Here is a 69,887-nt window from a genome sequence, read left to right on the forward strand (position 1 = left end):
TTTATTACTGGCTGTAATGTATATTTCTGGCTGTACGGTTTATTACTGGCTGTACGGTATATTACTGGGTGTACGGTTTATTACTGGATTTATGGTATATTAGTGGGTGTACGGTATATTTATGGGTGTATGGTATATTACTGGTTGTACGGTTTATTTATGGTTATACGGTTTATTACTGGGTGTACGATTTTTTACTGGGTGTACGGTATATTAGTTGGTGTACGGTATATTTCTGTGTGTACGGTATATTTATGCGTGTACGGTATATTACTGCTTGTATGGTATATTACTGGTTGTACAGTTTATTACTGGGTGTACGGTTTATTACTGGGTGTGCAGTATATTAGTGGGTGTACGGTATATTTCTCGGTGTACGGTATATTACTGCACGTATGGTTTATTTCTGGGTGTATGTTATATTACTGGGTGTACGGTTTATTTCTGGGTGTATGTTATATTACTGGGTGTACGGTTTATTACTGGGTGTATGGTATATTACTGTGTGTACGGTTTATTACTGGGTGTATGTTATATTACTGGGTGTACGGTTTATTTATGGTTATACGGTTTATTACGGGGTGTACGGTTTATTACTGGGTGTATGTTATATTACTGGGTGTACGGTTTATTTCTGGGTGTATGTTATATTACTGGGTGTACGGTTTATTACTGGGTGTATGGTATATTACTGTGTGTACGGTTTATTACTGGGTGTATGTTATATTACTGGGTGTACGGTTTATTTATGGTTATACGGTTTATTACTGCGTGTACGGTATATTACTGTGTGTATGGTTTATTACTGGGTGTACGGTATATTTTTGCATGTACGGTTTATTTCTGGGTGTATGGTTTATTACTGCCTGTACGGTTTATTACTGGGAGTATGGTATATTTCTGGGTGTACGGTTTATTTCTGCATGTACGGTTTATTTCTGGGTGTATGGTATATTTCTGGGTGTATGGTTTATTACTGCCTATATGGTTTATTACTGAGTGTATGGTATATTTCTGGGTGTACAGTATATTTCTGGGTGTATGGTACATTACTGGGTGTATGATATATTTCTACGTGTATGGTATATTTCTGGGTGTTCAGTATATTACTGGGTGTGCGGTATATTACTGGGTGTTCGGCTTAATACTGGGTTTAAGTTATATTACTAGGTGTACGATTTATTACTGGGTATACGGTATATTACTGGGTGTAAGTTATATTACTGGGTGTACGGTTTATTACTGGGTGTACAGTTTATTACTGCGTGTACGGTTTATTTCTGGGTGTACGGTATATTAGTGCGTGTGCGGTTTATTACTGGGTGTACGGTTTATTACTGGGTTTATGGTATATTACTAGGTGTACAGTTTATCACTGCGTGTACAGTTTATTTCTGGGTGTGCGGTGTATTAGTGGGTGTATGGGCTATTACTGGGTGTACGGTATATTTCCGGGTGTACAGTATAGTTCTGAGTGTGTGGTTTATTACTGGGTGTCCGGTTTATTACTGGGTGTACGGTTTATTACTGGGTGTATGGTTTATTACTGGGTGTATGGTTTGTTACTGGGTGTACGGTTTATTACTGGGTGTATGGTATATTACTGGGTGTATGGTATATTTCTGGGTGTATGGTTTATTACTGCCTGTACGGTTTATTACTGGGTGTATGATATATTTCTGTGTGTATGGTATATTTATGGGTGTATGGTATATTTCTGGGTGTACGGTATATTACTGGGCGTTCGGTTTTTTGCTTGGTGTACGGTATATTACTAGGTGTACGGTTTATTCTTAGGTATACGGCATATTACTGGGAGTATGTTATATTTCTGGGTGTACGGTATATTACTGGGTGTATGGTATATTTCTGGGTGTACGGTTTATTTCTGGGTGTATGGTATACTACTGGTTGTAAGTTATATTACTGGGTTTACGGTTTATTACTGGGTGTACGGTTTATTTCTGCGTGTATGGTTTATTTCTGAGTGTACGGTATATTAGTGTGTGTGCGAATAATTACTGGGTGTACGGTTTATTACTGGGTGTACGGTATATTACTGGGTGTACGATTTATTACTGGATGTACAGTTTATTACTGGGTGTACTGTCTGTACTGTATATTACTGGGTGTACGTTTTATTACTGGGTGTACGGTATATTTATGGGTGTATTGTAGGAATCGCTGGAAATAAACAGACTGCGAGACTTTCATAGCAGCAAAGAAAAACACGTGTTAGCTTTATTAACTCTCCGCATCGAGTGATAACAACATTGGCTATACATAGTGAATTGTGTTACTGTCCCTATGTGGTCTCCGCCACATACGTCCCCCCAGAATTCACTAGAACTGGCAATGTCAGTCGTTGAGGGGCCCGGATCACACGGCCGAAATGGCTCCTTAAGTCCGGGGCGGGGACCGGGGGTTCGCAGTAGGGTCCCCGGGCGCTCGGTGTTGGACTGAGGGTGCAGAAACAGGAGGTCGGCCCTGCCGCGGGGGCTGAGCCCACCCAACGGGTCGGTCCAGATCCAGGTGGTCTGGCTTAAGACAGTCCACGGAAATGTAATCCGGCTTACCGCCGACCTTGTCCCCGGCTTCCAGGACGCGGAGTGGTCCATCGTAGGGTGGGTGAAGAGGTCCCCGGTGGGCATTGTGGCGGACGAAAACGTACTCTGCCGCACGAAGGTCGGGCGGAACGTGGGACTGAGGGAGACCAGCTGCGACGAGGGCACCGGCGCGAAAACCTTGGCGTTGTCCAGGAGGGCAGACCACTGACGGGCTGCAGACCAAGGGTCCGTGGCATTCGGGACGAAATCCCGGGAACCCGCAGCGGCTGCCCGTAGATGAGCTCGGCGGACGAGGACTGGAGGTCCTCCTCTGGGGCGGTCCTGAGTCCCAGCATGACCCACGGGAATCTGTCGATCCAACTGTCGTCCCGGAGGCTGGCCCGGAGCGCGGCCTTTATGGAGCGATGAAACCGTTCGCACAGTCCGTTAGCCTGAGGGTGGTATGCGGTGGTGCGGTGGAGTCTCAACCCGAGGCCTTGGGTGACAGCGTTCCAGAGCTCCGACATGAACTGGGGCCCCCGGTCGGAGGAGACATCAGATGGAGCGCTGAACCGGGCGACCCAAGTGTTGATGAACGCCCGAGCCACATCGGCAGATGTTGTTGACGACAGCGGGACGGCTTCCGGCCATCGGGTGGTTCTGTCGACCATCGTGAGGAGGTGGGTGAACTCACGGGAGGGCGGCAGGGGCCCCACCAGGTCCACGTTAACGCGGTTGAACCGCCTGTCGGGCACCGCGAAAGGCGCCAACGGGGCCTTAGTATGGCGATGCACTTTCGAGCGCTGGCATACCACGCAGGTATTGGCCCAGTCGCGAACGTTCTTCTTGAGCCCGTGCCAGATGAACTTAGCCGCCACCAGCTTCTGTGACGGCTTCCTGCCTGGATGGGAAAGGCTATGGATGGCGTCGAAAACCTGCTGTCTCCACCCGTCGGGCACGACGGGGCGTGGCTGCCCAGCGGAGTCGTCGCACAGGAGCATGGTGCCGGCATCGTCAAACGCGACGTCCGCTAACTGAAGGCCCATGACAGCCGTCCTGTAGGCCTGGACGTCCGGGTCGGAGGCCTGGTCGGCCGCCATGCGGGTGTAGTCGATGCTGAGGTGTACGGCACTGGCGACGGCACGGGAGAGACAGTCGGCGACAGGGTTGTTTTTCCCAGCCACATGCTGGATGTCCGTCGTGAACTTGGAGACGAAGGAAAGCTGGCGCTGCTGACGAGCCGACCATGGCTCGGAAACTTTGGCCATGGCGAAGGTCAATGGCTTGTGGTCCACGAACGCTGTGAACGGGCGGGCCTCCAGCAGGAAACAGAAGTGTCGGACGGCGAGGTAGAGGCCAAGAAGCTCACGATCGAAGGTGCTGTACTAATGCTCGTTGGGGCGGAGCTGCCGGCTGAAGAAGGCGAGTGGCTGCCAGGTGCCGTTGACCCACTGTTCGTGGATGGCGCCAACATCATAGTCCGAAGCGTCAGTGGTGAGAGCGATCGGCGCATTGGGCAACGGGTGCGCCAGCATGGTCGCATTAGCCAGGGCCCTTTTCGTGTCCGTGAAAGAATTGGCCTTCTCCTCGGACCAGTCGACGGCGAGCTTGGCGGGCTTGCCTTTGAGGGCCTCGTAAAGGGGCCACATAAGCTGGGCTGCCCGGGGAACAAAGCGATGATAAAAGTTCACCATGCCCAAAAAGTCCTGCAGGGCCTTCACGGTGAGGGGTCGTGGAAAATCCTTCACGGCCTCCACTTTCGACGGCAGTGGCACCACCCCGTCCTTCGTGATGCGGTGCCCGAGAAAGTCGATCGAGGACAGCCCGAACTGGCACTTGGCTGGATTGGCGATAAGGCCGTGCTGGCTGAGGCATTCGAAGAGAGTCCGGAGGTGGGACACATGCTCCGTCCTGGAGGCGCTGGCGATGAGAATGTTGTGCAGGTAGACGAACAGTAATGGCAGGTCCCGTAACACAGTGTCCATAAGGCGTTGAAAAGCCTGAGTGGCGTTTTTGAGACCAAATGGCATGCGGAGGAATTCGAACAGCCCGAACGGGGTGATCACCTGAGTTTTTGGGACGTCCTGCGGCCGAACGGGGACCTGGTGTTAACCCCAAACGAGGTCCACTTTCGAGAAAACAACTTTCCCGGTCAGGCGGGCAGAAAAGTCCTGGATGGGTGGAATCGGGTAGCGGTCGGGGGTCGTAGCATCGTTGAGGCGCCGGTAATCGCCGCATGGGCGCCAACCGCCGCCTGGTTTCTGTGTGATGTGGAGGGGCGAGGCCCACGGACTGTTCGACCGGCGAATGATGCCGAGACGCTCCATCGTGTTGAACTCAGCTTTAGCGATGGCGAGTTTCCCCGGGTCGAGGCGCCGAGCGCGGGCATAGACAGGCGGACCGGTGGTCGGGATGTGGTGTTCTACCCCGTGCTTGGTGGTGGCGGATGAGAAAGTGGGCTTCATGAGGTCCAGGAACCCAGCGAGGAGGCGGGAAAACTCGTCGGAGGCCGAGAGTGCGCTGGACAACTTCGTCGTGCTGGAACCACTGAGCGAACACAGGAGCGAACTGAAAGTCTCAGCGTTGACAAGACGTCGGTTCTTGACATCCACCAAAAAGCCATTGGCGCAGAGGAAGTCAGCGCCAAGAAGGGGATTGGACACTTTCGCTGTAACAAAGTCCCAAGCGAAACGCTGCCCGCCAAAACACAGCGCCATGCTCTGTTTCCCGAAAGTATGGATGGAATTGCCATTGGCAGCTTCGAGGGCGGGGCCGTGGTTCCCCCCCCTGTATGTCTATAGTTGACGCGGGCAGGACGCTCACCTGGGCACCCGTGTCGCAGAGGAAACGACGTCCATGGTAGCTAATGAGTGGGCCTTCGCGTTTCCCGACGCGGTAAAGCTGCACGGGGGCCAGCACTTCTTAGCGTTGGGGCCGAACTGCGCATGGTAGAAGCGCATGCTGGGTGCTGCCGCTATTGAGCTGTGGCGGTGGGGCAGGGTCCCGCATGGCCATGCAGTACCGTTGCCCGGCGGAGAAAATTTTGTCGGCCTCCTTGGCCAGGGTGCGGAAATCACGAATATGAGAGTTGGCTAAAGCCGACAGTACCTGCCCTGGCAGCTGTTGCATGAACAGTTCTCTGAAGAGGAAGCACGGCTTGTGCTTGCCCAGGAGGGTTAACATGTGGTCCATCAGTTCTGAGAGCTTGGAGTCGCCAAGCCCGGGTAGAGAGAGAAGCTGGCGTGCGCGCTCGGGTTCAGTTAGTCCAAAAGTCTCTAGGAGGTGCGTTCTCAGCGTCGCAAATTTGTGGTGCTCCGGGGGGTCCTCGAGCAGGCTCACGACTCTGGCCGCGGTGGAGCTGCCGAGAGCAGAGACGATGTAATAATACTTCGTGTCGTCCGCGGTGATGTCCCGGAGAGCAAACTGAGCCTCGGCCTGGGCGAACTAAGCGGCAGCCTGTCGTTCCCAAAGCTCCGGTAATTTGAGAGAAACGGCATTCGTCGCCATCTCGGATAAAGTCTTTGGAAACGTCCGAAAGAGAAACGGGGTCACCAATGTAGGAGTCGCTGGAAATAAACAGGCTGCGAGACTTACATAGCAGCAAAGAAAAACGCGTGTTAGCTTTATTAACTCTCCGCATGGACTGAGGGACTCAGCCTCGTCGCAGGGCTATGACATCATCACACAATCGACGACTCTTAAAGGGACCCTGCCCCGATAACCCAACCAAGTTCCGTACATAAGGTGGAGCGATAACAAAATTGGCTATACATAGTGAATTGTGTTACTGTCCATATGTGGGCTCCGCCACAGTATGGTATATTACTGGGTGTACGGTTTATTTATGGGTGTATGGTTTATTACTGGGTGTACGGTTTATTACTGGGCGTATGGTATATTAGTGGGTGTACGGTATATTTCTGTGTGTACGGTATATTTATGCGTGTACGGTATATTACTATGTGTATGATTTATTACTGGGTGTACGGTTTATTACTGGGTGTACAGTATAAGTGGGTGTACAGTATATTTCTCGGTGTACGGTATATTAGTGGGTGTTTATTTCTGGGTGTACGGTATATTCCTGGGTGTACGGTATATTACTGGGTGTATGGTTTATTACTTGGTGTACGGTTTATTTATGATTGTACGGTTTATTACTGGGTGCATGGTTTATTACTGGGTGTACGGTATATTTCTGGGTTTACGTTTTATTACTGGGTGTAAATTTATTACTGGGTGTACGGTATATTTCTGGGTGTACAGTTCATTTCTGGGTGTGCCGTATATTACTGGGTGTATGGTTTATTACTGGGTGTACGGTATATTTCTGGGTGTACGGTTTATTACTGGGTGTGCAGTATATTACTGGGTGTATGGTATATTACTGGGTGTATGGTATATTTCTGGGTGTATGGTGTATTTCTGGGTGTATGGTATATTACTGTGTATGGTATATTTCTGGGTGTACGGTTTAATTCTGCGTGTACGGTTTATTTCTGGGTGTACGGTTTATTTCTGGGTGTACGGTTTATTACTTGGTGTATGGTATATTTCTGGGTGTATGGTTTATTACTACCTGTACGGTTTATTAATGGGTGTACGGTATATTTCTGCGTGTACGATATATTTGTGGGTGTACAGTATTTTTCTGGGTGTATGATATATTTCTACGTGTACGGTATATTTCTGTGTGTAAGGTATATTTCTGGGTGTTCAGTATATTACTGGGTGTACGGTATATTACTGGGTGTTCGGCTTATTACTGGGTTTATGGTATATTTCTGGGTGTATGGTTTATTACTGGGTGTACGGTATATTACTGGGTATACGGTTTATTTCTGGGTGTGCGGTATATTAGTGGGTGTACGGGCTATTACTGTGTGTACGATTTATCACGGTGTACGGTTTATTACTGGGTGTACGGTTTATTACTGGGTGTACAATTTATTACTGGCTGTAATGTATATTTCTGGCTGTACGGTTTATTACTGGGTGTACGGTATATTTTTGGGTGTACGGTATATTACTGGGTGTATGGTTTATTACTGGGTGTATGGTTTATTACTGGGTGTACAGTTTATTACTGGGCATACGGTATATTTTTGGGTGTACATTATATTACTGTGTGTACGGTTTATTACTGGGTGTATGGTTTATTACTGGGCATACAGTATATTTCTGGGTGTACGGTATATTTCTGGCTGCATTGTTTATTTCTGGGTGTACGGTATATTTCTGGGTGTACAGTATATTACTCGGTGTACAGTTTGTTACTGGGCGTACGGTATATTTCTGGGTGTACGGTATATTACGGGGTGTATGTTTTTTTACTTGGTGTACGGTTTATCACTGGGTGTAAGGTATATTTCTGGGTGTATCATATATGACTGGGTGTAAGTTATGTTACTGGGTGTATGGTTTATTACTGGGTGTGTAGGAGTCTCTGCACTCCTAGCAAAGAATCTATAAACTCACTGGAAGTTAACAAACTGAGTTTAATATATTAAAACTTTACAAAACAAGAAAATGCAGGAGAAGCTCTAAACAGGTCTTTTCACTATAACTCCACATGAGGTTTGGCTGACCCCGCCCTCTACCTCTGACGTCATGACGTCATCATGTTTCCCGCCGTTGGGGACGTCACATGACCCACGTGATGATGTCATCGCGTCAGATCATGATTTTGTCGATCTAGCTCTGTTTAACCAGAGCCAACATTAAAAGGTAATAAACATGATTAAAAGCAATTACACAAGTCACTGTGAGAGTCTCTTAGTAGCTTTACCACATACGCCCCCCCAGAATTGTCTTTAACGAGAAGAGTCAATCGCTGAGGAGGTCGGACAAGTCTGTTGGACCGACTCCTAAATTACCGGAGGGGAAAACGCTGAGCAGGTGGCGAGCTGGCAGGTAACACGGCGCTGTCAGGTGTGGCGGCGGCCAGCGGTGCGGAGGCTGCGCCAGCTTGATCGGTTGTTCGAGGTCCAGGTACGCAGGCTTAAGGCGATCAACAGAGATGTGATCAGGCTTGCCCCCGACGTCAATCACGAAACTCTTGTCCCCTGCCTGCAAAACCTTGAAGGGCCCTGCATAAAGAGGTGCGAGCGGGCTTCGATGGCCGTCTAGCCGCACAAACATGAATTTGGCTTTCGACAACTCCCCCGGGACGTTGGACGAAGGCAAACCATGCAGTGAGGTCGGAACTGGGTGGAAACAGTGGGCCGCATCCCGGTGGGTCTCGCTTTGCCTGGCCGCGGACCATGGCCACGTAGGGAACGGCAGGAATTCACCCGGGACTCGAAGCGGTTTCCCGTAAACCATCTCCGCCACCGATGACTGGAGATCTTCCTTCGGCGCCGTGCGGAGCCCTAACATCACCCACGGCAGTTTGTCGACCCAGGATGCATCTAGGAGGCTGGCCCTGAGCGACGCCTTCATGGAACGGTGGAACCGCTCGCACAAGCCGTTCGCTTGCGGGTGATAGACCGTTGTGCGGTGGAGTTTAACGCCCAACACGGAAACCACCTCATTCCAGAGTTCGGACGAAAATTGCGGCCCACGATCCAACGAAATATCCGCAGTGACACCAAACCGGGCTACCCATGATGAAACGAAAGCTCGAGCAACATCCGCAGAGGTGGTGGACGTCATGGGGACTGCCTCCGGCCACCTCGTGGTGTGATCCACCATTGTCAAAAGGTACGTAAAGCCCCGGGAAGGTGGAAGCGGGCCCACTAAGTCGATGTGAATGTGGTCAAATCGCCGCTCCGGAACCTCGAAGGTGGCGAGCGGGGCCCTGACATGCCGCTGCACCTTGGCCCGTTGGCAAACAACACAAGTGTTCACCCAGTCTCTGACGTCTTTGTGTATTCCCCTCCATACGAATTTGGAGACCAGCAGCTTTTGCGACGCCCGCACTCCAGGATGCGATTGGCCGTGTATGGCATCGAAAACAGCTCGGCGTCATTTCGACGGAACAATCGGATGGGGTGCACCCAATGAAACATTGCAGAGCAGAGTAGTACCTGCGGCATGGAACGGCATATCCCTCGGCTGGAGGCTGGTTGGAACCGAACGAAAACCCTGGGTCTCTGGGTCAGCTGCTTGGTCAGCCGCCATCTGCGTGTAGTCAATGCCCAATTGGACGGCCTGGGCGGTTGCACGGGATGGGCAATCGGCAACGACGTTGTCCTTACCGGAAACATGCCGGATGTCGGTGGTGAACTCCGATATGTACGTCCGCTGCCGTTGCTGCCGAGCCGACCATGGTTCCGCAGACTTGGCCATTGTGAACATCAATGGCTTCTGGTCAACAAACGCGATGAAGCGTCGTCCTTCGAGGAGGAAATGAAAATGGCGGATGGCCAAAAACAAAGCCAACAGCTCTTGATCGAAAGTACTGTACCAGCGCTCATGCGGTTGTAGCTGGTGGCTAAAAAAGGCCAGAGGTTGCCACGCGCCGTTGACCCACTGCTCCTGGACGGCCCCCACCACGTAGTCTGACGCATCCGTCGTGAGGGCGATGGTGGCTCCCGGCAGGGGGTGTGCTAACCTGGTCGCGGTGGCGAGCACAGCTTTCGTCTCCTCGAAGGCGCGATCCATGTCTTGCGACCATACCACTGGCTCCTTTCCCGTCGTGCCTCTGAGGGCCTCATAGAGCGGACGCATGAGCTGTGCTGCCCTGGGGATGAAACGATGAAGAAGGGTAATAATCTCTGGATTATTACCTGAGCCACGAGTGAATTTGGCTAGGACAAATAAAATTAGAGAGTTAAATGCGTGGCTCAAAGACTGGTGTGGGAGAAATGGGTTTTGCTTCCTGGGACACTGGCACCAGTACTGGGGCAGGAGGGAGCTGTTCCGTTGGGACGAGCTTCACTTGGCCAGTGCTGGGACTAGAGTCCTGGCGGATCATATAACTCGGGCTGTAGAGAGGGCTTTAAACTAACTAGTGGGGGGGAGGTTCCTAGAGAGCAAATAATAAAAATGACAACAGAGAAGGTTATAGACTTAGATAGCAGTGGAGAAATTGAAAACCAGAGCCTGTCAGGAAGGGGCAGAAGGTATGGAGTAAAAGGTAAAGTAATAAAAAGGGCAAAAGCAGGAACTAAGTGTCACAAAACATCTTTGAACGTTCTCTATCTGAATGCACGTAGCATTCGTAACAAAATAGATGAGTTAATGGCACAAATAACTACATATGGGTATGATTTTGTGGCCATTACAGAAACATGGCTGCAGGGTGACAATGCCTGGGAATTAAACATACCAGGTTATTTAACGATCAGGAAGGACAGGCAGGAAGGAAGGGGAGGTGGGGTGGCTATGTTAATAAAGGAAGGAATCACTGTAATACAGAGAAATGATATTGGGTCAAAAGATCAGGATAATGAAACAGTTTGGGTGGAGGTAAGGAATAATAAGGGGAAAAAAACACTAGTGGGCGTAATCTATAGGCCTCCAAACAGTTGCAACTCTGTTGGACGGAGTATCAATCAGGAAATAGTTGAGGCTTGTAATAAGGGAGCATCTATAATTATGGGGGATTTTAACTGTCATATTAATTGGACAAATCAAATTGGGCAGGGCTGCCTTGAGGATGAGTTCATTGAGTGTATTAGGGATGGGTTTCTTGAGCAGTATGTAACTGAACCGACCAGGGGGCAAGCAACCTTAGATCTGGTCCTGTGTAACAACAGGATTAATTAAAAATGTCCTAGTAAAGGATCCCCTTGGAATGAGTGACCATAACATGGTTGAATTCCATATTCAATTAGAGGGTAAGAAGGTTGGATCTCAAACAAGCGTGCTAAGCTTGAATAAAGGAGACTATGAAGGTATGAGAGCGGAATTGAGTAGAGTGGATTGGGAAAATAGATTAAAGGGTAAGACGATACATGATCAGTGGTGTACATTTAAGGAGTTATTTTACAACTTGCAAAAAAAATATATTCCACTGAGAAGAAAAGGGTGTAAAAGAAAAGACAGCCATCTGTGGCTAAGTAAAGAAATTAAGGATAGTGTTCGACTAAAAACAAGGGCATATAAGGTAGCCAAATCTAGTGGGAGGATAGAGGATTGGGAAAATTTTAAAAGACAGCAAAAAATAACAAAAAGATTGATTAAGAAAGGGAAGATAGATTGTGAAAGTAAATTAGAAAAAAATATAAAAACAGATAGTAAGAGTTTTTATAGTTATATAAAAAGAAAAAGGGTGGCTAAAGTAAATGTTGGTCCCTTAGAGGATGAGACCGGGAAATTAATGGTGGGAAATATGGAGATGGCAAAAATACTGAATGAATATTTTGTATCAGTCTTTACAGTAGAAGACACTAAGAATATCCCAACACTGGACAAACAGGGGGCTATAGGGGGGGAGGAGCTAAACACGATCAAAATCACTAAGGAAGTGGTACTCGGTAAAATAATGGGACTCAAGGCGGATAAATCACCTGGACCTGATGGCTTACATCCTACGGTCTTGAGGGAAGTGGCGGTAGGGATTGTGGATGCATTGGTAATAATTTTCCAAAACTCCCCGGACTCAGCAAAGGTCCCGGCAGACTGGAAAACTGCTAATGTAACGCCCTTATTTAAAAAGGGCAGTAGACAGAAGGCTGGAAACTATAGACCGGTTAGCCTAACATCTGTGGTAGGTAAAATATTGGAGTCCATTATTAAGGAGACAGTAACAGGACATTTGGATAATCATAATTTAACAGGACAAAGTCAGCATGGATTTATGAAGGGGAAGTCATGTTTGACAAATTTGCTGGAGTTCTTTGAGGAAGTAACATATAGGGTGGATAAAGGGGAACCAGTGGACGTAGTGTATTTAGACTTCCAAAAGGCATTTGACAAGGTGCCACACAAAAGATTATTGCTTAAGATAAAAAATCACGGGATTGGGGTAATATTCTGGCATGGATAGAGGATTGGCTATCTAACAGAAGGCAGAGAGTTGGGATAAATGGTTCATTCTCGGACTGGCAATCAGTAACTAGTGGTGTTCCACAGGGGTCAGTGCTGGGTCCCCAACTCTTTACAATCTATATTAACGATTTGGAGGAGGGGACCGAGTGTAACATATCAAAGTTTGCAGATGATACTAAGATGGGAGGGAAAGTAGTGAGTGAGCAGGACATAAAAAACCTGCAAGGGGACATAGACAGGCTAAGTAAGTGGGCAGAGATTTGGCAGATGGAATACAATACTGGAAAGTGTGAGGTTATGCACTTTGGCAGGAAAAATCGTAGAGCAAGTTATTATCTTAATGGCAAGAAACTGGAAAGTACTGAAGTACAAAGGGATCTGGGGGTCCTGGTGCACGAAACTCAAAAGGTTAGTATGCAGGTGCAGCAAGTGATTAAGAAGGCCAATGGAATGTTGGCTTTCATTGCTAGGGGGATAGAATATAAAAATAGGGAGGTATTGCTTCAGTTGTACAAGGTATTGGTGAGACCGCACCTGGAATACTGCATACAGTTTTGGTGCCCATACTTAAGAAAAGACATACTTGCTCTCGAGTCAGTACAAAGAAGGTTCACTCGGTTAATCCCGGGGATGAGGGAATGGACATATGAGGAGAGGTTGAGTAGATTGGGACTCTACTCATTGGAGTTCAGAAGAATGAGAGGCGATCTTATTGAAACATATAAGATTGTGAAGGGGTTGGATTGAATGGATGCGGGGAAGATGTTCCCGATGATGGATGAAACTAGAACTGGGGGCATAGTCTTAGAATAAGGGGCTGCTCTTTCAAAACTGAGATGAGGAGGAACTACTTCACTCAGAGGGTGGTAGGTCCATGGAATATGCTGCCCCAAAAAGCTGTAGAAGCTACATCATTACATAAATTTAAAACAGAAATAGACAGTTTCCTAGAAGTAAAGGGAATAAAGGGTTACGGGGAGCAGGCAGAAATTTGGACATGAGTCTAGGTTCGGATCGGTCATGGCCCTGTGGGTAGCGGAGCGGGCCCAGGGGCCGTGTAGCCTGATCCTGCTCCTATTTCGTGTGTCTAATTCTGTTAGATTCAGGAGATGGTTCTGTGATAGTGGATTGGCGGTTAGGATCAGATCAGCCATGATCTTATTGAATGGCGGAGCAGGCTCGAGGGGCCGATTGGCCTACTCCTGCTCCTATTTCTTATGTTCTTATGTTCTAAGTTCACCATCCCCAGGAACTCCTGTAAGGCTTTCACGGATTTCGGTTTCGGGAATGCCGCGATCGCTTCCACCTTGACTCGAGGTGGCATTGCCCCAGTGGGGGTTATGCGGTGGCCCAGGAAATCAAGTTGCCCTAGGCCGAAACGGCATTTGTCCGGGTTAACGATGAGGCCGTGCTGCTGAAGCCATCAGAAAAGGGCCCGAAGGTGCTCAAGGTGTTCCTCCTTTGAGGTGTTGGCAATCAGAATATCATCCAAATAAACGAATAAAAAATCAAGATCCCGCAGGACTGAATCCATGAGGCGCTGAAACGGCTGCACCGCATTCTTAAGCCCAAAGGGCATTCGTAGGAATTCAAAAAGTCCAAAGGGGGTAATTACCACTGTCTTTTCGACATCTTGAGGGTGCACTGGCACCTGGTGGTAACCACGGACGAGGTCGACTTTCGAGAAGATGGACGTCCCCGCCAAATGGGCTGAGAAGTCCTGTATATGGGGAATGGGGTAGCGGTCGGGCGTCGTTATCTCATTGAGGCGGCGATAATCACCACAGGTCGCCATCCCCCGCCGGTCTTGGGGACGATGTGAAGCGGGGAGGACCAGGGGCTACTGGACCGACGGATGATCCCCATTTTCTCCATTACGGTGAACTCCGCCTTCGCTGTCGCTAGCTTGCTGGGCTCTAAACGTCGTGCCCTGGCATAAACGGGAGAGCCGGTAGTCGAAATATGATGCTCCACCCTATGTTTGATGGTTGGAGCCGAAAAGGTGAGCTTCGTCAGCTCGGGGAACTCCCCGAGGAGACGGGCGAAATCGTCGGGCTGTGGCCGCGCACATGAAATCATGTGTGGCGCAGACGTGCTGCGTGCCCCTGAGATATCATCGAGTGTGGCGGCGCGAACGATGTGTTGATTTTTCACATCCACCAACAGGCCGTTGGCGCACAAAAAGTCAGCACCCAACAAGGCCTGCGAGATTTGAGCGGTGACGAAATTCCAGGTGAAAAACTGTCCACCAAAACATACGTGGACGAGCCGCGTTCCACAAGTGCGGATCGAACCCCCGTTGGCCGCTTGCAGAGGGGGACCCCGTCCGCCGGAGCGAAGGTCGATGACCGAGGCGGGAAGTATGCTGCATTGTGCCCCCGTGTCGCATAGAAAACGACAGCCCGAGATGGAGTCGGTTAAGTCGGTGAGATTCCCAGAAGCGCCGATCGCCATCGTGGCCATGGGGGAGGTACCGGGACCGGCGTGCTTGACTCGCGGCGGTCTATTCGACGGTCTGGTAACCAAACTGCACGGTGTGCGGCAGAAGCGGGCCTTCGGGCCAAAACGAGCATGGTAGTAATGGTAATCGGTCATCGGAGGCGCCGTGGTTGGAACTGGGGCCGGGTTCCTCATGGCGGGGCATTGCGCGAGGGCGCAGTATTGTTGCTGGACTGCGTAAATCTTATCCGCCTCTTCGGTGAGCGCGACGCAGTCTGCAGTTTCTGCTCGGGCGAGGGCCGCCTGGATTGCTCGGGGAGTTGAATAAGGAACAGCTTGCGAAACAGAAAGCACTGGGGCTCGGACCCCAGGAGAGTCAGCATGTGGCTCATAAGCTCTGAGGGTCTGGAGTCACCTAACCCTGGTAGCGTCAGTAAACGGCGAGCGCGCTCCGCTTTGGTAAGACCAAATACCTGCAGCAATCGTGTCTTGATGGCGACATACTTGTCAGCATTTGGGGGACTCTCCAGAAGGCTGATGATTCTCGTCGCCGTTGAGCTCTCGAGGGCAGAGACCACATGGAGATATCTGGTCTGGTCCTGTACGATGTTGCAGAGCTCAAATTGCGCCTCAGCTTGCACAAACCAAGAGGCCGCCTGTTGTTCCCAGAATTGGGGGAGCTTCAAGGCCACTGCATTGGCCGCCATTACTGGCCCGTTCTCTGCGTTCACCGCGAAAAACGATCGCGAGGATTCGGGGTCACCAATGTAGGAGTCTCTGCACTCCTAGCAAAGAATCGATAAACTCACTGGAAGTTAACAAACTGAGTTTAATGTATTAAAACTTTACAAAACAAGAAAATGCAGGAGAAGCTCTAAACAGGTCTTTTCACTATAACTCCACACGAGGACTGGCTGGCCACGCCCTCTACCTCTGACATCATGACGTCATCACGTTTCCCGCCGTTGGGGACATCACATGACCCACATGATGACGTCATCGCGTCAGATCGCGATTTTGTCGATCTAGCTCTGTTTAACCAGAGCCAACATTGAAAGGTAATAAACATGATTAAAGGCAATTATACAAGTCACTGTGAGAGTCTCTTAGTGGCTTTGCCACAGGTGTACAGTTTATTACTGCATGTATGGTTTATTTCTGGGTGTACGCTATATTACTGGGTGTACGGTTTATTACTGGGTGTATAGTTTATTACTGGGTGCACGGTTTATTTCTGGCTGTGCGGTATATTAGTGGGTGTACGGGCTATTACTGTGTGTACAATTTATCACTGGCTGTATGGTTTATTACTGGGTGCACGGTATATTTCTGTGTGTACGGTATATTTCTGTGTGTACGGTATATTTCTGGGTGTATGGCATATTTCTGGGTGTACAGTTTATTAGTGTGTGTACAGTTTATTTATGGGTGTATGGTTTATTACTGGGTGTACGGTATATTTTTGGGTGTACGGTTTATTTCTAGGTGTACGGTTTATTACTGAGTATACAGTTTATTTCTGGTTGTACGGTATATTACTGGGTGTACGGCATATTACGGGTTGTACAGTTTATTACTGGATGTACGGTATATTTTTGGGTGTACGGTATATTACTGGGTGTATGGTTTATTACTGGGCGTACGGTATATTTTTGGGTATATGGTTTATTTCTGGATGTACGGTTTATTACTGGGTGTATGGTTTATTACTGGGCATACGGTATGTTTCTGGGTGTACGGTATATTTCTGGGTGTATGGTTTATTTTTGGGTGTAAGGTATATTTCTGGGTGTATGGTATATTTCTGGGTGTACAGTATATTTCTGGGTGTACGGTTTATTACTGGGCATAAGGTATATTTTTGAGTGTAAGGTATATTTCTGGGTGTACAGTATATTTCTGTGTGTACGGTTTATTACTGGGTGTACGGTTTATTACTCTGCGTATGGTATATTTTTGGGTGTAAGTTATATTTCTGGGTATAGGGTATATTACTGGGTGTATGTTATATTTCTGTGTGTATGGTTTATTTATGTGTGTATGGTATATTTCTGGGTGTTCGGTATATTTCTGGGTGTACGGTATATTTCTATGTGTGGTTTGTTACTGGGTGTATGTTTCTGGGTGTACGGTATATTACTGGGTGTATGTTTTTTTACTAGGTGTACGGTTTATTACTGGGTGTAAGGTATATTTCTGGGTGTATAGTATATTACTGGGTGTATGGTATATTTCTGGGTGTACGGTATATTACTGGGTGTATGTTTTTTTACTAGGTGTACGGTTTATTACTGGGTGTAAGGTATATTTCTGGGTGTATAGTATATTACTAGGTGTATGGTATATTTCTGGGTGTACGGTATATTACTGGATGTACGGTTTACTACTGGGTGTACGGTATATTACTGGGTGTACGGTATACTCCTGGATGTACGGTATATTTCTGGGTGCAAGATATATTTCTGGGTGTATGGTATATTTCTGAGTGTATGGTTTATTACTGAGTTTACGGTTTATTACTGGGCATAAGGTATATTTCTGGCTGTACGGTATATTTCTGGGTTTACGATATATTTCTGGATGTACAGTATATTACTGGGTGTACGGTATATTACTGGGTGTACGGTTTACTACTGGGTGTACGGTATATTACTGGGTGTACGGTATACTTCTGTGCGTATGATACATTTCTGGGTGTATGGTTTATTACTGGGCACATGGTTTATTACTGAGTATGGTATATTTTTGGGTGCAAGGTATATTTCTGGGTGCACGGTATATTTCTGGGTGTATGGTTTATTTCTGGTTGTCCAGTATATTTCTGGGTGGACGGTTTATTACTGGGCATAAGGTATATTTTTGAGTGTAAGGTATATTTCTGGGTGTACGGTATATTTCTGTGTGTATGGTTTATTACTGGGTGTACGGTTTATTACTCTGCGTACGGTATATTTTTGGGTGTAAGTTATATTTCTGGGTATAGGGTATATTACTGGGTGTATGTTATATTTCTGTGTGTATGGTTTATTTATGTGTGTATGGTATATTTCTGGGTGTTGAGTATATTTCTGGGTGTTCGGTATATTTCTGGGTGTACGGTATATTTCAATGTGTGGTTTGTTACTGGGTGTATGTTTTATTACTGACATATGTTATATTTCTGGGTGTATGGTTTATTACTGGGTGTACGGTATATTTTTGTGTATATGTTATATTTCTGGGTGTACGGTATATTTCAATGTGTGGTTTGTTACTGGGTGTATGTTTTATTACTGACATATGTTATATTTCTGGGTGTATGGTTTATTACTGGGTGTACGGTATATTTTTGTGTATATGTTATATTTCTGTGTGTACGGTATATTTCTGGTTGTATGGTTTATTACTGGGTGTATGGTATATTTCTGGGTGTATGGTATATTTCTAGGTGTATGGTATATTTCTAGGTGTACGGTTTACCACTGGGTGTACGGTTTATTACTGGATATACGGTATATTACTGGGTGTACGGTTTATTACTGGGTGTATGTTATATTACTGGGTGTACATTTTATTACTGGGTGTATGGTATATTTATGGGTGTATGGTTTATTTCTGTGTGTACGGTATATTTTTGTGTTGTGGCACAGGGCGATGGGTGAATGTGGAAAGAACTGGGAATGGTACTGAGCAGAGAGCTATTTCAGAGATTTCATTGCCTACAGTCTACATGTTCTAACCCTCCTCCATTTCACTATGACCCTGCACACACACTCCTCACTCTCCTTGGTTGCTATGTCTAGTTGTGTCTGGACTCACCCATGTACTTGTCTGCTCGCTGCCCCTCCCTTGTGTTTATCTCTGTTGGACAGTCTCTGAACTAAGTTTTAGAACGTTTTTGATCAAATGCTCACCTATCAGGCATGGTTCATGTCCCTAGGACACCTCACAGCCTGTGAATTATTTGAAACTGTTGTTTTAACAAGTCGCTGAGTATTAGGGCTTGAGTCCTGCCCGCTGAGGTCAGCACGATACTGTTACACAACCCTGGCAATCCCCTGTCACAGTCCACAGTCTCTGCACTGGCTGCAGTCCAGCTTCTTCCGAGAATCTAATTTTTACTCCTTCTGTAACTGCTCACATCGAGCAGGGGACTCCCACTCACAGTGTGCAAGTCACAACTGCAGCGGACTCGGCCCAGAATCATTTCCCGATCCCAGCTTCTGTGTTGAGCCTCAGAATGTCACTCAAGTTATCACACCACAGAAAGTAACTCCTCAGATTGTCACACCTCAGAGATGTGGGCATCGCTGGCAAAGCCAAGATTTATTGCCCATCTCTGATTGCCCTTGAGAAGGTGGCGGTGAGCCACTTCTTGAATACAACTGAATGGCTTGCTCGGCCATTTCAGCGGGCAGTTAAGAGTCAAACATATTGCTGTGGGTCTTGAGTCACATATAGGCCAGACCAGGTAAGGACGGTTGTGATAAATCCATGTAGTGAGACAAGGAACTCAAAGAGGCGAGGTATGAGGATTAATACGAGTGCTTTATTGAACGACTGTGAGACAACCAGGCAGGCCTGCTTCCAGGCATTGCACCTTTGCTGACCTAGCAGGAAGCTAACCCCTGACCTTAACAGGAAGCAACCCCTGACCTTAGCAGCAGCATTGGCTACAGCACCACCTGGTGGATAACTTTAATCATAACATCCCAGATTACTATATCCCTCCTCCCTTAAGATTTCAGTATGAATTTCTTAACAAACAACCATTCCTTAGGGTCACATAAGAAGTCTCCATTCACCATGTTCCATACTTGATGAATCTAACAGGTCAGTATCAATCTCTCTGGTGGCTTGCGAGCCCTTTGTGAACGTCTGACAGTAAAGTCCCTGCTTGTTGGTGGTGAAGCCACCAGCTGCTCCTGAGCAGTGCTCAGAGTATCTGACTCAGCAACAATGGTTTCCTCTTGCCGAATGGGTTCCTGTGGAATGGACTCTGTCCCTGGTGGTGGCACCACAGATGCATTTGGATAACTGGGGGCAAACCTGTCCTCAGCCATTGCATCTGGAACCTTCATTTCAATTTCCCCTTGTCTGGTAAGTATCTGATCTACATGTCTGTGTACGACCCTACCATCACCCAACATGACCTTGTATGATACGGGACCGGTCATTGAGTCTATGAAGCCAGGAATCCACTTGGGTCCATAAGTGAAATTCCTGGTAAGGACCGCATCTCCTTCTCCAAAACTTTGGCTCTTTGTTCTTTTGTCATGGTTCTCTTTTTGTTTGTTTTGTCTGTTTTCCATTTTCCTTTTTAGGTCTGGGTGGACAAGGTCAAGAGTGGAGCGTAGTCTATGACCTAATAACATCTCAGCAGGAGAGAGTCTTGTGGTGGATTGAGGTGTTATTCTGTAGCTGAACAGAACCCGTGACACTTTGGCTGCTAAACTCCCTTCTGCACTTTTTTTCATCATCTCTTTAAATGTTTGTATGGCTCTCTCCGCAAGTCCATTTGCGGACGGATGATATGGGGCCGAGGTCACCTGCACTATGCCATTTTTTCTCAAGAACTCTTTTGTCTCTGTACTCACAAAACAAGTGGCATTGTCACTTACCATGATCTCTGGTAGCCCTTGATTACTGAAGCTCCGACGCAGGTAGTCTATAGTAGTAGTGGCGGAAGCAGAATTTACAGGATAAACATCCATCCATTTGGAATGTGCATCAATGATTATGAGGAACATCTTCCCCATGAATGGACCCGCATAATCTAAGTACAATCTTCTCCATGGTTTATCCGGCCACTCCCAGGGGTGGAGAGGAGCCGCTGCTGGTGCCTTCCGGTGTTCCTGACAAGTGCTGCATGTCTTGACCAGATTTTCTATCTCCTCATCTAGCTTTGGCCACCACAAGTAACTCCTAGCCAAGGCTTTCATACACGAGACCCCAGGATGACACTGATGTAGTTGCTCTAGGATAGACTGTCGTGCTGGCTGTGGAATAATCACTCGTGCTCCCCACAACATGCAACCATCCTGCACACTCAGCTCTGTTTTCCTGACACTGTAGGGTGTGAAGTCAGCCCATTCCGGATGCTGTGGCCATCCGCTCACCACATATTCTCGAACTCTAGACAGTACTGAATCTTTACCTGTCCATGTTCTTACTTGCTCTGCAGTCACAAGTGCTGTGTCAGTGTCCTCCAACATCAACACTCTGTCCTCTGGAGCTGCATGGATAGGTGTGCCTGGCAGTGGAAGATGGCTCAAGGCATCTGTGTTCCCATGGTACTTGCCCGCCTTGTAGACGATGACATACTCATATGCCCTCAACATCACGGCCCACCTCTGGATCCGGGGTGACACCATCTGTGGAACTGCTTTCATTTCATTGAAAAGAGATATAAGAGGTTTATGATCGGTGCATATGGTGAACTTCCTGCCATATATGTACTTGTGGAACCTCTGTAACCCAAATATTACTGCTAACCCCTCTTTGTCTAACTGGGAATAGTTTTTTTCCGCTGGTGTTAGATTTCGGGACATAAACCCTATTGGTCTTTCAGTTCCATCTTCCATGCGGTGTGAAAGAACTGTCCCCACCCCGTAAGGTGAAGCATCACAAGAGAGAATGATGTCTTTTTCTGCATTGTAGTGAACCAGCACATCCGGCGACAGCATCAGTTTCTTGGACTGTTCAAATGAAACCCCCTGCTCCTCTCCCCACTGCCACTGTGTCTCCTTGCGCAGTAGTTTGTGAAGAGGTGCTAACACTGTTGACAAGTTTGGTAAAAACCTGTTACAATAGTTCAGCAGTCCCAGGTAAGCTTTTAACTCAGCCACATTTGTAGGAGCAGGGGCGTCCTGCAGTGCTTGTACCTTCTCCTTGAGTGGATGGAGCCCGGTGGCGTCCAATCAGTATCCCAGGAACACTGCCTCATTCCCCAGGAAAGTGCACTTACTCCTCTTGAGCCGGAACCCTGCCCTCTCCAATCTCTGTAGTACCTCTCTCAGAGTGCTCAGATGCTCCTGGTTGGTTCTTCCCATCACCAGAATGTCACCCAGATAGATGGAAACATGTGGAATCCCTTGCAGTACACCTTCGATTGTCCTCTGGAAGATAGTTGGACTAGATGAGACACCAAACGGTAAGCGGTTATATGTAAACAAGCCCTTGTGTGTATTTATGGTGACATACTTCTTTGATTCGTCATCCAGTGTAATCTGCAAGTATGCATGACTCATATCCAACTTTGTGAATTTCTTTCCTCCAGCCAGGTTTGCAAAGAGATCCTCTGTTTTGGGAATAGGATACTGCTCTAGTTTGGACACCCGATTGACTGTCAATTTATAGTCTCCACAGAGTCTTACCGAATTGTCCGGTTTTAAAACAGGTACTATGGGAGCTGCCCATTCCGAACATTTCACTGGCTCCAGTATGTTCTCTCTCAATAGACGGTCAAGCTCAGCCTCTACCTTTGGCTTCATGGCATAAGGCACAGGTCGTTGTTTAAAAAACCTTGGCGGTGCCTTCTTGTCTACATAAATCTTAGCTGGGGGGCCATTAAATGTGCCAAGTTCCTCCTTGAACACATTCTCATGTTCACTCAACACTTCTTGTAAAGTCAACTGTTTGCCCGCATCTATTTGATGTACTGCTCCCCAGTCTAATTTAAGTTCTTTTATCCAGCCCTGACCTAACAGGTTTGGTCCGGTACCCGATATTATAACTACAGGTAGCTGTTCCACTGTGTCCCTGTGTTGTACAGTTACCTTAGCTGTACCTAATGTCGCTACTCGTTCACCTGTATATGTTTTAAGATGCAGGGAGCAAGGCTTTAACTCTGGAACTTTTGCATGTTTCCACAATTTTGAGTACTCTGCCTTGTTCATTATAGTCATGCCGCACCCTGTATCCACTTCAAAGTTCACCTTAGAGTCATTTACTGTCAGTTGCAATGTGATAGGAGCCACTTTTGGAATGTTCTCTAACATGCCATACATTATGAACATGTTCTCTTCTTCCTCAGCTTCCCCGCTGATGTGGCGTGCTCCATGTTTTTTCACTTCTCTCCCTTGGTTTTGCTGTCTTCCCCCTTTTGGTTTGGATTCCTCCACAGGTGATTTCGCCCTGCAAGCTCATTTTATGTGTCCTTGTTTCCAACACTTGTAGCACTTTTCCTCCAGAAACCGGCATTCACTCGCCAGGTGATCGCCCTTGCATCTATAACATGCCTTCACATGCTCACGTTGTGGTTTATGACACATGTTCAACTTGTGCACAACAACCTGACCTGCAACTTGCGTAGCATTAGCCCTGTCTGAACCCTGTATTTCTTGTACATCTCGGTTCGCTGTCTCCATGGCTTGAGCAAGTTCCAATGCTTTTTCATAAGTAAGCCCAGTCTCGGATAATAATCTGCGCTGCATTCAGTCATCCATTATTCCGCAAACTAGCCTATCTCTCAGCATTTCCTTCAGGTTGTTCCCATAATTGCAATCTTGTGCCAATTTATGCAACACCACTACATAGTCCATTACACTCTCTTCCTCTTTCCTGTTCCTTGAATTAAACTTGAACCGCTGTACAATCTCACTAGGCTTAGAGTTGAAATGTTCTTTTAGCACAGCCACTAATTCAACAAATGAATTGTCTCCAGGCTTTTCAGGACTGAGCAGATTCCTCATCAAACTGTAGGTTTGGCTTCCAAGCAGAATGGCTTTCCTTTTTCCGGCATCATTTATTTCATTTGCTTCGAAAAAATAACCCAACACTTCACAGTATTCCTCCCAAGTTTGTGCTTGAATATCAAAAGTGGAAACCGTTCCTACTGTGGCAGCCATGCTCTCTTCCAACTGGTAGCTAACTGCAGCTCGTGATTTTGTTGTTTAAACGTCCTGGCAGACTTCTCTTATTCAGGGTCCTGTTTTACCTCGTCGCCAAATGTGATAAATCCATGTAGTGAGACAAGGAACTCGAAGAGGCGAGGTATGAGGATTAATACGAGTGCTTTATTGAACGACTGCGAGACAACCAGGCAGGCCTGCTTCCAGGCATTGCGCCTTTGCTGACCTAGCAGGAAGCTAACCCCTGACCTTAACAGGAAGCAACCCCTGACCTTAGCAGCAGCATTGGCTACAGCACCACCTGGTGGATAACTTTAATCATAACATCCCAGATTACTATAATGGTAGATTTCCTTCTCTAAAGGTCATTCGTGAACCAGATTGGTTTTTAATTACAATCCGGTATTTCATCATGACTAATACTGATGCTCGTTTTTTCTTAAAATTCCAGATTTATTTGAAAAAGTTTGATTTGAAATTCCCCAGCTGCCATGGTGGGATTTGAAGTCACATCTCCAACTGCATTAATCCAGGATCTGCTGGGCTACGAGTCCAGTGACATAACCATGATGCTGTTTTACCCACTGCTAACAAAACATCTGACTGACTCAATGTGAACAATTGAGTATAAAGTACAATGAGAGATCATTGGCCAATTAAATCTGTCACTCAGTTTCAAAGTCAATCAAATTGCTCAAAATTTCCCTCCCACTGATGGTGGGACCTTGTTGGTTCAGTTAGGGTAGTGCACAACTGAAAATAACATTAAATAAATCACTCATGTCTGCAAAAAGCACCCACACAACTTGGTCACTGAATAATCTCTTCACGTAACTGAAGTCCCTCCTCCCTGGTACCATTCGAGTAAATCTCCTGTTCACCCTCTCCAAGGCCTTGACATCCTTCCTAAAGTGTGGCCCAGAATTGGACACAATGCTCCAACTGGGGCCTAATCAGTGATTTATAAACGTTTAGAATAACTTCCTTGTTTTGTCTCTGTTTATAAAGCTAAGGATCCCAAATGCCTTTTTTAACAGCCTTACCAACTTGTCCTGCCATCTTCAAAGATCGGTGTACGTTCACTCCCAGGTCTCTCTGTTCCTGCACCACCTTTACAATTGTACCATTTAGTTTATATTGACTCTTCTCATTCTTCCTTCCAAAATGCAGCAATTAAACACTTCGCTGCATTGCATTTCATCTACCGTGTGTCCGCCCATTTCACCAGTCTGTCTAATGGGATAATGGCCTTTATCTCCAGGGGGCTGGAATACCAAGTGGAGGAAGTGATGCTTCAGGTGTACAGAGCCTTGGTCAGACCCCATCTGGAGTAACTGTGTTCAGTTCTGGGCACCAAACCTCAGGAAGGATAGACTGACCTTGGAGGGGGAGCAGCGCAGATTGACCGGAATTATACCAGGGCTTAAAGAGCGGTTGTGTAAACTTGTCTTGTATTCCCTTGAGTATTGAAGGTTGAGGGGCGATCTAATCTATTTCCTGTGATGGGGGAATCAAGAACAAGGGGACTTAATTTTAAAATTAGAGCTGGGCTGTTTCGGAGGGAAATCAGGAAGCACAATTTCACACAAAGGGTAGTAAACATTTGGAACTCTCTCCCCAAAGGCTGTGGGTATTGGTCCCACTGAACCGTTTAAGACTAAGATTGATAGATTTTGTTGGGTAAGGGTATCAAGGGATCTGGAAATGGAGTTAAGATACAGATCAGCCGTGATCTAATTGAATGGCGGAGCAGACCAGAGGGGCTGAATGGCCTCCTCCTGTTCCTCATGTTCTTCCCTCTGTCACTTTCTGCATCAAACTGCTTTCAGTTCAGCTCATCCTGCCTGGCAACTGATGACATACCTGGCAGTATTTCTCTGATTGGATAGTTCACGATGTTTGGAAAGTTTGTTTCTCTGACTATAACTCAAACTCTCTGGGACTCTTCTATCCGGAGCCTGCTGACTCACAGCCTGTGTTTATTCTGGTTGGACACAAACATACGTCGAACCAATCAGTATGGGGGGTTGCGAGTACCCAGGAACATCTGCTGGTTTAACACAGTCAGTCCAGGGTCCTGCTCACAGGCTCAGAGCCCAGGGCTCAGGAATCACAGACCCAGGGTACAGCTCACGGACTGTGAGGCACAGAATCATCGCAGGGCTCAGGAATCACATGGTCTGCAGTGAGCACAGCTCAGAGAAGAGCTGCTCGCTTGGAAAAGGATTGTCCGCAAACTGCTCCTCCCAGCCTGTCGAGGGAAACAACAATGATTGGACTGATAGTGCTGGCCCTTCTGTGTGGAGGGGTCTCTGCAGGTGAGTAATGGGGTGTGAGAAGGTCTCAGTGCCAGGCTGGGTACTGGGCATTAATCCTCGGTCAGTGAGTAATGGGGTGTGAGAGGGGCAGTGCCAGGCTGGGTACTGGGCATTAACCCTCGGTCAGTGAGTAATGGGGTGTGAGAGGGGCAGTGCCTGATTGGGTACTGGGCAATAACCTTCGGTCAGTGAGTAATGGGGTGTGAGGGGTGATGTGCCTTCAATAACTCAAAGACAAGGATTTTAAAGGATTCAACTAAAGGCTTTTAATCACTAAGAACATAGCAGCATAGCAGGTCTTCCCACATTGAGTTCATCTGGTAGTGAGTGACTCATACAGCTCCTGAGACCTTTATATGGCAAAAGACAGGGGCGTAGCCAATACACACAATAGGAACAAAAGGGTGTGGTTCACACAATACAAGCAGGTAAAATACAAGCAGGTCTGATGAAGGCATATTTCATCACATTCACCCCTTCTACAGATTTAGTCTGTCCGGGGGTGTGATAGTCCTTCCTGAACGTCGCAACAGTACCTCGGGTTCCGACCGGGAGTTCATGGTGCCCCCCTGGGCATACCCATGTGCCGGGGGTGTTGCAGGTACTTCTGGGGGTGGTGAGGATACCTCTGGGGATGGTGGAGGTTCTTCTGGGGGTGGTGGTGATGGGTCGTCGTCGTCGCTTCCTGCCGAGGCAAGGTCCTTTATGGACACGGTGTCTTCACGCCCGTCGGCGTGCTTGACGTACGCATACTGTGGGTTTGCATGGAGTAGGTGTACTGCCTCCACGAGGGGATCCGTTTTGTGGCCCCTCACATGCTTCCGTAACAGGACTGTCCCTGGGGTGGAGAGCCACGAGGGTAGGGATACTCCTGAGGTTGATTTGCGGGGAAAAACAAACATCGTCTCGTGAGGAGTGGCATTAGTAGCAGTACACAGTAGCGACCTTATCGAGTGGAGTACGTCTGGGAGGACCTCCTGCCAGCGGGAGGTGGGGCAGCCTTTAGACCTTAGTGCTAAGGTGACCGCCTTCCACACTGTCGCGTTCTCCCTCTCCACTTGCCCATTACCCTGGGGGTTATAACTGGTGGTCCGACTCGTGGCTATCCCCTTCGACAGCAGGTATTGGTGCAGTTCATCGCTCATGAACGACGCCCCCCTGTCAGTGTGGATGTAGTTAGGCATGCCGAACGTGCAAAACAGGTTGCCGAGGCACTTGATGACCGTGGCACTGGTCATATCTGGGCAGGGGTAGGCGAATGGGAAGTGGGAGTACTCGTCCACAATGTTGAGAAAGTACACATTGCGGTCGGTGGAGGGGAGTGGTCCCTTGAAATCTAAGCTCAGGCGCTCGAATGGCCGTGTAGCTTTGATCAGGTGGGCTCGGTCGGGTCTGAAAAAACGGGGCTTGCATTCCGCACAGGTGCGGCAGTCCCTGGTCATAGACCGGACCTCCTCGATGGAATAGGGCAGGTTACGGGATTTTATAAAGTGGAATAGCCGGGTGACCCCCGGGTGGCAGAGGCCATTGTGGAGGCCCTGTAGCCTGTCCCCCTGGATGCTCGCACACATCCCTCGTGATAGGGCATTGGGGGATTCATTGAGGGCCCCCGGCCTATATATTATGCCGTACTCAAACGTGGAGAGTTCGATCCGCCACCTGAGAATTTTGTCGTTCTTGATCTTCCCCCTCTGTTTGTTGTTAAACATGAAGGCTACCGACCGCTGGTCGGTAAGCAGGGTGAAGCGTTTGCCGGCTAGGTAGTGCCTCCAGTGCCGCACTGCCTCCACTATGGCCTGGGCCTCCTTCTCTACCGAGGAGTGTCTGATCTCGGGCCCTTGGAGGGTTCTTGAGAAAAAGGCTACGGGCCGCCCATCCTGGTTGAGGGTGGCTGCTAAAGCGAAGTCGGACGCATCGCTTTCGACCTGGAAAGGGATGTTTTTGTCCACTGCCCGCACCGCGGCCTTCTCAATGTCGTGTTTAATGCTGTTGAAGGCGGCGTGGGCCTCGGCTGTGAGCGGGAAGGACGTTGATTTCAGGAGGGGACGGGCCTTGTCGGAATAATTGGGGACCCATTGGGCGTAATAGGAGAAGAACCCCAGGCACCTTTTCAGGGCCTTGGGAGTGTTTGGTAGGGGTAGCTCCTGTAGGGGGCGCAATCGGTCGGGGTCCGGGCCGATTTCCCCGTTTTCCACCACGCAGCCCAGGATACAGAGGCGCGTGGTGCTAAAGACACACTTATCCTCGTTGTAGGTGAGATTGAGTCTGAGGGCGGTTTTCAGAAATCTCGCGAGGTTCGAGTCGTGGTCTTGCTGGTCGTGGCCGCAGATGGTGACGTTGTCTAGGTATGGGTAGGTGGCTGTTAACTGGTTCTCATCGACCATGCGGTCCATCTCCCGCTGGAAGACCGAGACCCCGTTCGTTACCCCAAAGGGGACTCTGAGGAAGTGGTAGAGACGTCCGTTTGCCTCGAAGGCGGTGTATGGACGGTCCTCCGGCCTAATGGGGAGCTGGTGGTATGCCGATTTTAGGGCAATGGTGGAAAACACCCGGTATTGCGCGATTTGGTTAACCATATCCGCTATGTGGGGCAGAGGGTAGGTGTCTAGCTGGATGTATAGATTAACCGTCTGGCTAGAATCTATCACCATCCGCTTCTTTTCGCTACCTTTAACTACTACTACCTGGGCACGCCACGGGCTGGTACTGCATTCGATGATACCCTCCCGCTTGAGTCTTTCTACTTCCGACGCAATGAACCGTCTATCCTCCCAGCTGTACCGCCTACTCTTGGTCGCTATGGGTCGGCAGTTGGGTGCGAGGTTGGCGAACAGAGAGGGCGGCTTGACCTTCAGGGTAGCCAGACCGCACACTGTGAGGGGCGGCTGGGACCCACCATAGGTAAGCGTGATACTTTGGTGGTGGCACTGGAAGTCCAGACCCAAGATCATGCTCACACAGAGATCTGGCATTATCAACAGTTTAAAATCTCTGTAATCAGTGCCTTTCACCGACAACATAACCGCGCAGAAACCTATAATTTTTGAGGTATGAGTCTTATCGGCCATGGCGATTTTGCCCTGTGTGGGGACTATCGTTAGAGAAAGTCGTTTTACCAGGCTAGGATGAATAAAGCTTTCGGTGCTCCCACAGTCAATCAAGCATTTAACCTTGTTCCCGTTTACCTCTATGTCCATCATCGATTTAGACAACGGATGTGGCCTGGATTGATCCACTGTGATCGAGGCCACCAGTGGGTCCTGGAGGTCCGTGTAGTCGGGGCAAGATGGTGGACTCCATGAGGGTGGACAAGATGGCTTCCAAGATGGCCGCTCCCATGGCGCACACGCGGCAGTGGTGGAGTTGGAGGCGGGGTTCCCTCTGCAGACTTTGCTGAAGTGTCCTTTCTTCCCGCATTTAGAACAGGTGGTGCCCTTCGCTGGGCACAGATGCCTGGAGTGTTTGTCCTGACCGCAGAAGTAGCATTTCGGGCCCCGATGCATCGCGGCAGTAGTGGGGCTCCTGGGTGGAGGCTGGGGCTCCGATGGTGCTGGGCTGGCCTGAGACCTGGGAGGTGAAGATGGCTTCCAAGATGGCGGCCCCCACGGCGCGCACGAGGCGGAGTGGGCCGCGTGGCCTGGGGAACAGGATTCAGAGTTCCTCTGGGCCATATCCAGTGATCGCGCTATATCTATAGCCTGTTTTAAGTCCAGTCCCTCCTTTTCAAACAGTCTCTGCCGAATATAGTTTGAACTGAGGCCCGCAATAAGGGAGTCTCGAATCAGCTCCTCCGTGTACACGATGGCAGACACGACCTTACAGTTACAGTCTCTGCCCAGTACTTTTAGGTTTAGTATAAAGTCCTCTAGTGACTCACCATGCCGCTGCGTGCGAGTAGTCAGAAGATGCCTGGCGTACACCACGTTTATTGGCCGTGCGTAGTGGGCCTTCAGGATGGTGCAGGCATCCTCGTAGCTGGTGGCATCTTGGATGAGAGGGGAGACCCGATGGCTCACCCAGTTTCGCAGGATTCCCAGTTTCATGTCTCCGGTAGCGGTTTCGGCTGCGGCTATGGCAGTGGATGAGTTTGCAATGAAAAATTCGAAGCATTGGAACCAGTGTCCGAACTGTGTGGCTGCGTCTGAGGCATGGGGGTCCAGATCCAAGCGCTCTGGTTTCAGGAGTCGATCCATCTTGTTGTTTCAGTGATTAAGATTGATGTGCCTTCAATAACTCAAAGACAAGGATTTTAAAGGATTCAACTAAAGGCTTTTAATCACTAAGAACATAGCAGCATAGCAGGTCTTCCCACATCGAGTTCATCTGGTAGTGAGTGACTCATACAGCTCCTGAGACCTTTATATGGCAAAAGACAGGGGCGTAGCCAATACACACAATAGGAACAAAAGGGTGTGGTTCACACAATACAAGCAGGTAAAACACAAGCAGGTCTGATGAAGGCATATTTCATCACAAGGGGGCAGTGCCAGGCTGGGTACTGGGCATTAACCCTCGGTCAGTGAGTAATGGGGTGTGAGAGGGTCTCAGTGCGAGGCTGGGTACTGGGCATTAACCCACGGTCAGTGGGTAATGGGGTGTGAGAGGGGCAGTGCCAGGCTGGGTACTGGGCATTAACCCTCGGTCAGTGAGTAATGGGGTGTGAGAGGGGCAGTGCCAGGCTGGGTACTGGGAATTAACCCTCGGTCAGTGAGTAATGGGGTGTGAGAGGGGCAGTGCCAGGCTGGGTACTGGGAATTAACCCTCGGTCAGTGGGTAATGGGGTGTGAGAGGGGCAGTGCCAGGCTGGGTACTGGGCATTAACCCTCGGTCAGTGAGTAATGGGGTGTGAGAGGGGCAGTGCCAGGCTGGGTACTGGGCATTAACCCACGGTCAGTGGGTAATGGGGTGTGAGAGGGGCAGTGCCAGGCTGGGTACTGGGAATTAACCCTCGGTCAGTGAGTAATGGGGTGTGAGAGGGTCTCAGTGCCAGGCTGGGTACTGGGCATTAACCCTCGGTCAGTGAGTAATGGGGTGTGTGAGGGGTAGTGCCAGGCTGTGTACTGGGGCTGGAGAGAGAGAGAAACCATGACGGGGAGTGAGGGACAGGGGCAGTGGGCTGGGGAGTGGAGAGAGTGGACCACAGGAGCAGCAGGAGAGCATTCAACCCCTCGAGCCTGTTCCGCCATTCAATTAGATCCTGGTTGATTTGTATCTTATCTACATTTCCCTGCCTTTGCTCCATATTCCTGATATCCTTACCTAACAACCATCGCTCGTAGTTTTGAAAGCTCCAATTGAGCCCCAGCATGCACAGCCTTTTGGGGCAGACAGTTCCAGATTTCCACTACCCTTTGTGTGTAACAGTGATTCCTGATTTCGCTACTGAGCGGTCTGGCTCTAATTTTAAGATTCTGTCCCCTCGTTCTTGATTCACCCACCAGAGGCACTAGTTTCCCCGTATTGATTCTATCAGATCCTTGTAACACTTTAAACACCTTGATTAGATCCCCCTCAATCTTCTAGACTCAAGGGAATACAAGCCTAGTCTATTCAACCTGTCCCCATAATTGAACCCTCTAAGCCCCGGTATCATTCTGGCAAATCTGCGCTGGGTGCCTCCAAGGCCAGTTTCTCTTTCCTGAGCTGCGATGCCCAGATCTGAACACCGTGCTCCAGATGGGGTTTAACCAGAGCTCGGCCCAGCTGTAACAGAACGCCCACCCCTTGTATTCCAGCCCTCGAGATTAAGGCCAACATTCCATGAGCTTTTCCCGATCCTTCTTGTACTCGTCCACTGGCTTTTAATGGTTTCTCCATGTGGAATATATTCAGATTGATCTTCCTTAGCTCCAAAGTGGATGAGCTCTCACTGCCCACATTGAAGTCCATCTGCCACAGTTTTGCCCGCTCACTTACTCTGTCAATGACCCTTTGCAACTTGCTGCCCCTGTCTACACAATTTACTGGGCCGCCTGACTTAGTGTCGTCAGCAAACTGAGATATACACGTGTCTGGGGGTTAACTTTGGGAGCCCCCGCCCCAACACTGTGTTAACAACCCGCGATCAAATGCTGAGGTCTGAGAAGCCCGCGGATTCTTGGCCTCAGACCCCAGTGCACTGTAGATGGCACCTCAGGAGGAGGCCGCGCAGTTAGTGCTCCAAGTTACACGTAAGGGATGGGGCTGGATCGCAGGGGTCTGGAGGAGGAACGGGTGGGCCTCGGAGTCCCTGATCAGTGTTCGTGGGGGATCGGGGAGGGAGATTGCAGGGCAAGGGACTCGCCAGGAGTACTGTCGGGGGTTGGGATGGAAGATCAGGGGCCCTGGATGTCTCTCTCTGTCTGTCTGTCTGTCGGGCTGGGGTTTGGGGTTGGTGTTTTGGGGTTCATGCCCTGATGTGTGTGTGTGTAGGGTTGGTGTTTTGGGGTTCATGTCCTGATGTCTGTGTGAATGGGGTTGGTGTTTTGGGGTTCATGTCCTGCTGTCTGTGTGAATGGGGTTGGTGTTTTGGGGTCCATGCCCTGATGTGTGTTTTTGTGTAGGGTTCGTGTTTTGGGGTTCATGTCCTGATATCTGTGTGTGTGTGGGGTTGATGTTTTGGAGTTCATTCCCTGATGTCTGTGTGTGTGTGTGGGGTTGGTGTTTTGGGGTTTATGCCCTGATGTCTGGGTGTGGGGTGTTGGTGTTTTGGGTTTCATGCCCTGATGTCTGTGTGTGAGTGGGGTTGGTGTTTTGGGGTTCATGTCCTGATGTCTGTGTGTGTGGGGTTGGTGTTTTGGGGTTCATGTCCTGATGTCTGTGTTTGTGTGTGAGGTTGGTGTTTTGGGGTTCATGCCCTGATGTCTGTGTGTGGGGGGGTTGTTTTTTTGGGGTTCATGCCCTGATGTCTGTGTGTGTGGGGTTGGTGTTTTGGGGTTCATGACCTGATGTCTGTGTGAGTGGGGTTGGTGTTTTGAGGTTGATGCCCTGATGTGTGTTTTTGTGTAGGGTTCGTGTTTTGGGGTTCATGTCCTGATGTCTGTGTATGTGTGGGGTTGGTATTTTGGGGTTCATGCCCTGATGTCTGTGTGTGTGGGGTTGGTGTTTTGGGGTTCATCCCTGATGTCTGTGTATGTGTGGGGTTGGTGTTTTTGGGGTTCATGCCCCGATGTCTGTGTGTGTGTGGGGTTGGTGTTTTTGGGGTTCATCCCTGATGTCTGTGTATGTGTGGGGTTGGTGTTTTTGGGGTTCATGCCCCGATGTCTGTGTGTGTGTGTGGGGTTGGTGTTTTTGGGGTTCATGCCCCGATGTCTGTGTGTGTGTGGGGCTGGTGTTTTGGGGCTCATGCCCTGCAGTCTGTGTGTGTGTGGGGTTGGTGTTTTTGCTTTCTCGCCCTGATGTCTGTGTGTGTGTGTGGGATTGGTGTTTTGGGGTTCACGCCCTGATGCCTCTGTGTGTGTGGGGTTGGTGTTTTGGGGTACATGCCCTGATGTCTGTGTGTGAGTGGGTTTGTTTTTTTGGGGTTCATGTCCTGATGTCTGTGTGTGTGTGAGGTTGGTATTTTTGGGTTCATGCCCTGATGTCTGTGTGTGAGTGGGTTTGTTTTTTTGGGGTTCATGTCCTGATGTCTGTGTGTGTGTGAGGTTTGTGTTTTGGGGTTCCTGCCCTGATGTCTGTGTGTGTGGAGTTGGTGTTTTGGGGCTCATGCCCTGATGCATGTGTGTGTGCGGTTGGTGTTTTGGGGTTCATGCGCTGATGTCTCTGTGTGTGGGGGAGGGGGGTTGGTTTTTTGGGGCTCATGCCCTGATTTATGTGTGTGTGTGAGGGTTTGGTGTTTTGGGGTTCATGCTCTGATGTCTGTGTGTGTGTGGGTTTGGTATTTTGGGGTTCATGCCCTGATGTCTGTGTGCTTTTGGGTTGGTGTTTTGGGGTTCATGCCCTGATATCTGTGTGTGTGGGGTTGGTATTTTGGGGTTCATGTCCTGATATCTGTGTTTGTGCGTGGTTGGTGTTTTGGGGTTCTTGCCCCGATGTCTGTGTGTGTGTGGGTTTGGTATTTTGGGGTTCATGCCCTGATATCTGTGTGCTTTTGGGTTGGTGTTTTGGGGTTCATGCCCTGATATCTGTGTGTGTGTGGGGTTGGTGTTTTGGGGTTCTTGCCCCGATGTCTGTGTGTGTGTGAGGTTGGTGTTTTGTGGTTCATGCCCCGATGTCTTTGTGTGTATGGGTTGGTGTTTGGGGGTTCATGCCCTAATGTCTGTGTGTGTGGGGGGTTGGTGTTTTGGGGTTCATGCCCTGATGTCTGTGTGTGGGGTTGGTATTTTGGGGTTCATGCCCTGATGTCTGTGTGTGAGTGGGTTTGGTTTTTTGGGGTTCATGCCCTGATGTCTGTGTGTGGGGTTGGTGTTTTGGGGTTCATGTCCTGATGTCTGTGTGTGTGTGCGTGGTTGGTGTTTTGGGGTTCATGTCCTGATGTCTGTGTGTGTCTGGGGTTGGTGTTCATGCCCTGATGTCTGTGTATCTGGGGTTGGTGTTTTGGGGCTCATGCCCTGGTGTCTGTGTGTGTGCGGTTGGTGTTTGGGGTTCATGCGCTGATGTCTCTGTGTGTGGGGGAGGGGTGGTTGTTTTTTTGGGGCTCATGCCCTGATGTATGTGCGTGTGTGTGTGTGAGGGTTTGGTGTTTTAGGGTTCATGTCCTGATGTCTGTGTGTGGGGGGTTGGTGTTTTGCGGTTCATTCCCTGATGTCTGTGTGTGTGTGGGGTTGGTGTTTTGGGGTTCATGTCCTGATGTCTGTGTTTGTGTGGGGTTGGTGTTTTGGGGTTCATTCCCTGATGTCTGTGTGTGTGTGGGGTTGGTGTTTTGGGGTTCATGCCCTGATGTCTGTGTGTGTGGGGTTGGTGTTTTGGGGTTCATTCCCTGATGTCTGTGTGTGTGTGTGGGGTTGGTGTTTTGGGGTTCATGTCCTGATGTCTGTGTTTGTGTGTGAGGTTGGTATTTTGGGGTTCATGTCCTGATGTCTGTGTTTGTGTGTGGGGTTGGTGTTTTGGGGTTCATGTCCTGATGTCTGTGTGTGTGGGGTTGGTGTTTTGGGGTTCATGTCCTGATATCTGTGTGTGTGAGGTTGGTATTTTGGGGTTCATGTCCTGATGTCTGTGTGTGTGTGTGGGGGTTGGTGTTTTGGGGCTCATGCCCTGATGTATGTGTGTGTGCGCAGTTGGTGTTTGGGGTTTCATGCCCTGATGTCTGTGTGTGTGTGGGGTTGGTGTTTTGGGGTTCATGCCCTGATGTCTGTGTGTGTGTGGGGTTGGTGTTTTGGGGTTCATGCCCTGATGTCTGTGTTTGAGTGGGTTTGGTTTTTTGGGGTTCATGTCCTGATGTCTGTGTGTGTGGGGTTGGTGTTTTGGGGTTCATGTCCTGATATCCGTGTTTGTGTGTGAGGTAGGTATTTTGGGGTTCATGCCCTGATGTCTGTGTGTGTGTGGAGTTGGTGTTTTGGGGTTCCTGCCCTGATGTCTCGGTGTGTGTGTAGGGTTGGTGTTTTGGGGTTCCTGCCCTGATGTCTCGGTGTGTGTGTAGGGTTGGTGTTTTGGGGTTTCCTGCCCTGATGTGTGTGTGTGTGTGTGTGTGCGTGGTTGGTGTTTTGGTGTGCATGTCCTGATGTCTGTGTGTGTCTGGGGTTGGTGTTCATGCCCTGATGTCTGTGTATCTAGGGTTGGTGTTTTGGGGCTCATGCCCTGATGTATGTGTGTGTGCGGTTGGTGTTTTGGGGTTTATGCGCTGATGTCTCTGTGTGTGGGGGAGGGGGGGGTTGGTTTTTTGGGGCTCATGCCCTGATGTATGTGTGTGTGTGTGTGGGGTTGGTGTTTTGGGGTTCATGCCCTGATATCTGTGTGTGTGTGGGATTGTTGTTTTGGGGTTCATGCCCTGATGTCTGTGTGAGTGGGTTTGGTATTTTGGGGTTCATGCCCTGATGTATGTGTGCGTGTGGGGTTGGTGTTTTGGGGTTCATGTCCTGATGTCTGTGTGTGTGTGGGGTTGGTGTTTAGGGCTTCATGCCCTGATATCTGTGTGTGTGTGAGGTTGGTATTTTGGGGTTCATGCCCTGATGTCTGTGTGAGTGGGTTTGGTATTTTGGGGTTCATGCCCTGATGTATGTGTGCGTGTGGGGTTGGTGTTTTGGGGTTCATGTCCTGATGTCTGTGTGTGTGTGGGGTTGGTGTTTAGGGGTTCATGCCCTGATATCTGTGTGTGTGTGGGGTTGGTATTTGGGGTTCATGTCCTGATATCTGTGTTTGTGCTTGGTTGGTGTTTTGGGGTTCATGCCCTGATATCTGTGTGTGTGTGGGGTTGGAGTTTTGGGGTTCTTACCCCGATGTCTTTGTGTGTATGGGTTGGTGTTTAGGGGTTCATGCCCTAATGTCTGTGTGTGTGTGAGGTTGGTATTTTGGGGTTCATGCCCTGATGTCTGTGTGTGAGTGGGTTTGGTTTTTTGGGTTTCATGTCCTGATGTCTGTGTGTGTGAGGTTGGTATTTTGGGGTTCATGTCCTGATGTCTGTGTGTGACTGGGGTTGGTGTTCATGCCCTGATGTCTGTGTATCTAGGGTTGGTGTTTTGGGGCTCATGCCCTGATGTATGTGTTTGCGCGGTTGGTGTTTTGGGGTTTATGCGCTGATGTCTCTGTGTGTGGGGGAGGGGGGGTTGGTGTTTTGAGGTTCATGCTCTGATGTCTGTGCGTGTGTGGGATTGGTGTTTTGGGATTCATGCTCTGATGTCTGTGTGTGTGTGGGATTGGTATTTTGGGGTTCATGCCCTGATGTATGTGTGCGTGTGGGGTTGGTGTTTTGGGGTTCATGTCCTGATGTCTGTGTGCATGTGGGGTTGGTGTTTTGGGGTTCATGCCCTGATATCTGTGTGTGTGTGGGGTTGGTGTTTTGGGGTTCATGCCCTGATGTCTGTGTGTGTGGGGTTGGTGTTTTGGGGTTCATGCCCTGATGTCTGTGTGTGTGTGGGGTTGGTGTTTTGGGGTTCTTGCCCCGATGTCTCTGTGTGTGTGGGGTTGGTGTTTTGGGGTTCTTGCCCCGATGTCTTTGTGTGTATGAGTTGGTGTTTGGGGGTTCATGCCCTGATGTCTGTGTATGTGTGGTTGGTATTTTGGGGTTCATGCCCTGATGTCTGTGTGTGAGTGGTTTTTTTTTTTGGGGTTCATGTCCTGATGTCTGTGTGTGTGTGCGTGGTTGGTGTTTTGGGGTTCATGTCCTGATGTCTGTGTGTGTCTGGGGCTGGTGTTCATGCCCTGATGTCTGTGTATCTAGGGTTGGTGTTTTGGGGCTCATGCCCTGATGTATGTGTGTGTGCGGTTGGTGTTTTGGGGTTCATGCGCTGATGTCTCTGTGTGTGGGGGAGGGGGGGTTGGTTTTTTGGGGCTCATGCCCTGATGTATGTGTGTGTGTGAGGTTTTGGGGTTTTGGGGTTCTTGTCCTGATGTCTGTGTGTGTGGGGTTGGTGTTTTGCGGTTCATGCCCTGATGTCTGTGTGTGTGGGGTTGGTGTTTTGGGGTTCATGCCCTGGTGTCTGTGTGTGTGGGGTTGGTGTTTTGCGGTTCATGCCCTGATGTCTGTGTGTGTGAGGTTGGTATTTTGGGGTTCATGCCCTGGTGTCTGTGTGTGAGTGGGTTTGGTATTTTGGGGTTCATGTCCTGATATCTGTGTTTGTGTGTGGGGTTGGTGTTTTGGGGTTCATGTCCTGATATCTGTGTTTGTGTGTGAGGTTGGTGTTTTGCGGTTAATGCCCTGATGTCTCTGTGTGTGTGTGTGTCTGTGTGTGTGTGGAGTTGGTGTTTTGCGGTTCATGCCCTGATGTCTGTGTGTGTGGTGTTGGTATTTTGGGGTTCATGCCCTGATGTCTGTGTGTGAGTGGGTTTGGTGTTTTGGGGTTCATGTCCTGATGTCTGTGTTTGTGTGTGAGGTTGGTGTTTTGGGGTTAATGCCCTGATGCCTCTGTGTGTGTGGGTGTGTGCGTGGAGTTGGTGTTTTGCGGTTCATGCCCTGATGTCTGTGTGTGTGGGGTTGGTATTTTGGGGCTCATGCCCTGATGTCTGTGTGTGAGTGGGTTTGGTGTTTTGGGGTTCATGCGCTTATGTCTGTGTGTGTGGGGTTGGTGTTTTGGGGTTCATGTCCTGATGTCTGTGTTTGTGTGTGAGGTTGGTATTTTGGAGTTCATGCCCTGATGTCTGTGTGTGTGGGGTTGGTGTTTTGGGGTTCATGCCCTGATGTCTGTGTGAGTGGGTTTGGTATTTTGGGGTTCGTGCCCTGATGTCTGTGTGTGTGAGGTTGGTGTTTTGGGGTTCATGTCCTGATGTCTGTGTGCGTGTGGGGTTGGTGTTTTGGGGTTCGTGCCCTGATATCTGTGTGCGTGTGGGGTTGGTGTTTTGGGGTTCATGTCTGTGTGTGTGTGGGGTTGGTGTTTTGGGGTTCATGCCCTGATGTCTGTGTGTGTGTGTGCGTGGTTGGTGTTTTGGGGTTCATGTCCTGATGTCTGTGTGTGTGTGAGGTTGGTATTTTGGGGATCATGTCCTGATGTCTGTGTTTGTGTGTGAGGTTGGTATTTTGGGGATCATGTCCTGATGTCTGTGTTCGTGTGTGGAGTTGGTGTTTTGGGGTTTCCTGCCCTGATGTCTGTGTTTGTGTGTGAGGTTGGTATTTTGGGGATCATGTCCTGATGTCTGTGTGTATCTGGGGTTGGTGTTCATGCCCTGATGTCTGTGTATCTAGGGTTGGTGTTTTGGGGCTCATGCCCTGATGTATGTGTGTGTGCGGTTGGTGTTTTGGGGTTTATGTGGTGATGTCTCTGTGTGTGGGGAGGGGGGGTTGGTTTTTTGGGGCTCATGCCCTGATGTATGTGTGTGTGTGTGTGAGGTTTTGGTGTTTTGGGGTTCATGCCCTGATGTCTGTGTGTGTGGGGTTGGTGTTTTGCGGTTCATGCCCTGATGTCTGTGTGTGTGAGGTTGGTATTTTGGGGTTCATGCCCTGGTGTCTGTGTGTGAGTGGGTTTGGTATTTTGGGGTTCATGTCCTGATATCTGTGTTTGTGTGTGGGGTTGGTGTTTTGGGGTTCATGTCCTGATATCTGTGTTTGTGTGTGAGGTTGGTGTTTTGCGGTTAATGCCCTGATGTCTCTGTGTGTGTGTGTGTGTGTGTGTGTGTGGAGTTGGTGTTTTGCGGTTCATGCCCTGATGTCTGTGTGTGTGGTGTTGGTATTTTGGGGTTCATGCCCTGATGTCTGTGTGTGAGTGGGTTTGGTGTTTTGGGGTTCATGTCCTGATGTCTGTGTTTGTGTGTGAGGTTGGTGTTTTGGGGTTAATGCCCTGATGCCTCTGTGTGTGTGGGTGTGTGCGTGGAGTTGGTGTTTTGCGGTTCATGCCCTGATGTCTGTGTGTGTGGGGTTGGTATTTTGGGGCTCATGCCCTGATGTCTGTGTGTGAGTGGGTTTGGTGTTTTGGGGTTCATGCGCTTATGTCTGTGTGTGTGGGGTTGGTGTTTTGGGGTTCATGTCCTGATGTCTGTGTTTGTGTGTGAGGTTGGTATTTTGGAGTTCATGCCCTGATGTCTGTGTGTGTGGGGTTGGTGTTTTGGGGTTCATGCCCTGATGTCTGTGTGAGTGGGTTTGGTATTTTGGGGTTCGTGCCCTGATGTCTGTGTGTGTGAGGTTGGTGTTTTGGGGTTCATGTCCTGATGTCTGTGTGCGTGTGGGGTTGGTGTTTTGGGGTTCGTGCCCTGATATCTGTGTGCGTGTGGGGTTGGTGTTTTGGGGTTCATGTCTGTGTGTGTGTGGGGTTGGTGTTTTGGGGTTCATGCCCTGATGTCTGTGTGTGTGTGTGCGTGGTTGGTGTTTTGGGGTTCATGTCCTGATGTCTGTGTGTGTGTGAGGTTGGTATTTTGGGGATCATGTCCTGATGTCTGTGTTTGTGTGTGAGGTTGGTATTTTGGGGATCATGTCCTGATGTCTGTGTTCGTGTGTGGAGTTGGTGTTTTGGGGTTTCCTGCCCTGATGTCTGTGTGTGTGTGTGAGGTTGGTATTTTGGGGATCATGTCCTGATGTCTGTGTGTATCTGGGGTTGGTGTTCATGCCCTGATGTCTGTGTATCTAGGGTTGGTGTTTTGGGGCTCATGCCCTGATGTATGTGTGTGTGCGGTTGGTGTTTTGGGGTTTATGTGGTGATGTCTCTGTGTGTGGGGAGGGGGGGTTGGTTTTTTGGGGCTCATGCCCTGATGTATGTGTGTGTGTGTGTGAGGGTTTGGTGTTTTGGGGTTCATGCCCTGATGTCTGTGTGTTTGGGGTTAGTGTTTTGGGGTTCTTGACCCGATGTCTGTGAGTGTGTATGGGTTGGTGTTTTGGGGTTCATGTCCTGATGTCTGTGTTTGTGTGTGGGGTTGGTGTTTTGGGGTTCATGTCCTGATATCTGTGTTTGTGTGTGAGGTTGGTGTTTTGGGGTTAATGCCCTGATGTCTCTGTGTGTGGGGGGGTTGGTGTTTTGGGGTTAATGCCCTGATGTCTCTGTGTGTGGGGGGGTTGGTATTTTGGGGTTAATGCCCTGATGTCTCTGTGTGTGGGGGGTTGGTATTTTGGGGTTAATGCCCTGATGTCTCTGTGTGTGGGGGTGTTGGTATTTTGTGGTTCATTCCCTGATGTCTGTGTGTGTGGGGTTGGTGTTTTGGGGTTCATGCCCTGATGTCTGTGTGTGTGGGGTTGGTGTTTTGGGGTTCTTGCCCCGATGTGTGTGTGGGGTTGGTGTTTTGGGGTTCATGCCCTGATGTGTGTGTGTGTATGTGTGCAGTTGGGGTTTTAGGGTTCATGTCCTGATGTCTGTGTATGTTTGTGAGTTTGGTGTTTTGGGGTTCATCTCCTGTTGTCTGTGTGTGTGTGTGGTGGGGTTTGGTGTTTTGGGGTTCATGTCCTGCTTATATGTGTGTGTGGGGTTGATGTTTTGGGGTTCATTACCTGATGTCTGTGAGTGTGTGTGGTTGGTGTATTGAGGTCCATGTCCTGATGTCTGTGTGTGTGTGTGTGGTTGGTGTTTTGGGGTTCCTGCCCTGATTTCTGTGTGGGTGGGGTTGGTGTTTTGGGGTTCATGCCCTGATGTCTGTGGGGTTTGTGTTTTGGGGTTCATGCCCTGATGTCTGTGTGAGTGGTGTTGGTTTTTTGGGGCTCATGCCCTGATGTATGTGTGTGTGCGGTTGGTGTTTTGGGGTTCATGTCTTGATGTCTGTGTGTGTGGGGGGTTGGTGTTTTGGGGTTCTTGCCCTGATGTCTGTGTGTGTGGGGGGTTGGTGTTTTGGGTTTCATGACCTGATTTCTGTGTGTGTGTGTTGTTTTGGGGTTCATGTCTTGATGTCTGTGTGTGTGGGGGGTTGGTGTTTTGGGGTTCATGCCCTAATGTCTGTGTGTGTGGGGTTGGTATTTTGGGGTTCTTGCCCTGATGTCTTTGTGTGTATGGGTTGGTGTTTTGGGGTTCGTGCCCTGATGTCTGTGTGTGTGGGGTTGGTGTTTTAGGGTTCATGCCCTGATGTCTGTGTGTGTGGGGTTGGTATTTTGGGGTTCATGTCCTGATGTCTGTGTTTGTGTGTGGGGTTGGTGTTTTGGGGTTTATGTCCTGATATCTGTGTTTGTGTGTGAGGTTGGTGTTTTGGGGTTCCTGCCCTGATGTCTGTGTGTGTGGGGTTTGTGTTTTGGGGTTCATTCCCTGATGTCTGTGTGTGTGTGTGTGCATGGTTGGTGTTTTGGGGTTCATGTCCTGATGTCTGTGTGTGTCTGGGGTTGGTGTTCATGCCCTGATGTCTGTGTATCTAGGGTTGGTGTTTTGGGGCTCATGCCCTGATGTCTGTGTGTGTGGGGTTGGTGTTTTGGGGTTCATGCCCTGATGTCTGTGTATGTGTGAGGTTGGTATTTTGGGATTCATGCTCTGATGTCTGTGTGTGTGTGTGACTGGTGCTTTGGGATTCATGCCCTGGTGTCTGTTTGTGAGTGGGTTGGTATTTTGGGGTTCATGTCCTGATGTCTGTGTGCGTGTGCGGTTGGTGTTTTGGGGTTCATGTCCTGATGTCTGTGTGGGGTTGGTGTTTTGGGGTTCATGCCCTGATATCTGTGTGCATGTGGGGTTGGTATTTTTGGGTTCATGTCCTGATATCTGTGTTTGTGTGGGGTTGGTGTTTTGGGGTTCATGCCCTGATGTCTGTGTGTGTGGGGGTTGGTGTTTTGGGGTTCTTGCCCCGATGTCTCTGTGTGTGTTGGGTTGGTGTTTTGGGGTTCATGCCCTGATGTCTGTGTGTGTGTGTGAGGTTGGTGTTTTGGGGTTCTTGCCCCGATGTCTTTGTGTGTATGAGTTGGTGTTTGGGGGTTCATGCCCTGATGTCTGTGTATGTGTGGTTGGTATTTTGGGGTTCATGCCCTGATGTCTGTGTGTGAGTGGGTTTTGTTTTTTGGGGTTCATGTCCTGATGTCTGTGTGTGTGTGCGTGGTTGCTGTTTTGGGGTTCATGTCCTGATGTCTGTGTGTGTCTGGGGCTGGTGTTCATGCCCTGATGTCTGTGTATCTAGGGTTGGTGTTTTGGGGCTCATGCCCTGATGTATGTGTGTGTGCGGTTGGTGTTTTGGGGTTCATGCGCTGATGTCTCTGTGTGTGGGGGAGGGGGTGTTGGTTTTTTGGGGCTCATGCCCTGATGTATGTGTGTGTGTGAGGTTTTGGTGTTTTGGGGTTCTTGTCCTGATGTCTGTGAGTGTGGGGTTGGTGTTTTGCGGTTCATGCCCTGATGTCTGTGTGTGTGGGGTTGGTGTTTTGGGGTTCATGCCCTGATGTCTGTGTGTGTGAGGTTGGTATTTTGGGGTTCATGCCCTGGTGTCTGTGTGTGAGTGGGTTTGGTATTTTGGGGTTCATGTCCTGATATCTGTGTTTGTGTGTGGGGTTGGTGTTTTGGGGTTCATGTCCTGATATCTGTGTTTGTGTGTGAGGTTGGTGTTTTGGGGTTAATGCCCTGATGTCTCTGTGTGTGTGGGTGTGTGCGTGGAGTTGGTGTTTTGCGGTTCATGCCCTGATGTCTGTGTGTGTGGGGTTGGTATTTTGGGGCTCATGCCCTGATGTCTGTGTGTGAGTGGGTTTGGTGTTTTGGGGTTCATGCGCTTATGCCTGTGTGTGTGGGGTTGGTGTTTTGGGGTTCATGTCCTGATGTCTGTGTTTGTGTGTGAGGTTGGTATTTTGGAGTTCATGCCCTGATGTCTGTGTGTGTGGGGTTGGTGTTTTGGGGTTCATGCCCTGATGTCTGTGTGAGTGGGTTTGGTATTTTGGGGTTCGTGCCCTGATGTCTGTGTGTGTGAGGTTGATGTTTTGGGGTTCATGTCCTGATGTCTGTGTGCGTGTGGGGTTGGTGTTTTGGGGTTCGTGCCCTGATATCTGTGTGCGTGCGGGGTTGGTGTTTTGGGGTTCATGTCTGTGTGTGTGTGGGGTTGGTGTTTTGGGGTTCATGCCCTGATGTCTGTGTGTGTGTGTGCGTGGTTGGTGTTTTGGGGTTCATGTCCTGATGTCTGTGTTTGTGTGTGAGGTTGGTATTTTGGGGATCATGTCCTGATGTCTGTGTTTGTGTGTGGAGTTGGTGTTTTGGGGTTTCCTGCCCTGATGTCTGTGTGTGTGTGTGCGTGGTTGGTGTTTTGGGGTTCATGTCCTGATGTCTGTGTGTATCTGGGGTTGGTGTTCATGCCCTGATGTCTGTGTATCTAGGGTTGGTGTTTTGGGGCTCATGCCCTGATGTATGTGTGTGTGCGGTTGGTGTTTTGGGGTTTATGCGGTGATGTCTCTGTGTGTGGGGAGGGGGGGTTGGTTTTTTGGGGCTCATGCCCTGATGTATGTGTGTGTGTGTGTGAGGGTTTGGTGTTTTGGGTTTCATGCCCTGATGTCTGTGTGTTTGGGGTTAGTGTTTTGGGGTTCTTGACCCGATGTCTGTGAGTGTGTATGGGTTGGTGTTTTGGGGTTCATGTCCTGATATCTGTGTTTGTGTGTGAGGTTGGTGTTTTGGGGTTAATGCCCTGATGTCTCTGTGTGTGGGGGGGTTGGTATTTTGGGGTTCATGCCCTGATGTCTGTGTGTGTGGGTTTGGTGTTTTGGGGTTCCTGCCCTGATGTCTGTGTGTGTGGGGTTGGTATTTTGTGGTTCATGCCCTGATGTCTGTGTGTGTGGGCTTGGTGTTTTGGGGTTCCTGCCCTGATGTCTGTGTGTGTGGGTTTGGTGTTTTGGGGTTCCTGCCCTGATGTCTGTGTGTGTGGGGTTGATGTTTTGGGGTTCATTACCTGATGTCTGTGAGTGTGTGTGAGGTTGGTGTTTTGGGGTTCATGCCCTGATGTCTGTGTGAGTGGTGTTGGTTTTTTGGGGCTCATGCCCTGATGTATGTGTGTGTGCGGTTGGTGTTTTGGGGTTCTTGCCCTGATGTCTGTGTGTGTGTATGGGTTGGTGTTTTGGGGTTCATGCCCCGATGTCTTTGTGTGTATGGGTTGGTGTTTTGGGGTTCGTGCCCTGATGTCTGTGTGTGTGTGGGGTTGGTGTTTTAGGGTTCATGCCCTGATGTCTGTGTGTGTGGGGTTGGTATTTTGGGGTTCATGTCCTGATGTCTGTGTTTGTGTGTGGGGTTGGTGTTTTGGGGTTCATGTCCTGATGTCTGTGTGTGTCTGGGGTTGGTGTTCATGCCCTGATGTCTGTGTATCTAGGGTTGGTGTTTTGGGGCTCATGCCCTGATGTCTGTGTGTGTGGGGTTGGTGTTTTGGGGTTCATGCCCTGATGTCTGTGTATGTGTGAGGTTGGTATTTTGGGATTCATGCTCTGATGTCTGTGTGTGTGTGTGACTGGTGCTTTGGGATTCATGCCCTGGTGTCTGTTTGTGAGTGGGTTGGTATTTTGGGGTTCATGTCCTGATGTCTGTGTGCGTGTGCGGTTGGTGTTTTGGGGTTCATGTCCTGATGTCTGTGTGGGGTTGGTGTTTTGGGGTTCATGCCCTGATATCTGTGTGCATGTGGGGTTGGTATTTTTGGGTTCATGTCCTGATATCTGTGTTTGTGTGGGGTTGGTGTTTTGGGGTTCATGCCCTGATGTCTGTGTGTGTGGGGGTTGGTGTTTTGGGGTTCTTGCCCCGATGTCTCTGTGTGTGTGGGGTTGGTGTTTTGGGGTTCATGCCCTGATGTCTGTGTGTGTGTGTGAGGTTGGTGTTTTGGGGTTCTTGCCCCGATGTCTTTGTGTGTATGAGTTGGTGTTTGGGGGTTCATGCCCTGATGTCTGTGTATGTGTGGTTGGTATTTTGGGGTTCATGCCCTGATGTCTGTGTGTGAGTGGGTTTTGTTTTTTGGGGTTCATGTCCTGATGTCTGTGTGTGTGTGCGTGGTTGCTGTTTTGGGGTTCATGTCCTGATGTCTGTGTGTGTCTGGGGCTGGTGTTCATGCCCTGATGTCTGTGTATCTAGGGTTGGTGTTTTGGGGCTCATGCCCTGATGTATGTGTGTGTGCGGTTGGTGTTTTGGGGTTCATGCGCTGATGTCTCTGTGTGTGGGGGAGGGGGTGTTGGTTTTTTGGGGCTCATGCCCTGATGTATGTGTGTGTGTGAGGTTTTGGTGTTTTGGGGTTCTTGTCCTGATGTCTGTGAGTGTGGGGTTGGTGTTTTGCGGTTCATGCCCTGATGTCTGTGTGTGTGGGGTTGGTGTTTTGGGGTTCATGCCCTGATGTCTGTGTGTGTGAGGTTGGTATTTTGGGGTTCATGCCCTGGTGTCTGTGTGTGAGTGGGTTTGGTATTTTGGGGTTCATGTCCTGATATCTGTGTTTGTGTGTGGGGTTGGTGTTTTGGGGTTCATGTCCTGATATCTGTGTTTGTGTGTGAGGTTGGTGTTTTGGGGTTAATGCCCTGATGTCTCTGTGTGTGTGGGTGTGTGCGTGGAGTTGGTGTTTTGCGGTTCATGCCCTGATGTCTGTGTGTGTGGGGTTGGTATTTTGGGGCTCATGCCCTGATGTCTGTGTGTGAGTGGGTTTGGTGTTTTGGGGTTCATGCGCTTATGCCTGTGTGTGTGGGGTTGGTGTTTTGGGGTTCATGTCCTGATGTCTGTGTTTGTGTGTGAGGTTGGTATTTTGGAGTTCATGCCCTGATGTCTGTGTGTGTGGGGTTGGTGTTTTGGGGTTCATGCCCTGATGTCTGTGTGAGTGGGTTTGGTATTTTGGGGTTCATGTCCTGATGTCTGTGTGCGTGTGGGGTTGGTGTTTTGGGGTTCATGCCCTGATATCTGTGTGCGTGCGGGGTTGGTGTTTTGGGGTTCATGTCTGTGTGTGTGTGGGGTTGGTGTTTTGGGGTTCATGCCCTGATGTCTGTGTGTGTGTGTGCGTGGTTGGTGTTTTGGGGTTCATGTCCTGATGTCTGTGTTTGTGTGTGAGGTTGGTATTTTGGGGATCATGTCCTGATGTCTGTGTTTGTGTGTGGAGTTGGTGTTTTGGGGTTTCCTGCCCTGATGTCTGTGTGTGTGTGTGCGTGGTTGGTGTTTTGGGGTTCATGTCCTGATGTCTGTGTGTATCTGGGGTTGGTGTTCATGCCCTGATGTCTGTGTATCTAGGGTTGGTGTTTTGGGGCTCATGCCCTGATGTATGTGTGTGTGCGGTTGGTGTTTTGGGGTTTATGCGGTGATGTCTCTGTGTGTGGGGAGGGGGGGTTGGTTTTTTGGGGCTCATGCCCTGATGTATGTGTGTGTGTGTGTGAGGGTTTGGTGTTTTGGGTTTCATGCCCTGATGTCTGTGTGTTTGGGGTTAGTGTTTTGGGGTTCTTGACCCGATGTCTGTGAGTGTGTATGGGTTGGTGTTTTGGGGTTCATGTCCTGATATCTGTGTTTGTGTGTGAGGTTGGTGTTTTGGGGTTAATGCCCTGATGTCTCTGTGTGTGGGGGGGTTGGTATTTTGGGGTTCATGCCCTGATGTCTGTGTGTGTGGGTTTGGTGTTTTGGGGTTCCTGCCCTGATGTCTGTGTGTGTGGGGTTGGTATTTTGTGGTTCATGCCCTGATGTCTGTGTGTGTGGGCTTGGTGTTTTGGGGTTCCTGCCCTGATGTCTGTGTGTGTGGGTTTGGTGTTTTGGGGTTCCTGCCCTGATGTCTGTGTGTGTGGGGTTGATGTTTTGGGGTTCATTACCTGATGTCTGTGAGTGTGTGTGAGGTTGGTGTTTTGGGGTTCATGCCCTGATGTCTGTGTGAGTGGTGTTGGTTTTTTGGGGCTCATGCCCTGATGTATGTGTGTGTGCGGTTGGTGTTTTGGGGTTCTTGCCCTGATGTCTGTGTGTGTGTATGGGTTGGTGTTTTGGGGTTCATGCCCCGATGTCTTTGTGTGTATGGGTTGGTGTTTTGGGGTTCGTGCCCTGATGTCTGTGTGTGTGTGGGGTTGGTGTTTTAGGGTTCATGCCCTGATGTCTGTGTGTGTGGGGTTGGTATTTTGGGGTTCATGTCCTGATGTCTGTGTTTGTGTGTGGGGTTGGTGTTTTGGGGTTTATGTCCTGATATCTGTGTTTGTGTGTGAGGTTGGTGTTTTGGGGTTCCTGCCCTGATGTCTGTGTGTGTGGGGTTTGTGTTTTGGGGTTCATTCCCTGATGTCTGTGTGTGTGTGTGCGTGGTTGGTGTTTTGGGGTTCATGTCCTGATGTCTGTGTGTGTCTGGGGTTGGTGTTCATGCCCTGATGTCTGTGTATCTAGGGTTGGTGTTTTGGGGCTCATGCCCTGATGTCTCTGTGTGTGGGGGAGGGGGGGTTTGTTTTTTGGGGTTCATGCCCTGATGTCTGTGTGTGTGGGGTTGGTGTTTTGGGGTTCATGCCCTGATGTCTGTGTATGTGTGAGGTTGGTATTTTGGGATTCATGCTCTGATGTCTGTGTGTGTGTGTGACTGGTGCTTTGGGATTCATGCCCTGGTGTCTGTTTGTGAGTGGGTTTGGTATTTTGGGGTTCATGCCCTGATGTCTGTGTGCGTGTGCGGTTGGTGTTTTGGGGTTCATGTCCTGATGTCTGTGTGGGGTTGGTGTTTTGGGGTTCATGCCCTGATGTCTGTGTGTGTGGGGTTGGTGTTTTGGGGTTCATGCCCTGATGTCTGTGTATGTGTGAGGTTGGTATTTTGGGATTCATGCTCTGATGTCTGTGTGTGTGTGTGACTGGTGCTTTGGGATTCATGCCCTGGTGTCTGTTTGTGAGTGGGTTTGGTATTTTGGGGTTCATGCCCTGATGTCTGTGTGCGTGTGCGGTTGGTGTTTTGGGGTTCATGTCCTGATGTCTGTGTGGGGTTGGTGTTTTGGGGTTCATGCCCTGATGTCTGTGTGTGTGGGGTTGGTGTTTTGGGGTTCATGCCCTGATGTCTGTGTATGTGTGAGGTTGGTATTTTGGGGTTCATGCCCTGATGTCTGTGTGCGTGTGCGGTTGGTGTTTTGGGGTTCATGTCCTGATGTCTGTGTGGGGTTGGTGTTTTGGGGTTCATGCCCTGATGTCTGTGTGTGTGTGGGGGTTGGTGTTTTGGGGTTCATGCCCTGATGTCTGTGTGTGGGGGGTTGGTGTTTTGGGGTTCATGCCCTGATGTCTGTGTGTGTGTGGGGGTTGGTGTTTTGGGGTTCATGCCCTGATGTCTCTGTGTGTGTGGGGTTGGTGTTTTGGGGTTCATGCCCTGATGTCTGTGTGTGTGTGGGGTTGGTGTTTTGGGGTTCATGTCCTGATGTCTGTGTGTGTGTGGGATTGGTGTTTTGGGGTTCATGCCCTGATGTCTGTGTGTGTGTGGGGTTGGTATTTTGGGGTTCTTGCCCCGATGTCTGTGTGTGTGTATGGGTTGGTGTTTTGGGGTTCATGCCCTGATCTCTGTGTGTGTGGGGTTGGTGTTTTTGCTTTCTTGCCCTGATGTTTGTGTGTGTGTGTGGGATTGGTGTTTTGGGGTTCATGTCCTGATATCTGTGTTTGTGTGTGAGGTTGGTATTTTGTGGCTCATTCCCTGATGTCTGTGTCTGTGTGGGTTGGTGTTTTGGGGTTCATGCCCTGATGTCTGTGTGTGTGGGGTTGGTGTATTGGAGTTCGTGCCCTGATGTCTGTGTGTGTGGGGTTGGTGTTTTGGGGTTCATGCCCTGATGTCTGTGTGTGTGTGGGGTTGGTGTTTTGGGGTTCATGCCCTGATGTCTGTGTGTGTGGGGTTGGTGTTTTGGGGTTCATGCCCTGATGTCTGTGTGTGTGGGGTTGGTGTTTTGGGGTTCATGCCCTGATGTCTGTGTGTGTGGGGTTGGTGTTTTGGGGTTCATGCCCTGATGTCTGTGTGTGTGGGGTTGGTGTTTTGGGGTTCATGCCCTGATGTCTGTGTGTGTGTGGGGTTGGTGTTTTAGGGTTCTTGCCCCGATGTCTGTGTGTGTGTGGGGTTGGTGTTTTGGGGTTCATGCCCTGATGTCTGTGTGTGTGGGGTTGGTGTTTTGGGGTTCATGCCCTGATGTCTGTGTGTGTGGGGTTGGTGTTTTGGGGTTCATGCCCTGATGTCTGTGTGTGTGGGGTTGGTGTTTTGGGGTTCATGCCCTGATGTCTGTGTGTGTGTGGGGTTGGTGTTTTAGGGTTCTTGCCCCGATGTCTGTGTGTTTGTGGGGTTGGTGTTTTGGGGTTCATGCCCTGATGTCTGTGTGTGTGGGGTTGGTGTTTTGGGGTTCATGCCCTGATGTCTGTGTGTGTGGGGTTGGTGTTTTGGGGTTCATGCCCTGATGTCTGTGTGTGTGGGGTTGGTGTTTTGGGGTTCATGCCCTGATGTCTGTGTGTGTGTGGGGTTGGTGTTTTGGGGTTCATTCCCTGATGTGTGTGTGGGGTTGGTGTTTTGGGGTTCATGCCCTGATGTCTGTGTGTGTGGGGTTGCTGTTTTGGAGTTCGTGCCCTGATGTCTGTGTGTGTGGGGTTGGTGTTTTGAGGTTCTTGCCCCGATGTCTGTGTGTGAGTGGGGTTGGTGTTTTGGGGTTCATGCCCTGATGTCTGTGTGTGTGTGGGGTTGGTGTTTTGGGGTTCATGCCCTGATGTCTGTGTGTGTGGGGTTGGTGTTTTGGGGTTCATGCCCTGATGTCTGTGTGTGTGGGGTTGGTGTTTTGGGGTTCATGCCCTGATGTGTGTGTGTGTGGGGTTGGTGTTTTGGGGTTCATGCCCTGATGTCTGTGTGTGTGGGGTTGGTGTTTTGGGGTTCATGCCCTGATGTCTGTGCGTGTGTGGGGTTGGTGTTTTGGGGTTCATTCCCTGATGTCTGTGTGTGTGTGGGGTTGGTGTTTTGGGGTTCATTCCCTGATGTCTGTGTGTGTGTGGGGTTGGTGTTTTGGGGTTCATGCCCTGATGTCTGTGTGTGTCTGGGGTTGGTGTTCATGCCCTGATGTCTGTGTGTGTATCTAGGGTTGGTGTTTTGGGGCTCATGCCCTGATGTCTCTGTGTGTGGGGGAGGGGGTGTTGGTTTTTTGGGGCTCATGCCCTGATGTATGTGTGTGTGCGGTTGGTGTTTTGGGGTTCATGTCTTGATGTCTGCGTGTGTGGGGTTGGTGTTTTGGGGTTCTTGCCCTGATGTGTGTGTGTGTGGGGGGTTGGTGTTTAGGGGTTCAGCCTCTGATGTATGTGTGTGTGTGGGATTGGTCTTTTGGGGTTCTTGCCCTGATGTCTGTCTGTGTATGTGTGTAGAGTTGGTGTTTTGGGGTTTGTGCCCTGATGTCTGTGTGGTGGGGAGGGGGTTGGTGTTTTGGGGTTCATGACCTGATGTCTGTGTGTGTGTGGGGTTGGTGTTTTGGGGCTCATGCCCTGATGTCTGTGTGTGTGGGGGGGTGGAGTTGGTGTTTTGGGGTTCATGCTCTGATGTGTGTCTGTGTGTGTGTCTGTGTGTGTGTCTGTGTGTGTGTGGTGTTGGTGTTTTGGGGTTCATGCCCTGATGTCTGTCTCTCTGTGTTTCAGACTCTCACTCTCTCCGGCATTTCTTTACCTCCACAACTCCGATTCCCGGTCTGCCGCAGTTTGTTGGTGTCGGTTATGTGGACGAGGTCCAGTTTATTATGTACGACAGCGATCGGAAGGAGTTGATCCCGCGGGAGCAGTGGATGGTGGAGAGCGAGGGGCCCGAGTACTGGAAGCGGAAACTTCAACTCGCACGGGAGCGGGAGGTGTTTCATCAAATCATTCTTCAGATGCTCATGACCCGGACCAACCAGTCGAGCGGTGAGTCCTCGCCCTCCCACTGTGGCCGGGCTCTTTCCCTGGGTTGAGGGTGGTCGGTGGGAATGGTGAGCATGCTGTGAAGTGGAGCGGGCTGTAGGAGCCAGGGCCCCTGGGAAAAGTGGCACTCTACCTCCCAGACCAGGGTCAGTAACCAATGGGGAGCGGCCTCACATCAGGCCTTTAAATACACAGATCAGGAACTGGGGTCCTTTAAATACACAAATCGGGAACCGGGGGTCCTTTAAATACACAGATCAGGAACCGGGGTCCTTTAAATACACAGATCAGGAATCGGGGTCCTTTAAATACAAAGATCGGGAACCAGGGTCCTTTAAATACACAGATCAGGAACCAGGGTCCTTTAAATACACAGATCGTGAACCGGGATCCTTTAAATACAGAGATCGGGAACCGGGGTCCTTTAAATAATCAGATCAGGAACCCGGGTCCTTTAAATATACAGATCAGGAGCCTGGATCATTTAAATACACAGATCAGGATCCGGGGTCCTTTAAATACGCAGATCAGGATCCGGGGTCCTTTAAATACGCAGATCAGGATCCGGGGTCCTTTAAATACACAGATCAGGAACCGGGATCCTTTAAATACAGAGATCGGGAATCGGGGTCCTTTAAATACACAATTAAGAAAGCGGGGTCCTTTAAATATACAAATCGGGAACCGGGGTCCTTTAAAAAAGCAGATCAGGAACCGGGGTCCTTTAAATACACAGATCAGGATCCGGGGTCCTTTAAATACGCAGATCAGGATCCGGGATCATTTAAATACACAGACTGGGAACGGGGGGTCCTTTAAATACAGAGATCAGGAACCAGGATCCTTTAAATACAGAGATCGGGAATCGGTGTCCTTTAAACACACAATTAAGGAAGCGGGGTCCTTTAAATATACAAATAGGGAACCGGGGTCCTTTAAGTACGCAGATCAGGAACCGAGGGATGGGGGTCCCTTTAAATACTGCCTCCTTCCCAGGTGTGTATGACCAGCTGTGAGCTGAGGGACGGTGGGGCGGTCACCCAGTGGGACAGGGTCTGATTGGCTGTGTGTGTGTTTGATTGACAGGGATCCACATGTACCAGGAGATGATTCGCTGTGACCTGAGGGCCGATGGGACCACAAGCGGGTTTCTCCAGAGGGGCTGGGATGGGCGAGACTTCATCAGCTTCGACAAGGACAACATGGTGTGGGTCACTCCGGTATCATGAGGCGAGACCTTCACGAACAAGTGGGACCAGAAGACGGACAGCAATCAAAGCTTGAAGCATTACCTGGAGGCGGAGTGTATCGAATGGCTGAGGAAATACCTGCAGTACGGGCAGCAGGAACTGAGAGTCGGTGAGTGAGGGGGGACTGAGAGACGGTGAGTGAGCGGGGACTGAGAGTGGGTGAGTGAGGGGGGACTGAGAGTCGGTGAGTGAGGGGGGACTGAGAGTGGGTGAGTGAGGGTGGACTGAGAGTGGGTGAGTGAGGGGGGACTGAGAGTGGGTGAGTGAGGGTGGACTGAGAGTGGGTGAGTGAGGGGGGACTGAGAGTCGGTGAGTGAGGGGGGACTGAGAGTGGGTGAGTGAGGGGGGACTGAGAGTCGGTGAGTGAGGGGGGACTGAGAGTGGGTGAGTGAGGGTGGACTGAGAGTCGGTGAGTGAGGGGGGACTGAGAGTGGGTGAGTGAGGGTGGACTGAGAGTGGGTGAGTGAGGGGGGACTGAGAGTCGGTGAGTGAGGGGGGACTGAGAGTGGGTGAGTGAGGGGGGACTGAGAGTCGGTGAGTGAGGGGGGACTGAGAGTCGGTGAGTGAGGGGGGACTGAGAGTCGGTGAGTGAGGGGGGACTGAGAGTCGGTGAGTGAGGGGGGACTGAGAGTCGGTGAGTGAGGGGAGACTGAGAGTCTGTGAGTGAGGGGGGACTGAGAGTCGGTGAGTGAGGGGGGACTGAGAGTCGGTGAGTGAGGGGGGACTGAGAGTCGGTGAGTGAGGGGGGACTGAGAGTCGGTGAGTGAGGGGGGACTGAGAGTCGGTGAGTGAGGGGGGACTGAGAGTCGGTGAGTGAGGGGGGACTGAGAGTCGGTGAGTGAGGGGGGACTGAGAGTCGGTGAGTGAGGGGGGACTGAGAGTCGGTGAGTGAGGGGGGACTGAGAGTCGGTGAGTGAGGGGTGACTGAGGGTCGGTGAGTTAGGGGGGACTGAGAGTCGGTGAGTGAGGGGGGACTGAGAGTCGGTGAGTGAGGGGGGACTGAGAGTCAGTGAGTGAGGGGACTGAGAGTCGGTGAGTGAGGGGGACTGAGAGTCGGTGAGTGAGGGGGGACTGAGAGTCGTTGAGTGAGGGGGGACTGAGAGTCGGTGAGTGAGGGGGGACTGAGAGTCGGTGAGTGAGGGGGGACTGCGAGTGGATGAGTGAGGGGGGACTGAGAGTCGGTGAGTGAGGGGGGACTGAGAGTCGGTGAGTGAGGGGGGACTGAGAGTCGGTGAGTGAGGGGGGACTGAGAGTCAGTGAGTGAGGGGGGACTGAGAGTCGGTGAGTGAGGGGGGACTGAGAGTGGGTGAGTGAGGGGGGACTGAGAGTCGGTGAGTGAGGGGGGACTGAGAGTCGGTGAGTGAGGGGGGACTGAGAGTCGGTGAGTGAGGTGGACTGAGTCGCTGAGTGAGGGGGGACTGAGAGTCGGTGAGTGAGGGGGGACTGAGAGTCGGTGAGTGAGGGGGGACTGAGAGTCAGTGAGTGAGGGGGGACTGAGAGTCGGTGAGTGAGGGGGACTGAGAGTCAGGGAGTGAGGGGGGACTGAGAGTCAGTGAGTGAGGGGGGACTGAGAGTCGTTGAGTGAGGGGGGCCTGAGAGTCGGTGAGTGAGGGGGGACTGAGAGTCGGTGAGTGAGGGGGGACTGAGAGTCGGTGAGTGAGGGGGGACTGAGAGTCGGTGAGTGAGGGAGGACTGAGAGTCAGTGAGTGAGGGGGGACTGAGAGTCGGTGAGTGAGGGGGACTGAGAGTCGGTGAGTGAGGGGGACTGAGAGTCAGTGAGTGAGGGGGACTGAGAGTCGGTGAGTGAGGGGGCACTGAGAGTCGGTGAGTGAGGGGGACTGAGAGTCAGTGAGTGAGGGGGACTGAGAGTCGGTGAGTGAGGGGGTACTGAGAGTCGGTGAGTGAGGGGGGACTGAGAGTCGGTGAGTGAGGGGGGACTGAGTCAGTGAGTGAGGGGGGACTGAGAGTCGGTGAGTGAGGGGTGACTGAGTCGGTGAGTGAGGGGGGACTGAGAGTCGGTGAGTGAGGGTGGACTGAGAGTCGGTGAGTGAGGGGGGACTGAGTCGGTGAGTGAGGGGGGACTGAGAGTCGGTGAGTGAGGGGGGGACTGAGAGTCGGTGAGGGAGGTGAGACTGAGAGTCAATGAGTGAGGGGGACTGAGAGTCGGTGAGTGAGGGGGTACTGAGAGTCGGTGAGTGAGGGGGACTGAGAGTCGGTGAGCGAGGGGGGACTGAGAGTCGGTGAGTGAGGGGGGACTGAGAGTCGGTGAGTGAGGGGGGACTGAGAGTCGGTGAGTGAGGGGGGACTGAGAGTCGGTGAGTGAGGAGGGACTGAGAGTCGGTGAGTGAGGGGGGACTGAGAGTCGGTGAGTGAGGGGGCACTGAGAGTCGGTGAGTGAGGGGGACTGAGTCTGTGAGTGAGGGGGACTGAGAGTCGGTGAGTGAGGGGGGACTGAGAGTCGGTGAGTGAGGGGGTCTGAGAGTCGGTGAGTGAGTGGAGACTGAGTCTGTGACTGAGGGGGGACTGAGATTCGGTGAGTGAGGGGGGACTGAGAGTCAGTGAGCGAGGAGGGACTGAGAGTCAGTGAGTGAGGGGGACTGAGAGTCGCTGAGTGAGGGGGGACTGAGAGTCGGTGAGTGAGGGGGGACTGAGAGTCGGTGAGTGAGGGGGACTGAGAGTCGGTGAGTGAGGGGGGACTGAGAGTCGGTGAGTGAGGGGGGACTGAGAGTTGGTGAGTGAGCGGGGACTGAGAGTCGGTGAGTGAGGGGGGACTGAGAGTCGGTGAGTGAGGGGGGACTGAGAGTCGCTGAGTGAGGGGGGACTGAGAGTCGGTGAGTGAGGTGGGAGTGAGAGTCGGTGAGTGAGGGGGGACTGGGAGTCGGTGAGTGAGGGGGAACTGAGAGTCGGTGAGTGAGGGGGGACTGAGAGTCGGTGAGGGAGGGGACTGAGTCGGTGAGTGAGGGGGGACTGAGAGTCGGTGAGTGAGGGGACTGAGAGTCGGTGAGTGAGGGGGCACTGAGAGTCGGTGAGTGAGGGGGACTGAGAGTCAGTGAGTGAGGGGGACTGAGAGTCGGTGAGTGAGGGGGGGACAGAGTCGGTGAGTGAGGGGGGACTGAGTCGGTGAGTGAGGGGGGACTGAGAGTCGGTGAGGGAGGTGAGACTGAGAGTCAATGAGTGAGGGGGACTGAGAGTCGGTGAGTGAGGGGGGACTGAGAGTCGGTGAGTGAGAGGGACTGAGAGTCAGTGAGTGAGGGGGCACTGAGAGTCGGTGAGTGAGGGGGACTGAGAGTGGGTTAGTGAGGGGGTACTGAGAGTCGGTGAGTGAGGGGGGACTGAGAGTCAGTGAGCGAGGAGGGACTGAGAGTCAGTGAGTGAGGGGGACTGAGAGTCGCTGAGTGAGGGGGGACTGAGAGCCCGTGAGTGAGGGAATACTGAGAGTCGGTGAGTGAGGGGGACTGAGAGTCGGTGAGTGAGGGGGGACTAAGAGTCGGTGAGTGAGGGGGGACTGAGAGTCGGTGAGTGAGCGGGGACTGAGAGTCGGTGAGTGAGGGGGGACTGAGAGTCGGTGAGTGAGGGGGGACTGAGAGTCGCTGAGTGAGGGGGGAGTGAGAGTCGGTGTGTGAGGTGGGAGTGAGAGTCGGTGAGTCAGGGGGGACTGAGAGTCGGTGAGTGAGGGGGAACTGAGAGTCGGTGAGTGAGGGGGACTGAGAGTCGGTGAGTGAGGGGGACTGAGAGTCGGTGAGTGAGGGGGACTGAGAGTCAGTGAGTGAGGGGGGACTGAGAGTCGGTGAGTGAGGGGGACTGAGAGTCGGTGAGTGAGGGGGCACTGAGAGTCGGTGAGTGAGGGGGACTGAGAGTCAGTGAGTGAGGGGGACTGAGTCGGTGAGTGAGGGGGGGCTGAGAGTCGGTGAGTGAGGGGTGACTGAGTCGGTGAGTGAGGGGGGACTGAGAGTCGGTGAGTGAGGGGGGACTGAGAGTCGGTGAGTGAGGGGGCACTGAGAGTCGGTGAGTGAGGGGGGACTGAGAGTCGGTGAGTGAGGGGGGACTGAGAGTCGGTGAGTGAGGGGGGACTGAGAGTCGGTGAGTGAGGGGGACTGAGAGTCGGTGAGTGAGGGGGGATTGAGAGTCGGTGAGTGAGGGGGGCTGAGAGTGGGTGTGTGAGGGGGGACTGAGAGTCGGTGAGTGAGGGGGGACTGAGTGTCGGTGAGTGAGGGGGGACTGAGAGTCGGTGAGTGAGGGGGGACTGAGAGTCGGTGAGTGAGGGGGGACTGAGAATCGGTGAGTGAGGGAGGACTGAGAGTCGTTGAGTGAGGGGGCCTGAGAGTCAGTGAGTGAGGGGGGCTGAGAGTCGGTGAGTGAGGGGGGACTGAGAGTCGGTGAGTGAGGGGGACTGAGAGTCGGTGAGTGAGGGGGACTGAGAGTCGGTGAGTGAGGGGGACTGAGAGTCGGTGAGTGAGGGGGGACTGAGAGTGAGTGAGGGGGGACTGAGAGTGAGTGAGTGAGGGGGGACTGAGAGTCGGTGAGTGAGGGGTGACTGAGAGTCGGTGAGTGAGGGGGGACTGAGTCGGTGAGTGAGGGGGGTCAGAGAGTCGGTGAGTGAGGGGGGACTGAGAGTGGGTGAGTGAGGGGGGACTGAGAGTGAGTTAGTGAGGGGGGACTGAGAGTCGGTGAGTGAGGTGGGACTGAGTCGGTGAGTGAGGGGGGACTGAGAGTCGGTGAGTGAGGGGGGACTGAAAGTGGGTGAGTGAGGAGGGACTGACAGTCGGTGAGTGAGGGGGGACTGAGAGTCGGTGAGTGAGGGGGGACTGAGAGTCGGTGAGTGAGGGGGGACCGAGAATCGGTGAGTGAGGGGGGACTGAGAGTCGGTGAGTGAGGGGTGACCAAGAGTCGGTGAGTGAGGGGGACTGAGAGTCGGTGAGTGAGTGAGTGGACTGAGAGTCGGTGAGTGAGGGGGGACTGAGAGTCGGTGAGTGAGGGGGTACTGAGAGTCGGTGAGTGAGGGGGTCTGAGAGTCGGTGAGTGAGGAGGGACTGACAGTCGGTGAGTGAGGGGGGACTGAGAGTCGGTGAGTGAGGGGGGACTGAGTCGGTGAGTGAGGGGGGATTGAGAGTCGGTGAGTGAGGGGGACTGAGAGTCGGTGAGTGAGGGGGGACTGAGAGTCGGTGAGTGAGGGGGGACTGAGAGTCGGTGAGTGAGGGGGGACTGAGAGTCGCTGAGTGAGGGGGGACTGAGAGTCGGTGAGTGAGGGGGGACTGAGAGTCAGTGAGTGAGGGGGGACTGAGAGTCGCTGAGTGAGGGGGGACTGAGAGTCGGTGAGTGAGGGGGGACTGAGAGTCGCTGAGTGAGGGGGGACTGAGAGTCGCTGAGTGAGGGGGGACTGAGAGTCGGTGAGTGAGGGGGACTGAGAGTCGCTGAGTGAGGGGGGACTGAGAGTCGCTGAGTGAGGGGGGACTGAGAGTCGGTGAGTGAGGGGGACTGAGAGTCGGTGAGTGAGGGGGGACTGAGAGTCGGTGAGTGAGGGGGGACTGAGAGTCGGTGAGTGAGGGGCGACTGAGAGCCGGTGAGTGAGGGGGGACTGAGAGTCGGTGAGTGAGGGGGGACTGAGAGTCGGTGAGTGAGGGGGGACTGAGAGTCATTGAGTGAGGGGGGAATGAGAGTCGGCGAGTGAGGGGCGACTGAGAGCCTGTGAGTGAGGGGGGACTGAGAGTCGGTGAGTGAGGGGGGACTGAGAGTCGGTGTGTGAGGGGGGACTGAGAGTCGGTGAGTGAGGGGGGAATGAGAGTCGGTGAGTGAGGGGGGACTGAGTTTCGGTGAGTGAGGGGGCACTGAGAGTCGGTGAGTGAGGGGGGACTGAGAGTCGGTGAGTGAGGGGGGACTGAGAGTCGGTGAGTGAGGGGGGACTGAGAGTCGGTGAGTGAGGGGGACTGAGAGTCGGTGAGTGAGGGGGGACTGAGAGTCGGTGAGTGAGCGGGGACTGAGAGTCGGTGAGTGAGGGGGACTGAGAGTCGGTGAGTGAGGGGGGACTGAGAGTGGGTGAGTGAGGGGGGACTGAGAGTCAGTGAGTGAGGGGGGACTGAGAGTCGGTGAGTGAGGGGGAACTGAGAGTCGGTGAGTGAGGGGGACTGAGAGTCGGTGAGTGAGGGGGGACTGAGAGTCGGTGAGTGAGGGGGGACTGAGAGTCGGTGAGTGAGGGGGGACTGAGAGTCGGTGAGTGAGGGGGGACTGAGAGTCGGTGAGTGAGGGGGGACTGAGAGTCGGTGAGTGAGGGGGGACTGAGAGTCGGTGAGTGAGGGGGGACTGAGAGTCGGTGAGTGAGGGGGGACTGAGAGTCGGTGAGTGAGGGGGGACTGAGAGTCGGTGAGTGAGGGGGGACTGAGAGTCGGTGAGTGAGGGGGGACTGAGTCGGTGAGTGAGGGGGACTGAGAGTCGGTGAGTGAGAGGGGACTGAGAGTCGGTGAGTGAGGGGGGACTGAGAGTCGGTGAGTGAGGGGGGACTGAGAGTTGGTGAGTGAGGGGGGACTGAGAGTCGGTGAGTGAGGGGGGGACAGAGTCGGTGAGTGAGGGGGGACTGAGTCGGTGAGTGAGGGGGGACTGAGAGTCGGTGAGTGAGGGGGGACTGAGAGTCGCTGAGTGAGGGGGGAGTGAGAGTCGGTGAGTGAGGTGGGAGTGAGAGTCGGTGAGTGAGGGGGGACTGAGAGTCGGTGAGTGAGGGGGAACTGAGAGTCGGTGAGTGAGGGGGACTGAGAGTCGGTGAGTGAGGGGGACTGAGAGTCGGTGAGTGAGGGGGACTGAGATTCGGTGAGTGAGGGGGGACTGAGAGTCGGTGAGTGAGGGGGACTGAGAGTCGGTGAGTGAGGGGGCACTGAGAGTCGGTGACTGAGGGGGACTGAGAGTCAGTGAGTGAGGGGGACTGAGTCGGTGAGTGAGGGGGGACTGAGAGTCGGTGAGCGAGGGGTGACTGAGTCGGTGAGTGAGGGGGGACTGAGAGTCGGTGAGTGAGGGGGGACTGAGAGTCGGTGAGTGAGGGGGCACTGAGAGTCGGTGAGTGAGGGGGGACTGAGAGTCGGTGAGTGAGGGGGGACTGAGAGTCGGTGAGTGAGGGGGGACTGAGAGTCGGTGAGTGAGGGGGACTGAGAGTCGGTGAGTGAGGGGGGATTGAGAGTCGGTGAGTGAGGGGGGACTGAGAGTGGGTGAGTGAGGGGCGACTGAGAGTCGGTGAGTGAGGGGGGACTGAGTGTCGGTGAGTGAGGGGGTACTGAGAGTCGGTGAGTGAGGGGGGACTGAGTGTCAGTGAGTGAGGGGGGACTGAGTGTCGGTGAGTGAGGGGGACTGAGAGTCGGTGAGTGAGGGAGGACTGAGAGTCGGTGAGTGAGGGGGCCTGAGAGTCAGTGAGTGAGGGGGGCTGAGAGTCGGTGAGTGAGGGGGGACTGAAAGTCGGTGAGTGAGGGGGACTGAGAGTCGGTGAGTGAGGGGGACTGAGAGTCGGTGAGTGAGGGGGACTGAGAGTCGGTGAGTGAGGGGGGACTGAGAGTGAGTGAGGGGGGACTGAGAGTGAGTGAGTGAGGGGGGACTGAGAGTCGGTGAGTGAGGGGTGACTGAGAGTCGGTGAGTGAGGGGGGACTGAGTCGGTGAGTGAGGGGGGTCAGAGAGTCGGTGAGTGAGGGGGGACTGAGAGTGGGTGAGTGAGGGGGGACTGAGAGTGAGTTAGTGAGGGGGGACTGAGAGTCGGTGAGTGAGGGGGGACTGAGTCGGTGAGTGAGGGGGGACTGAGAGTCGGTGAGTGAGGGGGGACTGAAAGTGGGTGAGTGAGGAGGGACTGACAGTCGGTGAGTGAGGGGGTACTGAGAGTCGGTGAGTGAGGGGGGACTGAGAGTCGGTGAGTGAGGGGGGACCGAGAGTCGGTGAGTGAGGGGGGACTGAGAGTCGGTGAGTGAGGGGTGACCAAGAGTCGGTGAGTGAGGGGGACTGAGAGTCGGTGAGTGAGTGAGTGGACTGAGAGTCGGTGAGTGAGGGGGGACTGAGAGTCGGTGAGTGAGGGGGTACTGAGAGTCGGTGAGTGAGGGGGGACTGAGAGTGGGTGAGTGAGGGGGTCTGAGAGTCGGTGAGTGAGGAGGGACTGACAGTCGGTGAGTGAGGGGGGACTGAGAGTCGGTGAGTGAGGGGGGACTGAGTCGGTGAGTGAGGGGGGATTGAGAGTCGGTGAGTGAGGGGGACTGAGAGTCGGTGAGTGAGGGGGGACTGAGAGTCGGTGAGTGAGGGGGGACTGAGAGTCGGTGAGTGAGGGGGGACTGAGAGTCGCTGAGTGAGGGGGGACTGAGAGTCAGTGAGTGAGGGGGGACTGAGAGTCGCTGAGTGAGGGGGGACTGAGAGTCGGTGAGTGAGGGGGGACTGAGAGTCGCTGAGTGAGGGGGGACTGAGAGTCGGTGAGTGAGGGGGGACTGAGAGTCGGTGAGTGAGGGGGACTGAGAGTCGCTGAGTGAGGGGGGACTGAGAATCGCTGAGTGAGGGGGGACTGAGAGTCGGTGAGTGAGGGGGACTGAGAGTCGGTGAGTGAGGGGGGACTGAGAGTCGGTGAGTGAGGGGGGACTGAGAGTCGGTGAGTGAGGGGCGACTGAGAGCCGGTGAGTGAGGGGGGACTGAGAGTCGGTGAGTGAGGGGGGACTGAGAGTCGGTGAGTGAGGGGGGACTGAGAGTCATTGAGTGAGGGGGGAATGAGAGTCGGCGAGTGAGGGGCGACTGAGAGCCTGTGAGTGAGGGGGGACTGAGAGTCGGTGAGTGAGGGGGGACTGAGAGTCGGTGTGTGAGGGGGGACTGAGAGTCGGTGAGTGAGGGGGGAATGAGAGTCGGTGAGTGAGGGGGGACTGAGTTTCGGTGAGTGAGGGGGCACTGAGAGTCGGTGAGTGAGGGGGGACTGAGAGTCGGTGAGTGAGGGGGGACTGAGAGTCGGTGAGTGAGGGGGGACTGAGAGTCGGTGAGTGAGGGGGACTGAGAGTCGGTGATTGAGGGGGGACTGAGAGTCGGTGAGTGAGCGGGGACTGAGAGTCGGTGAGTGAGGGGGGACTGAGAGTCGGTGAGTGAGGGGGGACTGAGAGTGGGTGAGTGAGGGGGGACTGAGAGTCAGTGAGTGAGGGGGGACTGAGAGTCGGTGAGTGAGGGGGAACTGAGAGTCGGTGAGTGAGGGGGACTGAGAGTCGGTGAGTGAGGGGGGACTGAGAGTCGGTGAGTGAGGGGGGACTGAGAGTCGGTGAGTGAGGGGGGACTGAGAGTCGGTGAGTGAGGGGGGACTGAGAGTCGGTGAGTGAGGGGGGACTGAGAGTCGGTGAGTGAGGGGGGACTGAGAGTCGGTGAGTGAGGGGGGACTGAGAGTCGGTGAGTGAGGGGGGACTGAGAGTCGGTGAGTGAGGGGGGACTGAGAGTCGGTGAGTGAGGGGGGACTGAGAGTCGGTGAGTGAGGGGGGACTGAGTCGGTGAGTGAGGGGGACTGAGAGTCGGTGAGTGAGAGGGGACTGAGAGTCGGTGAGTGAGGGGGGACTGAGAGTCGGTGAGTGAGGGGGGACTGAGAGTCGGTGAGTGAGGGGGGACTGAGAGTCGGTGAGTGAGGGGGGGACAGAGTCGGTGAGTGAGGGGGGACTGAGAGTCGGTGAGTGAGAGGGACTGAGAGTCAGTGAGTGAGGGGGCACTGAGAGTCGGTGAGTGAGGGGGACTGAGAGTGGGTTAGTGAGGGGGTACTGAGAGTCGGTGAGTGAGGGGGGACTGAGAGTCAGTGAGCGAGGAGGGACTGAGAGTCAGTGAGTGAGGGGGACTGAGAGTCGCTGAGTGAGGGGGTACTGAGAGTCCGTGAGTGAGGGGGGACTGAGAGTCGGTGAGTGAGGGGGACTGAGAGTCGGTGAGTGAGGGAGGACTAAGAGTCAGTGAGTGAGGGGGGACTGAGAGTCGGTGAGTGAGCGGGGACTGAGAGTCGGTGAGTGAGGGGGGACTGAGAGTCGGTGAGTGAGGGGGGACTGAGAGTCGGCGAGTGAGGGGCGACTGAGAGCCTGTGAGTGAGGGGGGACTGAGAGTCGGTGAGTGAGGGGGGACTGAGAGTCGGTGTGTGAGGGGGGACTGAGAGTCGGTGAGTGAGGGGGGACTGAGAGTCGGTGAGTGAGCGGTGACTGAGTCGGTGAGTGAGGGGGGACTGAGAGTCGGTGAGTGAGGGGGCACTGAGAGTCGGTGAGTGAGGGGGACTGAGAGTCAGTGAGTGAGGGGGACTGAGAGTCGGTGAGTGAGGGGGTACTGAGAGTCGGTGAGTGAGGGGGGACTGAGAGACGGTGAGTGAGGGGGGACTGAGTCAGTGAGTGAGGGGGGACTGAGAGTCGGTGAGTGAGGGGTGACTGAGTCGGTGAGTGAGGGGGGACTGAGAGTCGGTGAGTGAGGGGGGACTGAGAGTCGGTGAGTGAGGGGGGACTGAGTCGGTGAGTGAGGGGGGACTGAGAGTCGGTGAGTGAGGGGGGGACTGAGATTCGGTGAGGGAGGTGAGACTGAGAGTCAATGAGTGAGGGGGACTGAGAGTCGGTGAGTGAGGGGGTACTGAGAGTCGGTGAGTGAGGGGGACTGAGAGTCGGTGAGTGAGGGGGACTGAGAGTCGGTGAGTGAGGGGGACTGAGAGTCGGTGAGTGAGGGGGGACTGAGAGTCGGTGAGTGAGGAGGGACTGAGAGTCGGTGAGTGAGGAGGGACTGAGAGTCGGTGAGTGAGGGGGCACTGAGAGTCGGTGAGTGAGGGGGGACTGAGAGTCGGTGAGTGAGGGGGGACTGAGATTCGGTGAGTGAGGGGGTACTGAGTCTGTGAGTGAGGGGGGACTGAGAGTCGCTGAGTGAGGGGAGACTGAGAGTCGGTGAGTGAGGAGGGACTGAGAGTCGGTGAGTGAGGGGGGACTGAGAGTCGGTGAGTGAGGGGGCACTGAGAGTCGGTGAGTGCGGGGGACTGAGTCTGTGAGTGAGGGGGGACTGAGAGTCGGTGAGTGAGGGGGGACTGAGAGTCGGTGAGTGAGGGGGACTGAGAGTCGGTGAGTGAGGGGGACTGAGTCTGTGACTGAGGGGGGACTGAGAGTCGGTGAGTGAGGGGGGACTGAGAGTCGGTGAATGAGGGGGGACTGAGTGTCGGTGAGTGAGGGGGGACTGAGAGTCGGTGAGTGAGGGGGGACTGAGAGTCGGCGAGTGAGGGGGGACTGAGAGTCGGTGAGTGAGGGGGACTGAGAGTCGGTGAGTGAGGGGGGACTGAGAGTCGGTGAGTGAGGGGGGACTGAGAGTCGGTGAGTGAGGGGGGACCGAGAGTCGGTGAGTGAGGGGGGACTGAGAGTGAGTGAGTGAGGGTGGACTGAGAGTCGGTGAGTGAGGGGACTGAGAGTCAGTGAGTGAGGGGGGACTGAGAGTGAGTGAGTGAGTGAGGGGGGACTGAGTCGGTGAGTGAGGGGGGACTGAGAGTCGGTGAGTGAGGGGGACTGAGAGTCGGTGAGTGAGGGGGGACTGAGAGTCGGTGTGTGAGGGGGGACTGAGAGTCGGTGTGTGAGGGGGGACTGAGAGTCGGTGAGTGAGGGGGGACTGAGAGTCGGTGAGTGAGGGGGGACTGAGAGTCGGTGAGTGAGGGGGGACTGAGAGTGGGTGAGTGAGGGGGGACTGAGAGTCGGTGAGTGAGGGGGGACTGAGAGTGGGTGAGTGAGGGGGGACTGAGAGTGAGTGAGTGAGGGGGGACTGAGAGTGGGTGAGTGAGGGGGGACTGAGAGTCGGTGAGTGAGGGGGGGACTGAGAGTCGGTGAGGGAAGGGGGACTGTGAGTCGGTGAGTGAGGGGGGACTGAGAGTCGGTGAGTGAGGGGGGACTGAGAGTCGGTGAGTGAGGGGGGACTGACAGTCGGTGTGTGAGGGGGGACTGAGAGTCGGTGTGTGAGGGGGGACTGAGAGTCGGTGAGTGAGGGGGGACTGAGAGTCCGTGAGTGAGGGGGGACTGAGAGTGGGTGAGTGAGGGGGGACTGAGAGTGGGTGAGTGAGGGGGGATTGAGAGTCGGTGAGTGAGGGGGGACTGAGAGTCGGTGAGTGAGGGGGGACTGTGAGTCGGTGAGTGAGGGGGGACTGAGAGTCAGTGAGTGAGGGGGGACTGAGTCGGTGCGTGAGGGGGGACTGAGAGTCGGTGAGTGAGGGGGACTGAGAGTCGGTGAGTGAGGGGGGGACTGAGAGTCGGTGAGGGAGGTGAGACTGAGAGTCAATGAGTGATGGGGGACTGAGAGTCGGTGAGTGAGGGGGGACTGAGAGTCGGTGAGTGAGGGGGGACTGAGAGTCGGTGAGTGAGGAGGGACTGAGAGTCGGTGAGTGAGGGGGGGAATGAGAGTCGGTGAGTGAGGTGGGACTTAGAGTCGGTGAGTGAGGGGGGACTGAGAGTCGGTGAGTGAGGGGGGGACTGAGAGTCGGTGAGGGAGGGGACTGAGTCGGTGAGTGAGGGGGGACTGAGAGTCGGTGAGTGAGGGGGGGACTGAGAGTCGGTGAGGGAGGGGACTGACTCGGTGAGTGAGGGGGGACTGAGAGTCGGTGAGTGAGGGGACTGAGAGTCGGTGAGTGAGGGGGCACTGAGAGTCGGTGAGTGAGGGGGACTGAGAGTCGGTGAGTGAGGGGGGACTGAGAGTCGGTGAGTGAGGGGGGACTGAGAGTGGATGAGTGAGGGGGGACTGAGAGTGGGTGAGTGAGGGGGGACTGAGAGTCGGTGAGTGAGGGGGGACTGAGAGTCGGTGAGTGAGGGGGGACTGAGAGTCGGTGAGTGAGGGGGACTGAGAGTCGGTGAGTGAGGGGACTGAGTGTCGGTGAGTGAGGGGGACTGAGTCGGTGAGGGAGGTGAGACTGAGAGTCGCTGAGGGAGGGGGACTGAGAGTCGGTGAGTGAGGGGGGGACTGAGAGTCGGGGAGTGAGGGGGGACTGAGAGTGGGTGAGTGAGGGGGGACTGAGAGTCGGTGCGTGAGGGGGGACTGAGAGTGGGTGAGTGAGGGGGGACTGAGAGTCGGTGAGTGAGGGGGCACTGAGAGTCGGTGAGTGAGGGGGGACTGAGAGTCGGTGAGTGAGGGGGGACTGAGAGTCGGTGAGTGAGGGGGGACTGAGAGTCGGTGAGTGAGGGGGACTGAGAGTCGGTGAGTGAGGGGGGATTGAGAGTCGGTGAGTGAGGGGGGACTGAGAGTGGGTGAGTGAGGGGGGACTGAGAGTCGGTGAGTGAGGGGGGACTGAGTGTCGGTGAGTGAGGGTGGACTGAGAGTCGGTGAGTGAGGGGGGACTGAGAGTCAGTGAGTGAGGGGGGACTGAGAGTCGGTGAGTGAGGGGGACTGAGAGTCGGTGAGTGAGGGGGGACTGAGAGTCGGTGAGTGAGGGAGGACTGAGAGTCGGTGAGTGAGGGGGGCTGAGAGTCAGTGAGTGAGGGGGGCTGAGAGTCGGTGAGTGAGGGGGGACTGAGAGTCGGTGAGTGAGGGGGACTGAGAGTCGGTGAGTGAGGGGGGACTGAGAGTCGGTGAGTGAGGGGGACTGAGAGTCGGTGAGTGAGGGGGGACTGAGAGTCGGTGAGTGAGGGGGGACTGAGATTCGGTGAGTGAGGGGGTACTGAGTCTCTGAGTGAGGGGGGACTGAGAGTCGCTGAGTGAGGGGAGACTGAGAGTCGGTGAGTGAGGAGGGACTGAGAGTCGGTGAGTGAGGGGGGACTGAGAGTCGGTGAGTGAGGGGGCACTGAGAGTCGGTGAGTGCGGGGGACTGAGTCTGTGAGTGAGGGGGGACTGAGAGTCGGTGAGTGAGGGGGGGACTGAGAGTCGGTGAGTGAGGGGGACTGAGAGTCGGTGAGTGAGGGGGACTGAGTCTGTGACTGAGGGGGGACTGAGAGTCGGTGAGTGAGGGGGGACTGAGAGTCGGTGAATGAGGGGGGACTGAGTGTCGGTGAGTGAGGGGGGACTGAGAGTCGGTGAGTGAGGGGGGACTGAGAGTCGGCGAGTGAGGGGGGGACTGAGAGTCGGTGAGTGAGGGGGACTGAGAGTCGGTGAGTGAGGGGGGACTGAGAGTCGGTGAGTGAGGGGGGACTGAGAGTCGGTGAGTGAGGGGGGACCGAGAGTCGGTGAGTGAGGGGGGACTGAGAGTGAGTGAGTGAGGGTGGACTGAGAGTCGGTGAGTGAGGGGACTGAGAGTCAGTGAGTGAGGGGGGACTGAGAGTGAGTGAGTGAGTGAGGGGGGACTGAGTCGGTGAGTGAGGGGGGACTGAGAGTCGGTGAGTGAGGGGGACTGAGAGTCGGTGAGTGAGGGGGGACTGAGAGTCGGTGTGTGAGGGGGGACTGAGAGTCGGTGTGTGAGGGGGGACTGAGAGTCGGTGAGTGAGGGGGGACTGAGAGTCGGTGAGTGAGGGGGGACTGAGAGTCGGTGAGTGAGGGGGGACTGAGAGTGGGTGAGTGAGGGGGGACTGAGAGTCGGTGAGTGAGGGGGGACTGAGAGTGGGTGAGTGAGGGGGGACTGAGAGTGAGTGAGTGAGGGGGGACTGAGAGTGGGTGAGTGAGGGGGGACTGAGAGTCGGTGAGTGAGGGGGGACTGAGAGTCGGTGAGGGAAGGGGGACTGTGAGTCGGTGAGTGAGGGGGGACTGAGAGTCGGTGAGTGAGGGGGGACTGAGAGTCGGTGAGTGAGGGGGGACTGAGAGTCGGTGTGTGAGGGGGGACTGAGAGTCGGTGTGTGAGGGGGGACTGAGAGTCGGTGAGTGAGGGGGGACTGAGAGTCCGTGAGTGAGGGGGGACTGAGAGTGGGTGAGTGAGGGGGGACTGAGAGTGGGTGAGTGAGGGGGGATTGAGAGTCGGTGAGTGAGGGGGGACTGAGAGTCGGTGAGTGAGGGGGGACTGTGAGTCGGTGAGTGAGGGGGACTGAGAGTCAGTGAGTGAGGGGGGACTGAGTCGGTGCGTGAGGGGGGACTGAGGGTCGGTGAGTGAGGGGGACTGAGAGTCGGTGAGTGAGGGGGGACTGAGAGTCGGTGAGGGAGGTGAGACTGAGAGTCAATGAGTGATGGGGGACTGAGAGTCGGTGAGTGAGGGGGGACTGAGAGTCGGTGAGTGAGGGGGGACTGAGAGTCGGTGAGTGAGGAGGGACTGAGAGTCGGTGAGTGAGGGGGGACTGAGAGTGGGTGAGTGAGGGGGGACTGAGAGTCGGTGAGTGAGGGGGGACTGAGAGTGGGTGAGTGAGGGGGGACTGAGAGTGAGTGAGTGAGGGGGGACTGAGAGTGGGTGAGTGAGGGGGGACTGAGAGTCGGTGAGTGAGGGGGGACTGAGAGTCGGTGAGGGAAGGGGGACTGTGAGTCGGTGAGTGAGGGGTGACTGAGAGTCGGTGAGTGAGGGGGGACTGAGAGTCGGTGAGTGAGGGGGGACTGACAGTCGGTGTGTGAGGGGGGACTGAGAGTCGGTGTGTGAGGGGGGACTGAGAGTCGGTGAGTGAGGGGGGACTGAGAGTCCGTGAGTGAGGGGGGACTGAGAGTGGGTGAGTGAGGGGGGACTGAGAGTGGGTGAGTGAGGGGGGATTGAGAGTCGGTGAGTGAGGGGGGACTGAGAGTCGGTGAGTGAGGGGGGACTGTGAGTCGGTGAGTGAGGGGGACTGAGAGTCAGTGAGTGAGGGGGGACTGAGTCGGTGCGTGAGGGGGGACTGAGAGTCGGTGAGTGAGGGGGACTGAGAGTCGGTGAGTGAGGGGGGACTGAGAGTCGGTGAGGGAGGTGAGACTGAGAGTCAATGAGTGATGGGGGACTGAGAGTCGGTGAGTGAGGGGGGACTGAGAGTCGGTGAGTGAGGGGGGACTGAGAGTCGGTGAGTGAGGAGGGACTGAGAGTCGGTGAGTGAGGGGGGAATGAGAGTCGGTGAGTGAGGTGGGACTTAGAGTCGGTGAGTGAGGGGGGACTGAGAGTCGGTGAGTGAGGGGGGACTGAGAGTCGGTGAGGGAGGGGACTGAGTCGGTGAGTGAGGGGGGACTGAGAGTCGGTGAGTGAGGGGGGACTGAGAGTCGGTGAGGGAGGGGACTGACTCGGTGAGTGAGGGGGGACTGAGAGTCGGTGAGTGAGGGGACTGAGAGTCGGTGAGTGAGGGGGCACTGAGAGTCGGTGAGTGAGGGGGACTGAGAGTCGGTGAGTGAGGGGGGACTGAGAGTCGGTGAGTGAGGGGGGACTGAGAGTGGATGAGTGAGGGGGGACTGAGAGTGGGTGAGTGAGGGGGGACTGAGAGTCGGTGAGTGAGGGGGGACTGAGAGTCGGTGAGTGAGGGGGGACTGAGAGTCGGTGAGTGAGGGGGACTGAGAGTCGGTGAGTGAGGGGACTGAGTGTCGGTGAGTGAGGGGGACTGAGTCGGTGAGGGAGGTGAGACTGAGAGTCGGTGAGGGAGGGGGACTGAGAGTCGGTGAGTGAGGGGGGACTGAGAGTCGGGGAGTGAGGGGGGACTGAGAGTGAGTGAGTGAGGGGGGACTGAGAGTCGGTGCGTGAGGGGGGACTGAGAGTGGGTGAGTGAGGGGGGACTGAGAGTCGGTGAGTGAGGGGGCACTGAGAGTCGGTGAGTGAGGGGGGACTGAGAGTCGGTGAGTGAGGGGGGACTGAGAGTCGGTGAGTGAGGGGGGACTGAGAGTCGGTGAGTGAGGGGGACTGAGAGTCGGTGAGTGAGGGGGGATTGAGAGTCGGTGAGTGAGGGGGGACTGAGAGTGGGTGAGTGAGGGGGGACTGAGAGTCGGTGAGTGAGGAGGGACTGAGTGTCGGTGAGTGAGGGTGGACTGAGAGTCGGTGAGTGAGGGGGGACTGAGAGTCAGTGAGTGAGGGGGGACTGAGAGTCGGTGAGTGAGGGGGACTGAGAGTCGGTGAGTGAGGGGGGACTGAGAGTCGGTGAGTGAGGGAGGACTGAGAGTCGGTGAGTGAGGGGGGCTGAGAGTCAGTGAGTGAGGGGGGCTGAGAGTCGGTGAGTGAGGGGGGACTGAGAGTCGGTGAGTGAGGGGGACTGAGAGTCGGTGAGTGAGGGGGGACTGAGAGTCGGTGAGTGAGGGGGACTGAGAGTCGGTGAGTGAGGGGGGACTGAGAGTCGGTGAGTGAGGGGGGACTGAGATTCGGTGAGTGAGGGGGTACTGAGTCTGTGAGTGAGGGGGGACTGAGAGTCGCTGAGTGAGGGGAGACTGAGAGTCGGTGAGTGAGGAGGGACTGAGAGTCGGTGAGTGAGGGGGGACTGAGAGTCGGTGAGTGAGGGGGCACTGAGAGTCGGTGAGTGCGGGGGACTGAGTCTGTGAGTGAGGGGGGACTGAGAGTCGGTGAGTGAGGGGGGACTGAGAGTCGGTGAGTGAGGGGGACTGAGAGTCGGTGAGTGAGGGGGAC

The 69,887-nt window shown here is 52.8% G+C and overlaps 1 pseudogene across 1 annotated transcript; it reads left to right on the top strand.

Moving 5' to 3' along the window:
• Nucleotides 1-25,777: 25,777 nt before the first annotated feature.
• LOC147095677 (major histocompatibility complex class I-related protein 1-like) lies at nt 25,778-52,664 on the top strand (annotated as a pseudogene). Its single transcript, XR_015074815.1, has 3 exons — nt 25,778-26,070; nt 51,021-51,281; nt 52,365-52,664. The product of XR_015074815.1 is annotated as a major histocompatibility complex class I-related protein 1-like (transcript).
• The last annotated feature ends 17,223 nt before the right edge of the window (nt 52,665-69,887 follow it).

The sequence above is a fragment of the Somniosus microcephalus genome, unplaced genomic scaffold (genome assembly GCF_052327205.1).
Source record: "Somniosus microcephalus isolate GS21.2 unplaced genomic scaffold, FLI_Smic_1.0 unresolved_chr1, whole genome shotgun sequence".
Classification (NCBI taxonomy): Eukaryota; Metazoa; Chordata; class Chondrichthyes; order Squaliformes; family Somniosidae; genus Somniosus; species Somniosus microcephalus.